The following is a 72089-nucleotide window of genomic DNA, read 5'->3' as shown; positions in this document are numbered from 1 at the left end:
GGTACAGCTAGGGCCAGCAGGGCAGGATAGGGTACAGCCGGGGGCGGGCAGGGCAGGGTAGGGTTCAGCTAGGGCGAGCAGAGCAGGGTAGGGTACAGCTAGGGCCAGTATAGAGAGTAGGGTTCAGCTAGGGCCAGTCGGGCAGGGTAGGGTACAGCCGGGGGCAAGCAGGGCAGGGCTGGGTATACCGCTGCCCTGCTCACCCCTGGCTATACCCAGCCCTGCCCTGCTTGCCCCCGGCTGTACCCTTCCCTGCCCTGCTCGCCCCTGGCTATACCCTGCCCTGCCCTGCTTGCCGAGGGTACAGCAGAGCAGGGTAGGGTACAGCTAGGGCCAGTATAGCAGGCTAGGGTAGGGTACAGCCAGGGCCACTAGAGCAGGGTAGTGTAGGGTACAGCTAGGGCCAGTATAGCAGGCTAGGGTGTAGCCAGGGCCAGCGTAGGGTACAGCCAGGGCCAGCAGGTCAGGGTACAGCTAGGGCCAGTAGGGCAGGGAATGGTACAGCTAGGGCCAGTAGATCAGGTTAGGGTACAGCTAGGGCCAGTAGGGCAGGGAAGGTACAGCCAGGGCCGGTATAGCAGGGTAGGGTAGGGTACAGCCTGGGGCAAGCAGGGTAGGGTACAGCTAGGGCCAGTATAGCAGGGTAGGGTTCAGCTAGGGCCAGTCGGGCAGGGCTGGGTATAGCCAGGAGCGAGCAGGGATGCGTAGGGGTACAGCTAGGGCCACTAGAGCAGGGTAGGTACAGCCAGGGCCAGTATAGCAGGCTAGGGTACAGCTGGGGGCGAGCAGGGCAGGGTAGGGGACAGCTAGGGCGAGCAGGGCAGGGTAGGATACAGCTAGGGCCAGTATAGCAGGCTAGGGTAGGGAAGAGCCAGGGCCACTAGAGCAGGGTAGGGTAGGGTACAGCCGGGGGCAAGCAGGGCAGGGCAGGGTATAGCCAGGGGCGAGCAGGGCAGGGTATAGCCAGGGGCGAGCAGGGCAGGGCAGGTTATAGCCAGGGGCGAGCAGGGCAGCGTAGGGGTACAGCTAGGGCCACTAGAGCAGGGTAGGTACAGCCAGGGCCAGTATAGCAGGCTAATGTACAGCTGGGAGCGAGCAGGGCAGGGTAGGGTACAGCTAGCGCCACTAGAGCAGGGTAGGGTACAGCCAGGGCCAGTAGATCAGGGTAGGGTACAGCCAGGGCCACTAGAGCAGGGTAGGGTAGGGTACAGCTAGGGCCAGTATAGCAGGCTAGGGTGTAGCCAGGGCCAGCGTAGGGTACAGCCAGGGCCACTAGAGCAGGGTAGGGTAGGGTACAGCCAGGGCCAGTATAGCAGGGTAGGGTAGGGTACAGCCTGGGGCAAGCAGGGTAGGGTACAGCTAGGGCCAGTATAGCAGGGTAGGGTTCAGCTAGGGCCAGTCGGGCAGGGCTGGGTATAGCCAGGGGCGAGCAGGGATGCGTAGGGGTACAGCTAGGGCCACTAGAGCAGGGTAGGTACAGCCAGGGCCAGTATAGCAGGCTAGGGTACAGCTGGGGGCGAGCAGGGCAGGGTAGGGGACAGCTAGGGCGAGCAGGGCAGGGTAGGATACAGCTAGGGCCAGTATAGCAGGCTAGGGTAGGGTACAGCCAGGGCCACTAGAGCAGGGTAGGGTAGGGTACAGCCGGGGGCAAGCAGGGCAGGGCAGGGTATAGCCAGGGGCGAGCAGGGCAGGGCAGGTTATAGCCAGGGGCGAGCAGGGCAGGGAAGGGTACAGCCGGGGCCAGCAGGGCAGGGTAGGGTATAGCCAGTGCCAGCAGGGCAGGTTAGGGTACAGCCAGGGCCACTAGAACAGGGTAGGGTACAGCCAGGGCCAGTAGATCAGGGTAGGGTACAGCTAGGGCCAGTAGTGCAGGGTAGGGACAGCCAGGGCCAGTAGTGCAGGGTAGGGTACAGCTAGGGCCAGTATAGCAGGGTAGGGTTCAGCCAGGGGCAAGCAGGGCAGGGCTGGGTATAGCCAGGGGCGAGCAGGGCAGCGTAGGGGTACAGCTAGGGCCACTAGAGCAGGGTAGGTACAGCCAGGGCCAGTATAGCAGGCTAATGTACAGCTGGGAGCGAGCAGGCAGGGTAGGTACAGCCAGGGCCAGTATAGCAGGCTAGGGTACAGCTGGGGGCGAGCAGGGCAGGGTAGGGGACAGCTAGGGCGAGCAGGGCAGGGTAGGATACAGCTAGGGCCAGTATAGCAGGCTAGGGTAGGGTACAGCCAGGGCCACTAGAGCAGGGTAGGGTAGGGTACAGCCGGGGGCAAGCAGGGCAGGGCAGGGTATAGCCAGGGGCGAGCAGGGCAGGGCAGGTTATAGCCAGGGGCGAGCAGGGCAGGGAAGGGTACAGCCGGGGCCAGCAGGGCAGGGTAGGGTATAGCCAGTGCCAGCAGGGCAGGTTAGGGTACAGCCAGGGCCACTAGAACAGGGTAGGGTACAGCCAGGGCCAGTAGATCAGGGTAGGGTACAGCTAGGGCCAGTAGTGCAGGGTAGGGACAGCCAGGGCCAGTAGTGCAGGGTAGGGTACAGCTAGGGCCAGTATAGCAGGGTAGGGTTCAGCCAGGGGCAAGCAGGGCAGGGCTGGGTATAGCCATGGGCGAGCAGGGCAGCGTAGGGGTACAGCTAGGGCCACTAGAGCAGGGTAGGTACAGCCAGGGCCAGTATAGCAGGCTAATGTACAGCTGGGAGCGAGCAGGGCAGGGTAGGGTACAGCTAGCGCCACTAGAGCAGGGTTGGTACAGCCAGGGCCAGTATAGCGACTAGGGTACAGCTAGGGGCGAGTAGGGCAGGGTAGGGTACAGCTAGGGCCAGCAGGGCAGGATAGGGTACAGCCGGGGGCGGGCAGGGCAGGGTAGGGTTCAGCTAGGGCGAGCAGAGCAGGGTAGGGTACAGCTAGGGCCAGTATAGAGAGTAGGGTTCAGCTAGGGCCAGTCGGGCAGGGTAGGGTACAGCCGGGGGCAAGCAGGGCAGGGCTGGGTATACCGCTGCCCTGCTCACCCCTGGCTATACCCAGCCCTGCCCTGCTTGCCCCCTTCTGTACCCTTCCCTGCCCTGCTCGCCCCTGGCTATACCCTGCCCTGCCCTGCTTGCCCAGGGTACAGCAGAGCAGGGTAGGGTACAGCTAGGGCCAGTATAGCAGGCTAGGGTAGGGTACAGCCAGGGCCACTAGAGCAGGGTACAGCTAGGGCCAGTGGATCAGGATAGGGTACAGCTAGGGCCAGTAGGGCAGGGAAGGGTACAGCTAGGGCCAGTAGATCAGGTTAGGGTACAGCTAGGGCCAGTAGGGCAGGGAAGGTACAGCCAGGGCCGGTATAGCAGGCTAGGGTACAGCCGGGGGCGAGCAGGGCAGGGTAGGGTACAGCTAGGGCCAGTATAGCAGGGTAGGGTAGGGTACAGCCTGGGGCAAGCAGGGTAGGGTACAGCTAGGGCCAGTATAGCAGGGTAGGGTTCAGCTAGGGCCAGTCGGGCAGGGCTGGGTATAGCCAGGAGCGAGCAGGGATGCGTAGGGGTACAGCTAGGGCCACTAGAGCAGGGTAGGTACAGCCAGGGCCAGTATAGCAGGCTAGGGTACAGCTGGGGGCGAGCAGGGCAGGGTAGGGGACAGCTAGGGCGAGCAGGGCAGGGTAGGATACAGCTAGGGCCAGTATAGCAGGCTAGGGTAGGGAAGAGCCAGGGCCACTAGAGCAGGGTAGGGTAGGGTACAGCCGGGGGCAAGCAGGGCAGGGCAGGGTATAGCCAGGGGCGAGCAGGGCAGGGTATAGCCAGGGGCGAGCAGGGCAGGGCAGGTTATAGCCAGGGGCGAGCAGGGCAGCGTAGGGGTACAGCTAGGGCCACTAGAGCAGGGTAGGTACAGCCAGGGCCAGTATAGCAGGCTAATGTACAGCTGGGAGCGAGCAGGGCAGGGTAGGGTACAGCTAGCGCCACTAGAGCAGGGTTGGTACAGCCAGGGCCAGTATAGCGACTAGGGTACAGCTAGGGGCCAGTATAGCAGGGTAGGGTTCAGCTAGGGCCAGTCGGGCAGGGCTGGGTATAGCCAGGGGCGAGCAGGGATGCGTAGGGGTACAGCTAGGGCCACTAGAGCAGGGTAGGTACAGCCAGGGCCAGTATAGCAGGCTAGGGTACAGCTGGGGGCGAGCAGGGCAGGGTAGGGGACAGCTAGGGCGAGCAGGGCAGGGTAGGATACAGCTAGGGCCAGTATAGCAGGCTAGGGTAGGGTACAGCCAGGGCCACTAGAGCAGGGTAGGGTAGGGTACAGCCGGGGGCAAGCAGGGCAGGGCAGGGTATAGCCAGGGGCGAGCAGGGCAGGGCAGGTTATAGCCAGGGGCGAGCAGGGCAGGGAAGGGTACAGCCGGGGCCAGCAGGGCAGGGTAGGGTATAGCCAGTGCCAGCAGGGCAGGTTAGGGTACAGCCAGGGCCACTAGAACAGGGTAGGGTACAGCCAGGGCCAGTAGATCAGGGTAGGGTACAGCTAGGGCCAGTAGTGCAGGGTAGGGACAGCCAGGGCCAGTAGTGCAGGGTAGGGTACAGCTAGGGCCAGTATAGCAGGGTAGGGTTCAGCCAGGGGCAAGCAGGGCAGGGCTGGGTATAGCCAGGGGCGAGCAGGGCAGCGTAGGGGTACAGCTAGGGCCACTAGAGCAGGGTAGGTACAGCCAGGGCCAGTATAGCAGGCTAATGTACAGCTGGGAGCGAGCAGGCAGGGTAGGTACAGCCAGGGCCAGTATAGCAGGCTAGGGTACAGCTGGGGGCGAGCAGGGCAGGGTAGGGGACAGCTAGGGCGAGCAGGGCAGGGTAGGATACAGCTAGGGCCAGTATAGCAGGCTAGGGTAGGGTACAGCCAGGGCCACTAGAGCAGGGTAGGGTAGGGTACAGCCGGGGGCAAGCAGGGCAGGGCAGGGTATAGCCAGGGGCGAGCAGGGCAGGGCAGGTTATAGCCAGGGGCGAGCAGGGCAGGGAAGGGTACAGCCGGGGCCAGCAGGGCAGGGTAGGGTATAGCCAGTGCCAGCAGGGCAGGTTAGGGTACAGCCAGGGCCACTAGAACAGGGTAGGGTACAGCCAGGGCCAGTAGATCAGGGTAGGGTACAGCTAGGGCCAGTAGTGCAGGGTAGGGACAGCCAGGGCCAGTAGTGCAGGGTAGGGTACAGCTAGGGCCAGTATAGCAGGGTAGGGTTCAGCCAGGGGCAAGCAGGGCAGGGCTGGGTATAGCCATGGGCGAGCAGGGCAGCGTAGGGGTACAGCTAGGGCCACTAGAGCAGGGTAGGTACAGCCAGGGCCAGTATAGCAGGCTAATGTACAGCTGGGAGCGAGCAGGGCAGGGTAGGGTACAGCTAGCGCCACTAGAGCAGGGTTGGTACAGCCAGGGCCAGTATAGCGACTAGGGTACAGCTAGGGGCGAGTAGGGCAGGGTAGGGTACAGCTAGGGCCAGCAGGGCAGGATAGGGTACAGCCGGGGGCGGGCAGGGCAGGGTAGGGTTCAGCTAGGGCGAGCAGAGCAGGGTAGGGTACAGCTAGGGCCAGTATAGAGAGTAGGGTTCAGCTAGGGCCAGTCGGGCAGGGTAGGGTACAGCCGGGGGCAAGCAGGGCAGGGCTGGGTATACCGCTGCCCTGCTCACCCCTGGCTATACCCAGCCCTGCCCTGCTTGCCCCCTTCTGTACCCTTCCCTGCCCTGCTCGCCCCTGGCTATACCCTGCCCTGCCCTGCTTGCCCAGGGTACAGCAGAGCAGGGTAGGGTACAGCTAGGGCCAGTATAGCAGGCTAGGGTAGGGTACAGCCAGGGCCACTAGAGCAGGGTACAGCTAGGGCCAGTGGATCAGGATAGGGTACAGCTAGGGCCAGTAGGGCAGGGAAGGGTACAGCTAGGGCCAGTAGATCAGGTTAGGGTACAGCTAGGGCCAGTAGGGCAGGGAAGGTACAGCCAGGGCCGGTATAGCAGGCTAGGGTACAGCCGGGGGCGAGCAGGGCAGGGTAGGGTACAGCTAGGGCCAGTATAGCAGGGTAGGGTAGGGTACAGCCTGGGGCAAGCAGGGTAGGGTACAGCTAGGGCCAGTATAGCAGGGTAGGGTTCAGCTAGGGCCAGTCGGGCAGGGCTGGGTATAGCCAGGAGCGAGCAGGGATGCGTAGGGGTACAGCTAGGGCCACTAGAGCAGGGTAGGTACAGCCAGGGCCAGTATAGCAGGCTAGGGTACAGCTGGGGGCGAGCAGGGCAGGGTAGGGGACAGCTAGGGCGAGCAGGGCAGGGTAGGATACAGCTAGGGCCAGTATAGCAGGCTAGGGTAGGGAAGAGCCAGGGCCACTAGAGCAGGGTAGGGTAGGGTACAGCCGGGGGCAAGCAGGGCAGGGCAGGGTATAGCCAGGGGCGAGCAGGGCAGGGTATAGCCAGGGGCGAGCAGGGCAGGGCAGGTTATAGCCAGGGGCGAGCAGGGCAGCGTAGGGGTACAGCTAGGGCCACTAGAGCAGGGTAGGTACAGCCAGGGCCAGTATAGCAGGCTAATGTACAGCTGGGAGCGAGCAGGGCAGGGTAGGGTACAGCTAGCGCCACTAGAGCAGGGTTGGTACAGCCAGGGCCAGTATAGCGACTAGGGTACAGCTAGGGGCGAGTAGGGCAGGGTAGGGTACAGCTAGGGCCAGCAGGGCAGGATAGGGTACAGCCGGGGGCGAGTAGGGCAGGGTAGGGTACAGCTAGGGCCAGCAGGGCAGGATAGGGTACAGCCGGGGGCGGGCAGGGCAGGGTAGGGTTCAGCTAGGGCGAGCAGAGCAGGGTAGGGTACAGCTAGGGCCAGTATAGAGAGTAGGGTTCAGCTAGGGCCAGTCGGGCAGGGTAGGGTACAGCCGGGGGCAAGCAGGGCAGGGCTGGGTATACCGCTGCCCTGCTCACCCCTGCTCACCACTAGAGCAGGGTAGGTACAGCCAGGGCCAGTATAGCAGGCTAATGTACAGCTGGGAGCGAGCAGGGCAGGGTAGGGTACAGCTAGCGCCACTAGAGCAGGGTTGGTACAGCCAGGGCCAGTATAGCGACTAGGGTACAGCTAGGGGCGAGTAGGGCAGGGTAGGGTACAGCTAGGGCCAGCAGGGCAGGATAGGGTACAGCCGGGGGCGAGTAGGGCAGGGTAGGGTACAGCTAGGGCCAGCAGGGCAGGATAGGGTACAGCCGGGGGCGGGCAGGGCAGGGTAGGGTTCAGCTAGGGCGAGCAGAGCAGGGTAGGGTACAGCTAGGGCCAGTATAGAGAGTAGGGTTCAGCTAGGGCCAGTCGGGCAGGGTAGGGTACAGCCGGGGGCAAGCAGGGATGCGTAGGGGTACAGCTAGGGCCACTAGAGCAGGGTAGGTACAGCCAGGGCCAGTATAGCAGGCTAGGGTACAGCTGGGGGCGAGCAGGGCAGGGTAGGGGACAGCTAGGGCGAGCAGGGCAGGGTAGGATACAGCTAGGGCCAGTATAGCAGGCTAGGGTACAGCCGGGGGCAAGCAGGGCAGGGCAGGGTATAGCCAGGGGCGAGCAGGGCAGGGCAGGTTATAGCCAGGGGCGAGCAGGGCAGGGAAGGGTACAGCCGGGGCCAGCAGGGCAGGGTAGGGTATAGCCAGTGCCAGCAGGGCAGGTTAGGGTACAGCCAGGGCCACTAGAACAGGGTAGGGTACAGCCAGGGCCAGTAGATCAGGGTAGGGTACAGCTAGGGCCAGTAGTGCAGGGTAGGGACAGCCAGGGCCAGTAGTGCAGGGTAGGGTACAGCTAGGGCCAGTATAGCAGGGTAGGGTTCAGCCAGGGGCAAGCAGGGCAGGGCTGGGTATAGCCAGGGGCGAGCAGGGCAGCGTAGGGGTACAGCTAGGGCCACTAGAGCAGGGTAGGTACAGCCAGGGCCAGTATAGCAGGCTAATGTACAGCTGGGAGCGAGCAGGGCAGGGTAGGGTACAGCTAGCGCCACTAGAGCAGGGTTGGTACAGCCAGGGCCAGTATAGCGACTAGGGTACAGCTAGGGGCGAGTAGGGCAGGGTAGGGTACAGCTAGGGCCAGCAGGGCAGGATAGGGTACAGCCGGGGGCGGGCAGGGCAGGGTAGGGTTCAGCTAGGGCGAGCAGAGCAGGGTAGGGTACAGCTAGGGCCAGTATAGAGAGTAGGGTTCAGCTAGGGCCAGTCGGGCAGGGTAGGGTACAGCCGGGGGCAAGCAGGGCAGGGCTGGGTATACCGCTGCCCTGCTCACCCCTGGCTATACCCAGCCCTGCCCTGCTTGCCCCCTTCTGTACCCTTCCCTGCCCTGCTCGCCCCTGGCTATACCCTGCCCTGCCCTGCTTGCCCAGGGTACAGCAGAGCAGGGTAGGGTACAGCTAGGGTTAGTATAGCAGGCTAGGGTAGGGTACAGCCAGGGCCACTAGAGCAGGGTACAGCTAGGGCCAGTGTAGGATACAGCTAGGGCCAGTATAGCAGGCTAGGGTAGGGAAGAGCCAGGGCCACTAGAGCAGGGTAGGGTAGGGTACAGCCGGGGGCAAGCAGGGCAGGGCAGGGTATAGCCAGGGGCGAGCAGGGCAGGGTATAGCCAGGGGCGAGCAGGGCAGGGCAGGTTATAGCCAGGGGCGAGCAGGGCAGCGTAGGGGTACAGCTAGGGCCAGTAGGGCAGGGAAGGGTACAGCTAGGGCCAGTAGATCAGGTTAGGGTACAGCTAGGGCCAGTAGGGCAGGGAAGGTACAGCCAGGGCCGGTATAGCAGGCTAGGGTACAGCCGGGGGCGAGCAGGGCAGGGTAGGGTACAGCTAGGGCCAGTATAGCAGGGTAGGGTAGGGTACAGCCTGGGGCAAGCAGGGTAGGGTACAGCTAGGGCCAGTATAGCAGGGTAGGGTAGGGTACAGCCTGGGGCAAGCAGGGTAGGGTACAGCTAGGGCCAGTATAGCAGGGTAGGGTTCAGCTAGGGCCAGTCGGGCAGGGCTGGGTATAGCCAGGAGCGAGCAGGGATGCGTAGGGGTACAGCAAGGGCCACTAGAGCAGGGTAGGTACAGCCAGGGCCAGTATAGCAGGCTAGGGTACAGCTGGGGGCGAGCAGGGCAGGGTAGGGGACAGCTAGGGCGAGCAGGGCAGGGTAGGATACAGCTAGGGCCAGTATAGCAGGCTAGGGTAGGGAAGAGCCAGGGCCACTAGAGCAGGGTAGGGTAGGGTACAGCCGGGGGCAAGCAGGGCAGGGCAGGGTATAGCCAGGGGCGAGCAGGGCAGGGTATAGCCAGGGGCGAGCAGGGCAGGGCAGGTTATAGCCAGGGGCGAGCAGGGCAGCGTAGGGGTACAGCTAGGGCCACTAGAGCAGGGTAGGTACAGCCAGGGCCAGTATAGCAGGCTAATGTACAGCTGGGAGCGAGCAGGGCAGGGTAGGGTACAGCTAGCGCCACTAGAGCAGGGTTGGTACAGCCAGGGCCAGTATAGCGACTAGGGTACAGCTAGGGGCGAGTAGGGCAGGGTAGGGTACAGCTAGGGCCAGCAGGGCAGGATAGGGTACAGCCGGGGGCGGGCAGGGCAGGGTAGGGTTCAGCTAGGGCGAGCAGAGCAGGGTAGGGTACAGCCGGGGGCGGGCAGGGCAGGGTAGGGTTCAGCTAGGGCGAGCAGAGCAGGGTAGGGTACAGCTAGGGCCAGTAGGGCAGGATAGGGTACAGCCGGGGGCGGGCAGGGCAGGGTAGGGTTCAGCTAGGGCGAGCAGAGCAGGGTAGGGTACAGCTAGGGCCAGTATAGAGAGTAGGGTTCAGCTAGGGCCAGTCGGGCAGGGTAGGGTACAGCCGGGGGCAAGCAGGGCAGGGCTGGGTATACCGCTGCCCTGCTCACCCCTGGCTATACCCAGCCCTGCCCTGCTTGCCCCCGGCTGTACCCTTCCCTGCCCTGCTCGCCCCTGGCTATACCCTGCCCTGCCCTGCTTGCCCAGGGTACAGCAGAGCAGGGTAGGGTACAGCTAGGGCCAGTGGATCAGGATAGGGTACAGCTAGGGCCAGTAGGGCAGGGAAGGTACAGCCAGGGCCGGTATAGCAGGCTAGAGTACAGCCGGGGGCGAGCAGGGCAGGGTAGGGTATAGCCAGGGCCACTAGAGCAGGGTAGGGTAGGGTACAGCCAGGGCCAGCAGGTCAGGAAAGGGTACAGCCGGGGGCGAGCAGAGCAGGGTAGGGTACAGCTAGGGCCAGTATAGATGGGTAGGGTAGGGTACAGCCAGGGGCAAGCAGGGCAGGGCAGGGTATAACCAGGGGCGAGCAGGGCAGGGAAGGGTACAGCCGGGGGCGAGCAGAGCAGGGTAGGGTACAGCTAGGGCCAGTATAGCAGGCTAGGGTAGGGTACAGCCAGGGCCACTAGAGCAGGGTAGGGTAGGGTACAGCTAGGGCCAGTATAGCAGGCTAGGGTGTAGCCAGGGCCAGCGTAGGGTACAGCCAGGGCCACTAGAGCAGGGTAGGGTAGGGTACAGCCAGGGCCAGCAGGTCAGGGTAGGGTACAGCTAGGGCCAGTGGATCAGGATAGGGTACAGCTAGGGCCAGTAGGGCAGGGAAGGGTACAGCTAGGGCCAGTAGATCAGGTTAGGGTACAGCTAGGGCCAGTAGGGCAGGGAAGGTACAGCCAGGGCCGGTATAGCAGGCTAGGGTACAGCCGGGGGCGAGCAGGGCAGGGTAGGGTACAGCTAGGGCCAGTATAGCAGGGTAGGGTAGGGTACAGCCTGGGGCAAGCAGGGTAGGGTACAGCTAGGGCCAGTATAGCAGGGTAGGGTTCAGCTAGGGCCAGTCGGGCAGGGCTGGGTATAGCCAGGGGCGAGCAGGGATGCGTAGGGGTACAGCTAGGGCCACTAGAGCAGGGTAGGTACAGCCAGGGCCAGTATAGCAGGCTAGGGTACAGCTGGGGGCGAGCAGGGCAGGGTAGGGGACAGCTAGGGCGAGCAGGGCAGGGTAGGATACAGTTAGGGCCAGTATAGCAGGCTAGGGTAGGGTACAGCCAGGGCCACTAGAGCAGGGTAGGGTAGGGTACAGCCGGGGGCAAGCAGGGCAGGGCAGGGTATAGCCAGGGGCGAGCAGGGCAGGGCAGGTTATAGCCAGGGGCGAGCAGGGCAGGGAAGGGTACAGCCGGGGCCAGCAGGGCAGGGTAGGGTATAGCCAGTGCCAGCAGGGCAGGTTAGGGTACAGCCAGGGCCACTAGAACAGGGTAGGGTACAGCCAGGGCCACTAGAGCAGGGTAGGGTAGGGTACAGCTAGGGCCAGTATAGCAGGCTAGGGTGTAGCCAGGGCCAGCGTAGGGTACAGCCAGTGCCACTAGAGCAGGGTAGGGTAGGGTACAGACAGGGCCAGCAGGTCAGGGTAGGGTACAGCTAGGGCCAGTGGATCAGGATAGGGTACAGCTAGGGCCAGTAGGGCAGGGAAGGTACAGCCAGGGCCGGTATAGCAGGCTAGGGTACAGCCGGGGGCGAGCAGGGCAGGGTAGGGTATAGCCAGGGCCACTAGAGCAGGGTAGGGTAGGGTACAGCCAGGGCCAGCAGGTCAGGGAAGGGTACAGCCGGGGGCGAGCAGAGCAGGGTAGGGTACTCGCCCCCGGCTGTACCCTAGCCTGCTATACCGGCCCTGGCTGTACCTTCCCTGCCCTACTGGCCCTAGCTGTACCCTATCCTGATCCACTGGCCCTAGCTGTACCCTACCCTGACCTGCTGGCCCTGTCTGTACCCTACCCTACCCTGCTCTAGTGGCACTGGCTGTACCCTACGCTGGCCCTGGCTACACCCTAGCCTGCTATACTGGCCCTAGCTGTACCCTACCCTACCCTGCTCTAGTGGCCCTGGCTGTACCCTACCCTAGCCTGCTATACTGGCCCTAGCTGTACCCTACCCTGCTCTGCTGTACAGCTAGGGCCAGTATAGCAGGGTAGGGTAGGGTACAGCCAGGGGCAAGCAGGGCAGGGCAGGGTATAACCAGGGGCGAGCAGGGCAGGGAAGGGTACAGCCGGGGGCGAGCAGAGCAGGGTAGGGTACAGCTAGGGCCAGTATAGCAGGCTAGGGTAGGGTACAGCCAGGGCCACTAGAGCAGGGTAGGGTAGGGTACAGCTAGGGCCAGTATAGCAGGCTAGGGTGTAGCCAGGGCCAGCGTAGGGTACAGCCAGGGCCACTAGAGCAGGGTAGGGTAGGGTACAGCCGGGGGCGAGCAGAGCAGGGTAGGGTACTCGCCCCCGGCTGTACCCTAGCCTGCTATACCGGCCCTGGCTGTACCTTCCCTGCCCTACTGGCCCTAGCTGTACCCTATCCTGATCCACTGGCCCTAGCTGTACCCTACCCTGACCTGCTGGCCCTGTCTGTACCCTACCCTACCCTGCTCTAGTGGCACTGGCTGTACCCTACGCTGGCCCTGGCTACACCCTAGCCTGCTATACTGGCCCTAGCTGTACCCTACCCTACCCTGCTCTAGTGGCCCTGGCTGTACCCTACCCTAGCCTGCTATACTGGCCCTAGCTGTACCCTACCCTGCTCTGCTGTACAGCTAGGGCCAGTATAGCAGGGTAGGGTAGGGTACAGCCAGGGGCAAGCAGGGCAGGGCAGGGTATAACCAGGGGCGAGCAGGGCAGGGAAGGGTACAGCCGGGGGCGAGCAGAGCAGGGTAGGGTACAGCTAGGGCCAGTATAGCAGGCTAGGGTAGGGTACAGCCAGGGCCACTAGAGCAGGGTAGGGTAGGGTACAGCTAGGGCCAGTATAGCAGGCTAGGGTGTAGCCAGGGCCAGCGTAGGATACAGCCAGGGCCACTAGAGCAGGGTAGGGTAGGGTACAGCCAGGGCCAGCAGGTCAGGGTAGGGTACAGCTAGGGCCAGCAGGTCAGGGTAGGGTACAGCTAGGGCCAGTAGGGCAGGGAAGGTACAGCCAGGGCCGGTATAGCAGGCTAGGGTACAGCCGGGGGCGAGCAGGGCAGGGTAGGGTACAGCTAGGGCCAGTATAGCAGGGTAGGGTAGGGTACAGCCTGGGGCAAGCAGGGTAGGGTACAGCTAGGGCCAGTATAGCAGGGTAGGGTTCAGCTAGGGCCAGTCGGGCAGGGCTGGGTATAGCCAGGAGCGAGCAGGGATGCGTAGGGGTACAGCTAGGGCCACTAGAGCAGGGTAGGTACAGCCAGGGCCAGTATAGCAGGCTAGGGTACAGCTGGGGGCGAGCAGGGCAGGGTAGGGGACAGCTAGGGCGAGCAGGGCAGGGTAGGATACAGCTAGGGCCAGCAGGTCAGGGTAGGGTACAGCTAGGGCCAGCAGGTCAGGGTAGGGTACAGCTAGGGCCAGTGGATCAGGGTAGGGTACAGCTAGGGCCAGTATAGCAGGGTAGGGTAGGGTACAGCCAGGGGCAAGCAGGGCAGGGCAGGGTATAACCAGGGGCGAGCAGGGCAGGGAAGGGTACAGCCGGGGGCGAGCAGAGCAGGGTACGGTACAGCTAGGGCCAGTATAGCAGGCTAGGGTAGGGTACAGCCAGGGCCACTAGAGCAGGGTAGGGTAGGGTACAGCTAGGGCCAGTATAGCAGGCTAGGGTGTAGCCAGGGCCAGCGTAGGGTACAGCCAGGGCCACTAGAGCAGGGTAGGGTAGGGTACAGCCAGGGCCAGCAGGTCAGGGTAGGGTACAGCTAGGGCCAGCAGGTCAGGGTAGGGTACAGCTAGGGCCAGTGGATCAGGATAGGGTACAGCTAGGGCCAGTAGGGCAGGGAAGGGTACAGCTAGGGCCAGTAGATCAGGTTAGGGTACAGCTAGGGCCAGTAGGGCAGGGAAGGTACAGCCAGGGCCGGTATAGCAGGCTAGGGTACAGCCGGGGGCGAGCAGGGCAGGGTAGGGTATAGCCAGGGCCACTAGAGCAGGGTAGGGTAGGGTACAGCCAGGGCCAGCAGGTCAGGGAAGGGTACAGCCGGGGGCGAGCAGAGCAGGGTAGGGTACAGCTAGGGCCAGTATAGCAGGGTAGGGTAGGGTACAGCCAGGGGCAAGCAGGGCAGGGCAGGGTATAACCAGGGGCGAGCAGGGAAGGGAAGGGTACAGCCGGGGGCGAGCAGAGCAGGGTAGGGTACAGCTAGGGCCAGTATAGAGAGTAGGGTTCAGCTAGGGCCAGTCGGGCAGGGTAGGGTACAGCCGGGGGCAAGCAGGGCAGGGCTGGGTATACCGCTGCCCTGCTCACCCCTGGCTATACCCAGCCCTGCCCTGCTTGCCCCCGGCTGTACCCTTCCCTGGTACAGCCAGGGCCAGTAGGGCAGGGAAGGTACAGCCAGGGCCGGTATAGCAGGATAGGGTACAGCCGTGGGCGAGCAGGGCAGGGTAGGGTACAGCTAGGGCCAGTATAGCAGGGAAGGGTAGGGTACAGCCTGGGGCAAGCAGGTTAGGGTACAGCTAGGGCCAGTAGGGCAGGGAAGGTACAGCCAGGGCCGGTATAGCATGATAGGGTACAGCCGTGGGCGAGCAGGGCAGGGTAGGGTACAGCTAGGGCCAGTATAGCAGGCTAGGGTGTAGCCAGGGCCAGCGTAGGGTACAGCCAGGGCCACTAGAGCAGGGTAGGGTAGGGTACAGCCAGGGCCAGCAGGTCAGGGTAGGGTACAGCTAGGGCCAGCAGGTCAGGGTAGGGTACAGCTAGGGCCAGTGGATCAGGATAGGGTACAGCTAGGGCCAGTAGGGCAGGGAAGGGTACAGCTAGGGCCAGTAGATCAGGTTAGGGTACAGCTAGGGCCAGTAGGGCAGGGAAGGTACAGCCAGGGCCGGTATAGCAGGCTAGGGTACAGCCGGGGGCGAGCAGGGCAGGGTAGGGTACAGCTAGGGCCAGTATAGCAGGGTAGGGTAGGGTACAGCCTGGGGCAAGCAGGGTAGGGTACAGCTAGGGCCAGTATAGCAGGGTAGGGTTCAGCTAGGGCCAGTCGGGCAGGGCTGGGTATAGCCAGGAGCGAGCAGGGATGCGTAGGGGTACAGCTAGGGCCACTAGAGCAGGGTAGGTACAGCCAGGGCCAGTATAGCAGGCTAGGGTACAGCTGGGGGCGAGCAGGGCAGGGTAGGGGACAGCTAGGGCGAGCAGGGCAGGGTAGGATACAGCTAGGGCCAGTAAAGCAGGCTAGGGTAGGGAAGAGCCAGGGCCACTAGAGCAGGGTAGGGTAGGGTACAGCCGGGGGCAAGCAGGGCAGGGCAGGGTATAGCCAGGGGCGAGCAGGGCAGGGTATAGCCAGGGGCGAGCAGGGCAGGGCAGGTTATAGCCAGGGGCGAGCAGGGCAGCGTAGGGGTACAGCTAGGGCCACTAGAGCAGGGTAGGTACAGCCAGGGCCAGTATAGCAGGCTAATGTACAGCTGGGAGCGAGCAGGGCAGGGTAGGGTACAGCTAGCGCCACTAGAGCAGGGTTGGTACAGCCAGGGCCAGTATAGCGACTAGGGTACAGCTAAGGGCGAGTAGGGCAGGGTAGGGTACAGCTAGGGCCAGCAGGGCAGGATAGGGTACAGCTGGGGGCAAGCAGGGCAGGGCTGGGTATACCGCTGCCCTGCTCACCCCTGGCTATACCCAGCCCTGCCCTGCTTGCCCCCGGCTGTACCCTTCCCTGCCCTGCTCGCCCCTGGCTATACCCTGCCCTGCCCTGCTTGCCCAGGGTACAGCAGAGCAGGGTAGGGTACAGCTAGGGCCAGTATAGCAGGCTAGGGTAGGGTACAGCCAGGGCCACTAGAGCAGGGTAGGGTAGGGTACAGCTAGGGCCAGTATAGCAGGCTAGGGTGTAGCCAGGGCCAGCGTAGGGTACAGCCAGGGCCAGCAGGTCAGGGTACAGCTAGGGCCAGTGGATCAGGATAGGGTACAGCTAGGGCCAGTAGGGCAGGGAATGGTACAGCTAGGGCCAGTCGATCAGGTTAGGGTACAGCTAGGGCCAGTAGGGCAGGGAAGGTACAGCCAGGGCCGGTATAGCAGGCTAGGGTACAGCCGGGGGCGAGCAGAGCAGGGTAGGGTACAGCTAGGGCCAGTATAGCAGGGTAGGGTAGGGTACAGCCTGGGGCAAGCAGGGTAGGGTACAGCTAGGGCCAGTATAGCAGGGTAGGGTTCAGCTACGGCCAGTCGGGCAGGGCTACCCTACCCTGCCCTGCTTGCCCCATTCTGTACCCTACCCTGCCCTGCTCGGCCCCAGCTTTACCATAGCCTGATCTACTGGCCCTGGCTGTACCCTACCTGTCCTGCTGGCACTGGCTATACCCTAACCTGCCCTGCTGGCCCTAGCTGTACCCTGCCCTGCCCTACTGGCCCTAGCTGTACCCTACCCTGACCTGCTGGCCCTGGCTGTACCCTACCCTGCTCTAATGGCCCTGGCTGTACCCTACCCTAGCCTAGGGTAGGGTACAGCTAGCGCCACTAGAGCAGGGTAGGTACAGCCAGGGCCGGTATAGCAGAATAGGGTACAGCTGGGGGCGAGCAGAGCAGGGTAGGGTACAGGGTAGGCTACCCTGCCCTGCTGGCCCTAGCTGTACCCTGCCCTGCTTGCCCTAGGCTGTACCTACCCTGCTCTTGTGGCCCTACGCTGGCCCTGGCTACACCCTCGCCTGCTATACTGGCCCTAGCTGTACCCTGCCCTGCTTGCCCCAGGCTGTAATTACCCTGCTCTTGTGGCCCTAGCTGTACCCTACGCTGGCCCTGGCTACACCCTAGCCTGCTATACTGGCCCTAGCTGTACCCTACCCTACCCTGCTCTAGTGGCCCTAGCTGTACCCTACTGTACCCTACCCTGCCCTACTGGCCCTAGCTGTACCCTTCCCTGCCCTACTGGCCCTAGCTGTACCCTAACCTGATCTACTGGCCCTAGCTGTACCCTTCCCTGCCCTGCTCGCCCCCAGCTGTACCCTAGCCTGCTAAACTGGCCCTGGCTGTACCTACCCTGCTCTAGTGGCCCTAGCTGTACCCCTACGCTGCCCTGCTCGCCCCCGACTGTACCCTACCCTGCCCTGCTCGCCCCGAGCTATACCCAGCCCTGCCCTGCTTGCCCCCGGCTGTACCCTACCCTGCCCTGCTCGCCCCCAGCTGTACCCTAGCCTGCTATACCGGCCCTGGCTGTACCTACCCTGCTCTAGTGGCGCTAGCTGTACCCTACCCTGCCCTGCTCGCCCCCAGCTGTACCCTAGCCTGCTATACTGGCCCTGGCTGTACCTACCCTGCTCTAGTGGCCCTAGCTGTACCCCTACGCTGCCCTGCTCGCCCCTGGCTATACCCAGCCCCGCCCTGCTTGCCCCCGGTTGTACCCTACCCTGCCCTACTGGCCCTAGCTGAACCCTACCCTGCTATACTGGCCCTAGCTGTACCCTACCCTGCTCTGCTCGCCCCCGGCTGTACCCTACCCTGCCCTTCTCGCCCCTGGCTATACCCTGCCCTGCTTGCCCCATTCTGTACTCTACCCTGCCCTGCTCGGCCCCAGCTGTACCCTAGCCTGCTATACTGGCCCTGGCTGTCCCTACCCTGCACTACTGGCCCTAGCTGTACTCTACCCTGATCTACTGGCCCTGGCTGTACCCTACCTGCCCTGCTGGCACTGGCTATACCCTAACCTGCCCTGCTGGCCCTAGCTGTACCCTGCCCTGCCCCACTGGCCCTAGCTGTACCCTACCCTGACCTGCTGGCCCCTGCTCTAGTGGCCCTGGCTGTACCCTACCCTAGCCTAGGGTAGGGTACAGCTAGCGCCACTAGAGCAGGGTAGGTACAGCCAGGGCCGGTATAGCAGAATAGGGTACAGCTGGGGGCGAGCAGAGCAGGGTAGGGTACAGGGTAGGCTACCCTGCCCTGCTGGCCCTAGCTGTACCCTGCCCTGCTTGCCCTAGGCTGTACCTACCCTGCTCTTGTGGCCCTACGCTGGCCCTGGCTACACCCTAGCCTGCTATACTGGCCCTAGCTGTACCCTACCCTGCCCTGCTCTAGTGGCGCTAGCTGTACCCTACCCTACCCTGCTCTAGTGGCGCTAGCTGTACCCTACCATACCCTGCTCTAGTGGCCCTGGCTGTACCCTACCCTGCCCTGCTCGCCCCCAGCTGTACCCTAGCCTGCTATACTGGCCTGGCTGTACCCTACCTTGCCCTGTTCTAGTGGACCTGGCTGTACCCTAACCTGCCCTGCTGGCACTGGCTATACCTTACACTGCCCTGCTGGCCCTGGCTATACCCTACCCTGCCCTGCTGGCCCTAGCTGTACCCTACCCTGCCCTACTGGCCCTAGCTGTACCCTACCCTGCCCTGCTCGCCCCCGGCTGTATCCTACCCTGCCCATCTCGCCCCGAGCTGTACCCTATCCTACTGGCCCTAGCTGTACCCTACCCTGCCCTACTGGCCCTAGCTGTACCCTACGCTGCCCTGCTGGCCCTGGCTATACCCCTGCCCTGCCCTGCTTGCCCCTGGCTGTACCCTACCCTGCCCTACTGGCCCTAGCTGTACCCTATCCTGATCTACTGGCCCTAGCTGAACCCTACCCTGCCCTACTGGCCCTAGCTGTACCCTACCCTGCCCTACTGGCCCTGGCTGTACCCTACCCTACCCTGCTCTGGTGGCCCTGGCTGTACCCTACGCTGGCCCTGGCTACACCCTAGCCTGCTATACTGGCCCTATCTGTACCCTACCCTACCCTGCTATACTGGCCCTGGCTGTCCCTACCCTGCACTACTGGCCCTAGCTGTACGCTACCCTGATCTACTGGCCCTGGCTGTACCCTACCTAACCCTGCTCTAGTGGCCCTGGCTGTACCCTAACCAGCCCTGCTGGCACTGGCTATACCCTACCCTGCCCTGCTCGCCCCCAGCTGTACCCTACCCTGCCCTACTGGCCCTAGCTGAACCCTACCCTGCCCTGGCCGCCCCCGGCTGTACCCTATCCTGCCCTGCTGGCCCTAGCTGTACCCTACCCTGAACTGCTGGCCCTGGCTGTACCCTACCCTCGCCTGCTATAATGGCCCTAGCTGTATCCTACCCTGCCCTGCTCGCCCTAGCTGTCCCCTACCCTGCCCTGCTCGCCACCAGCTGTACCCTAGCCTGCTATACTGGCCCTGGCTGTACCTACCCTGCTCTAGTGGCCCTAGCTGTACCCCTACGCTGCCCTGCTCGCCCCCGACTGTACCCTACCCTGCCCTGCTCGCCCCGAGCTATACCCAGCCCTGCCCTGCTTGCCCCCGGCTGTACCCTACCCTGCCCTGCTCGCCCCCAGCTGTACCCTAGCCTGCTATACCGGCCCTGGCTGTACCTACCCTGCTCTAGTGGCGCTATACCCTACGCTGGCCCTGGCTACACCCTAGCCTGCTATACTGGCCCTATCTGTACCCTACCCAACCCTGCTATACTGGCCCTGGCTGTACCCTACCCTATCCTGCCCTGCTCGCCCCCAGCTGTACCCTAGCCTGCTATACTGGCCCTGGCTGTCCCTACCCTGCACTACTGGCCCTAGCTGTACGCTACCCTGATCTACTGGCCCTGGCTGTACCCTACCTAACCCTGCTCTAGTGGCCCTGGCTGTACCCTAACCAGCCCTGCTGGCACTGGCTATACCCTACCCTGCCCTGCTCGCCCCCAGCTGTACCCTACCCTGCCCTACTGGCCCTAGCTGAACCCTACCCTGCCCTGGCCGCCCCCGGCTGTACCCTATCCTGCCCTGCTGGCCCTAGCTGTACCCTACCCTGAACTGCTGGCCCTGGCTGTACCCTACCCTCGCCTGCTATAATGGCCCTAGCTGTATCCTACCCTGCCCTGCTCGCCCTAGCTGTCCCCTACCCTGCCCTGCTCGCCACCAGCTGTACCCTAGCCTGCTATACTGGCCCTGGCTGTACCTACCCTGCTCTAGTGGCCCTAGCTGTACCCCTACGCTGCCCTGCTCGCCCCCGACTGTACCCTACCCTGCCCTGCTCGCCCCGAGCTATACCCAGCCCTGCCCTGCTTGCCCCCGGCTGTACCCTACCCTGCCCTGCTCGCCCCCAGCTGTACCCTAGCCTGCTATACCGGCCCTGGCTGTACCTACCCTGCTCTAGTGGCGCTAGCTGTACCCTACCCTGCCCTGCTCGCCCCCAGCTGTACCCTAGCCTGCTATACTGGCCCTGGCTGTACCTACCCTGCTCTAGTGGCTCTAGCTGTACCCCTACGCTGCCCTGCTCGCCCCTGGCTATACCCAGCCCTGCCCTGCTTTCCCCCGGCTGTACCCTACCCTGCCCTACTGGCCCTAGCTGAACCCTACCCTGCTATACTGGCCCTAGCTGTACCCTACCCTGCTCTGCTCGCCCCTGGCTATACCCTGCCCTGCTTGCCCCATTCTGTACCCTACCCTGCCCTGCTCGGCCCCAGCTGTACCCTAGCCTGCTATACTGGCCCTGGCTGTCCCTACCCTGCACTACTGGCCCTAGCTGTACCCTACCCTGATCTACTGGCCCTGGCTGTACCCTACCTGTCCTGCTGGCACTGGCTATACACCTGCCCTGCTGGCCCTGCCCTGCCCTACTGGCCCTAGCTGTACCCTACCCTGACCTGCTGGCCCTGGCTGTACCCTACCCTGCTCTAGTGGCCCTGGCTGTACCCTACCCTAGCCTAGGGTAGGGTACAGCTAGCGCCACTAGAGCAGGGTAGGTACAGCCAGGGCCGGTATAGCAGAATAGGGTACAGCTGGGGGCGAGCAGAGCAGGGTAGGGTACAGGGTAGGCTACCCTGCCCTGCTGGCCCTAGCTGTACCCTGCCCTGCTTGCCCTAGGCTGTACCTACCCTGCTCTTGTTGCCCTACGCTGGCCCTGGCTACACCCTAGCCTGCTATACTGGCCCTAGCTGTACCCTACCCTGCTCTGCTCGCCCCCGGCTGTACCCTACCCTGCCCTTCTCGCCCCTGGCTATACCCTGCCCTGCTTGCCCCATTCTGTACTCTACCCTGCCCTGCTCGGCCCCAGCTGTACCCTAGCCTGCTATACTGGCCCTGGCTGTCCCTACCCTGCACTACTGGCCCTAGCTGTACTCTACCCTGATCTACTGGCCCTGGCTGTACCCTACCTGCCCTGCTGGCACTGGCTATACCCTAACCTGCCCTGCTGGCCCTAGCTGTACCCTGCCCTGCCCCACTGGCCCTAGCTGTACCCTACCCTGACCTGCTGGCCCCTGCTCTAGTGGCCCTGGCTGTACCCTACCCTAGCCTAGGGTAGGGTACAGCTAGCGCCACTAGAGCAGGGTAGGTACAGCCAGGGCCGGTATAGCAGAATAGGGTACAGCTGGGGGCGAGCAGAGCAGGGTAGGGTACAGGGTAGGCTACCCTGCCCTGCTGGCCCTAGCTGTACCCTGCCCTGCTTGCCCTAGGCTGTACCTACCCTGCTCTTGTGGCCCTACGCTGGCCCTGGCTACACCCTAGCCTGCTATACTGGCCCTAGCTGTACCCTACCCTGCCCTGCTCTAGTGGCGCTAGCTGTACCCTACCCTACCCTGCTCTAGTGGCGCTAGCTGTACCCTACCATACCCTGCTCTAGTGGCCCTGGCTGTACCCTACCCTGCCCTGCTCGCCCCCAGCTGTACCCTAGCCTGCTATACTGGCCTGGCTGTACCCTACCTTGCCCTGTTCTAGTGGACCTGGCTGTACCCTAACCTGCCCTGCTGGCACTGGCTATACCTTACACTGCCCTGCTGGCCCTGGCTATACCCTACCCTGCCCTGCTGGCCCTAGCTGTACCCTACCCTGCCCTACTGGCCCTAGCTGTACCCTACCCTGCCCTGCTCGCCCCCGGCTGTATCCTACCCTGCCCATCTCGCCCCGAGCTGTACCCTATCCTACTGGCCCTAGCTGTACCCTACCCTGCCCTACTGGCCCTAGCTGTACCCTACGCTGCCCTGCTGGCCCTGGCTATACCCCTGCCCTGCCCTGCTTGCCCCTGGCTGTACCCTACCCTGCCCTACTGGCCCTAGCTGTACCCTATCCTGATCTACTGGCCCTAGCTGAACCCTACCCTGCCCTACTGGCCCTAGCTGTACCCTACCCTGCCCTACTGGCCCTGGCTGTACCCTACCCTACCCTGCTCTGGTGGCCCTGGCTGTACCCTACGCTGGCCCTGGCTACACCCTAGCCTGCTATACTGGCCCTATCTGTACCCTACCCTACCCTGCTATACTGGCCCTGGCTGTCCCTACCCTGCACTACTGGCCCTAGCTGTACGCTACCCTGATCTACTGGCCCTGGCTGTACCCTACCTAACCCTGCTCTAGTGGCCCTGGCTGTACCCTAACCAGCCCTGCTGGCACTGGCTATACCCTACCCTGCCCTGCTCGCCCCCAGCTGTACCCTACCCTGCCCTACTGGCCCTAGCTGAACCCTACCCTGCCCTGGCCGCCCCCGGCTGTACCCTATCCTGCCCTGCTGGCCCTAGCTGTACCCTACCCTGAACTGCTGGCCCTGGCTGTACCCTACCCTCGCCTGCTATAATGGCCCTAGCTGTATCCTACCCTGCCCTGCTCGCCCTAGCTGTCCCCTACCCTGCCCTGCTCGCCCCGAGCTGTACCCTATCCTACTGGCCCTGGCTGTACCTACCCTGCTCTAGTGGCCCTAGCTGTACCCCTACGCTGCCCTGCTCGCCCCTGGCTATACCCAGCCCCGCCCTGCTTGCCCCCGGTTGTACCCTACCCTGCCCTACTGGCCCTAGCTGAACCCTACCCTGCTATACTGGCCCTAGCTGTACCCTACCCTGCTCTGCTCGCCCCCGGCTGTACCCTACCCTGCCCTTCTCGCCCCTGGCTATACCCTGCCCTGCTTGCCCCATTCTGTACTCTACCCTGCCCTGCTCGGCCCCAGCTGTACCCTAGCCTGCTATACTGGCCCTGGCTGTCCCTACCCTGCACTACTGGCCCTAGCTGTACTCTACCCTGATCTACTGGCCCTGGCTGTACCCTACCTGCCCTGCTGGCACTGGCTATACCCTAACCTGCCCTGCTGGCCCTAGCTGTACCCTGCCCTGCCCCACTGGCCCTAGCTGTACCCTACCCTGACCTGCTGGCCCCTGCTCTAGTGGCCCTGGCTGTACCCTACCCTAGCCTAGGGTAGGGTACAGCTAGCGCCACTAGAGCAGGGTAGGTACAGCCAGGGCCGGTATAGCAGAATAGGGTACAGCTGGGGGCGAGCAGAGCAGGGTAGGGTACAGGGTAGGCTACCCTGCCCTGCTGGCCCTAGCTGTACCCTGCCCTGCTTGCCCTAGGCTGTACCTACCCTGCTCTTGTGGCCCTACGCTGGCCCTGGCTACACCCTAGCCTGCTATACTGGCCCTAGCTGTACCCTACCCTGCCCTGCTCTAGTGGCGCTAGCTGTACCCTACCCTACCCTGCTCTAGTGGCGCTAGCTGTACCCTACCATACCCTGCTCTAGTGGCCCTGGCTGTACCCTACCCTGCCCTGCTCGCCCCCAGCTGTACCCTAGCCTGCTATACTGGCCTGGCTGTACCCTACCTTGCCCTGTTCTAGTGGACCTGGCTGTACCCTAACCTGCCCTGCTGGCACTGGCTATACCTTACACTGCCCTGCTGGCCCTGGCTATACCCTACCCTGCCCTGCTGGCCCTAGCTGTACCCTACCCTGCCCTACTGGCCCTAGCTGTACCCTACCCTGCCCTGCTCGCCCCCGGCTGTATCCTACCCTGCCCATCTCGCCCCGAGCTGTACCCTATCCTACTGGCCCTAGCTGTACCCTACCCTGCCCTACTGGCCCTAGCTGTACCCTACGCTGCCCTGCTGGCCCTGGCTATACCCCTGCCCTGCCCTGCTTGCCCCTGGCTGTACCCTACCCTGCCCTACTGGCCCTAGCTGTACCCTATCCTGATCTACTGGCCCTAGCTGAACCCTACCCTGCCCTACTGGCCCTAGCTGTACCCTACCCTGCCCTACTGGCCCTGGCTGTACCCTACCCTACCCTGCTCTGGTGGCCCTGGCTGTACCCTACGCTGGCCCTGGCTACACCCTAGCCTGCTATACTGGCCCTATCTGTACCCTACCCTACCCTGCTATACTGGCCCTGGCTGTCCCTACCCTGCACTACTGGCCCTAGCTGTACGCTACCCTGATCTACTGGCCCTGGCTGTACCCTACCTAACCCTGCTCTAGTGGCCCTGGCTGTACCCTAACCAGCCCTGCTGGCACTGGCTATACCCTACCCTGCCCTGCTCGCCCCCAGCTGTACCCTACCCTGCCCTACTGGCCCTAGCTGAACCCTACCCTGCCCTGGCCGCCCCCGGCTGTACCCTATCCTGCCCTGCTGGCCCTAGCTGTACCCTACCCTGAACTGCTGGCCCTGGCTGTACCCTACCCTCGCCTGCTATAATGGCCCTAGCTGTATCCTACCCTGCCCTGCTCGCCCTAGCTGTCCCCTACCCTGCCCTGCTCGCCACCAGCTGTACCCTAGCCTGCTATACTGGCCCTGGCTGTACCTACCCTGCTCTAGTGGCCCTAGCTGTACCCCTACGCTGCCCTGCTCGCCCCCGACTGTACCCTACCCTGCCCTGCTCGCCCCGAGCTATACCCAGCCCTGCCCTGCTTGCCCCCGGCTGTACCCTACCCTGCCCTGCTCGCCCCCAGCTGTACCCTAGCCTGCTATACCGGCCCTGGCTGTACCTACCCTGCTCTAGTGGCGCTATACCCTACGCTGGCCCTGGCTACACCCTAGCCTGCTATACTGGCCCTATCTGTACCCTACCCAACCCTGCTATACTGGCCCTGGCTGTACCCTACCCTATCCTGCCCTGCTCGCCCCCAGCTGTACCCTAGCCTGCTATACTGGCCCTGGCTGTCCCTACCCTGCACTACTGGCCCTAGCTGTACGCTACCCTGATCTACTGGCCCTGGCTGTACCCTACCTAACCCTGCTCTAGTGGCCCTGGCTGTACCCTAACCAGCCCTGCTGGCACTGGCTATACCCTACCCTGCCCTGCTCGCCCCCAGCTGTACCCTACCCTGCCCTACTGGCCCTAGCTGAACCCTACCCTGCCCTGGCCGCCCCCGGCTGTACCCTATCCTGCCCTGCTGGCCCTAGCTGTACCCTACCCTGAACTGCTGGCCCTGGCTGTACCCTACCCTCGCCTGCTATAATGGCCCTAGCTGTATCCTACCCTGCCCTGCTCGCCCTAGCTGTCCCCTACCCTGCCCTGCTCGCCACCAGCTGTACCCTAGCCTGCTATACTGGCCCTGGCTGTACCTACCCTGCTCTAGTGGCCCTAGCTGTACCCCTACGCTGCCCTGCTCGCCCCCGACTGTACCCTACCCTGCCCTGCTCGCCCCGAGCTATACCCAGCCCTGCCCTGCTTGCCCCCGGCTGTACCCTACCCTGCCCTGCTCGCCCCCAGCTGTACCCTAGCCTGCTATACCGGCCCTGGCTGTACCTACCCTGCTCTAGTGGCGCTAGCTGTACCCTACCCTGCCCTGCTCGCCCCCAGCTGTACCCTAGCCTGCTATACTGGCCCTGGCTGTACCTACCCTGCTCTAGTGGCTCTAGCTGTACCCCTACGCTGCCCTGCTCGCCCCTGGCTATACCCAGCCCTGCCCTGCTTTCCCCCGGCTGTACCCTACCCTGCCCTACTGGCCCTAGCTGAACCCTACCCTGCTATACTGGCCCTAGCTGTACCCTACCCTGCTCTGCTCGCCCCTGGCTATACCCTGCCCTGCTTGCCCCATTCTGTACCCTACCCTGCCCTGCTCGGCCCCAGCTGTACCCTAGCCTGCTATACTGGCCCTGGCTGTCCCTACCCTGCACTACTGGCCCTAGCTGTACCCTACCCTGATCTACTGGCCCTGGCTGTACCCTACCTGTCCTGCTGGCACTGGCTATACACCTGCCCTGCTGGCCCTGCCCTGCCCTACTGGCCCTAGCTGTACCCTACCCTGACCTGCTGGCCCTGGCTGTACCCTACCCTGCTCTAGTGGCCCTGGCTGTACCCTACCCTAGCCTAGGGTAGGGTACAGCTAGCGCCACTAGAGCAGGGTAGGTACAGCCAGGGCCGGTATAGCAGAATAGGGTACAGCTGGGGGCGAGCAGAGCAGGGTAGGGTACAGGGTAGGCTACCCTGCCCTGCTGGCCCTAGCTGTACCCTGCCCTGCTTGCCCTAGGCTGTACCTACCCTGCTCTTGTTGCCCTACGCTGGCCCTGGCTACACCCTAGCCTGCTATACTGGCCCTAGCTAAACCCTACCCTTCCCTGCTCTAGTGGCGCTAGCTGTACCCTACCCTACCCTGCTCTAGTGGCGCTAGCTGTACCCTACCATACCCTGCTCTAGTGGCCCTGGCTGTACCCTACCCTGCCCTGCTCGCCCCTAGCTGTACCCTAGCCTGCTATACTGGCCTGGCTGTACCCTACCTTACCCTGTTCTAGTGGACCTGGCTGTACCCTAACCTACCCTACTGGCACTGGCTATACCCTACCCTGCCCTGCTGGCCCTGGCTATACCCTACTTTGCCCTGCTGGCCCTAGCTGTACCCTACCCTGCCCTACTGGCCCTAGCTGTACCCTACCCTGCCCTGCTCGCCCCCGGCTGTATCCTACCCTGCCCTGCTCGCCCCGAGCTGTACCCTATCCTACTGGCCCTAGCTGTACCCTACCCTGCCCTACTGGCCCTAGCTGTACCCTACGCTGCCCTGCTGGCCCTGGCTATACCCCTGCCCTGCCCTGCTTGCCCCTGGCTGTACCCTACCCTGCCCTACTGGCCCTAGCTGTACCCTATCCTGATCTACTGGCCCTAGCTGAACCCTACCCTGCCCTACTGGCCCTAGCTGTACCCTACCCTGCCCTACTGGCCCTAGCTGTACCCTACCCTGACCTGCTGGCCCTGGCTGTACCCTACCCTACCCTGCTCTGGTGGCCCTGGCTGTACCCTACGCTGGCCTTGGCTACACCCTAGCCTGCTATACTGGCCCTATCTGTACCCTACCCTGCCCTGCTCGCCCTAGCTGTCCCCTACCCTGCCCTGCTCGCCCCTAGCTGTACCCTAGCCTGCTATACTGGCCCTGGCTGTACCTACCCTGCTCTAGTGGCCCTAGCTGTACCCCTACGCTGCCCTGCTCGCCCCCGACTGTACCCTACCCTGCCCTGCTCGCCCCGAGCTATACCCAGCCCTGCCCTGCTTGCCCCCGGCTGTACCCTACCCTGCCCTGCTCGCCCCCAGCTGTATCCTAGCCTGCTATACCGGCCCTGGCTGTACCTACCCTGCTCTAGTGGCCCTAGCTGTACCCTGCCCTGCCCTACTGGCCCTAGCTGTACCCTACCCTGACCTGCTGGCCCTGGCTGTACCCTACCCTGCTCTAACGGCCCTGGCTGTACCCTACCCTAGGGTGTTTTAATGTTCGTGTACCTAGGGTAGGGTACAGCTAGCGCCACTAGAGCAGGGTAGGTACAGCCAGGGCCGGTATAGCAGAATAGGGTACAGCTGGGGGCGAGCAGAGCAGGGTAGGGTACAGGGTAGGCTACCCTGCCCTGCTGGCCCTAGCTGTACCCTGCCCTGCTTACCCTAGGCTGTACCTACCCTGCTCTTGTGGCCCTACGCTGGCCCTGGCTACACCCTAGCCTGCTATACTGGCCCTAGCTGTACCCTACCCTGCCCTGCTCGCCCCCAGCTGTACCCTATTCTGCTATACCGGCCCTGGCTGTACCTACCCTGCTCTAGTGGCGCTAGCTGTACCCTACCCTACCCTGCTCTAGTGGCCCTGGCTGTACCCTACCCTACCCTGCTCTAGTGGCGCTAGCTGTACCCTACCCTACCCTGCTCTAGTGGCGCTAGCTGTACCCTACCCTACCCTGCTCTAGTGGCGCTAGCTGTACCCTACCATACCCTGCTCTAGTGGCCCTGGCTGTACCCTACCCTGCCCTGCTCGCCCCCGGCTGTACCCTACCCTACGCTGCCCTGCTGGCTCTTGCTGTACCCTACACTGCCCAGCTGGCCCTGGCTATACCATACCCTATCCTGCCCTGCTGGCCGTGGCTGTACCCTACCCTGTCCTGCTGCCGTGGCTGTACCCTACCCTGTCCTGCTGCCCTGGCTGTACCCCTACCCTGTTCTGCTCAACCCCAGCTGGACCCTAGCCTGCTATACTGGCCCTAGCATTACCCTGCCCTACTGGCTCTATCTGTACCCTACCCTGATCTACTGGCCCTGACTGTACCCTACCCTACCCTGCTCTAGTGGCCCTGCTCGCCCCCAGCTGTACCCTACTCTGCCCTACTGGCCCTAGCTGTACCCTATCTTGCCCTACTGGCTCCATCTTCACCTAACGCTGCTCTACCTAGTACTTCCTTTATCCCCCACTGCCCTCTTTAGTAATTTTATTCTACTGACATACCGCTTTATACTTGATCTGGTTTTCAGGTTACTCCAGCGGTGATCTTGTTTTACTCCAGGCCAGGAATGGTCTACACATTGCTGTAAGGTAGACCCAATCCAAGGTTGCGCCGCTGATGCTTTTCCCTCTTTACCTCTTCATTGAAGTTTTTTATTTGGCACAACATGATTGTTCCCATCCTTATGTTGTAATTAATTTTCTGTCAAATAAAACCTTTATGTTAGATTGATCTTTTGCTTTCCTTGACTCACATTTACTTTTCATATGAAAATAAACAAATGTTCATTTAAAAATTTGAAAAAATTAAACATAAAATTGACCCCACACTACCACCACATCAATTACCCTCGCTGCAGACTAAGCAAATTAAAATTTCCACTAAAATATTTTGTTAAAATCTCAGATTTATTACGTATTTTATAATACATAGTTTAATGAATACATAGGTTAGCTTCTACAGGCAAGGTAATAAGGTGTGTTACTTAATGAAATATTATTCGCTCCAAGGATGAAATAAATTTGCCTAATTTTGTTAATATACATCCTGCAACCTAGGAAACATACAATAATTTACTGAATGTTCATAAGGGAAATTTGGATATTTGAAATATATGCAGTTTTAGAACTTATCTACGTAATCGTTTGACGTAAAACATATTATTTTTTCCAGCTCTAAGAAACGGTATTGAATCAAATTGCATAGATTTCTGCTACGGTATTGAATCAAATTGCATAGATTTCTGCTTTGAGGGTCAAAAATAAAAAGCTCCATTTTACTCCATACAACCCTGCAAATCCCTTTTACTAACGTCTGGTTCAAATAGCCTAAAAGTAGGTTTACATATTTGTAACAAATGTCATCAAAACCAGCTCATTATCCTGCTATCGGACATGCTGTATATTATAAAAATGAATTTGAAAGAATGTTTTTTTTTTAATCTGGGAACCTCAGAACAAAAAAGTCTGGTGTCTCCGTCTTACCATGAGACCTACGGAATTGCTTATTCCTTAGAATGGGACGATAAGCCAAATTCTATAAACGGGGTAAAATATGAATGTTCAACAAAGTAAATAAGAGGTTAATTGACCTTGGACGTGTATGAATTTGGTGGAATGGTGTTTTTGGTCTCTGACAAAATGGGAAATAGGTACTTGTACGCTAATATTCCATACATGGAAAATTCGCTAAAATTATATGATTTTGAAGAAATTGGGTAGAAATGTGTAAAACTGTTATGTATCAAGAAATAAGTCCATATGTTTTATTTATAACATCTGTCAGATGACTGTTTATATTATTATGTTTTGTTTACTTTTTAGTTTAGTCTGATTTGTGAGTTCAATAAATTCAGTTGTGTTAATTATGTTTTAATTTACTAAACTGGCGACGAGGATAATTGGATAATGGATCTCAATAAGCCTGATCGTTTTGACCCCCATACAAATCCTGCAAGTGTCGCACAGCGTTGGGGTACATGGATTAAGCAATTTGAGAGGTATGCTTTAGCTGCAGACATTACCAGTGATGTAAGGAAAACTGCACTAGTACTTAATCTAGCTGGTGAGGAAGTGGCTTACATTTTTGACAGTTTACCACAACCTAATGAAATAACGTACAAAAATGTTATAAAACTATTAACTGACTATTTCGCTCCTACCAAAAATTTCCTTTTTGAAATATTTAATTTTAGGAAGTGTCATCAAGCAGAATCAGAGTCGTTTAACTCTTTCTATTCTCGACTAAGAACATTAGCTGTGAACTGTGAATTCAAAGACTTGGATAGGGAATTAATTATGCAAATTTTGATTGGATCTAGAAGTGATGAGTTAAGGAATAAAATTTTGAAAGAACCTACCATTAAACTTCAGGATGTTGTTATTGCAGCTAAGTCAAATGAATTATTTCAAACTCAAAGTAAGGAACTTTCTTTCAGTAGCTCAAGTTTTGCTAATGCACATAAAATTGACCATTCAAACAGGAAATTTGTTGCATTTAACAACAATCCAGCTCACTCTGTTACACCTAATGTTTGTCTTGGTTGTGGACTAAGACATTTTAGAAGGGATTGTACCCATCTTCAGACTACTTGTAATATTTGTAAGAAAATTGGGCATCTAGCACGAGTTTGTAAAGGAGGGAAACCACGCCCCAAAGAATATTTTAGCCAAAAACACGGATCAAAGGGACAGCGGGCTCATGAAGTTTTGTCAGAGGAAACCAATTATGAACAAGAAGAAACGTTTCCACCTCAATCTAATAACGAAACAACTCAATACGTCCAGGAAGTTAACTGCACTAAAGTACCGGAACTGTATACAACTGTCAACATAAATAATCACAAAGTTCTAATGGAAGTTGATACTGGTGCAGGTGTTTCTATCATAGGAGGAGAACTATGGAATACAATTTCTCATAAAAACTGTAAACTGCAGCCTTCTCCTTGGAAACTCAAGGATTACAGTGGTAAACCTGTAAGTGTTTTAGGTCAGACTAATGTTTATGTGAAATACGGTAAGTTCAATGGTTTCCTTCCGTTAGTCATAACTGAAGGTAATAGAAATAGTTTATTGGGGCGTAATTGGCTAAAAAGTCTTAACATTGAAGTAAACGGAGTACTTTCAATCAACTGTCATGAATCTGAAGTTCTTAGTAAAGCTCAGCTGGATGTTCAACATCTGAAAAGTGAATTTTCCGATGTATTTTCAAATTCTTTAGGGTGCTATAAAGGACCTCCAATCGAACTGAAAATTGACCAGAATTATAACCCAATTCACTTAAGAGCGCGCCCTTTACCTTATGCATTGCAGGCCCCAGTAGAAGAAGAGCTGAATAAGTTAGTTAATCAGGGAGTGTTAGAACCTGTTCAGGTATCGGATTGGGCCACACCAATTGTTGTTTCCGTAAAAAGCAATGGTAAAATACGAATTTGCGGTGATTATAAGGCAACGTTAAACAAAGCTATCCAAGATCATCTGTACCCTATTCCACCAATCTCTCAGCTCTTAGCAAACTTAAACCAAGGGAAATATTTTGCTAAGTTAGATTTAGCCCAAGCTTATCAACAACTGGTTGTTGACGAGAAGTCGGCACTAGCTCAGACACTAATTACACACAAGGGTGCTTTTAAACCAAAAAGACTACAATTCGGTATTAGCTCAGCTCCATCTATATTTCAACATTTTATTGAGGGTTTGCTTTCGGGCTTGGACAATGTAATCCCTTACTTTGATGATATTTTGGTTAAAGCAGGAACAATAAACGAATTGATTACCACATTAAGACAAGTATTCACTCGTTTTAGAGATGCAGGGATTACACTCCAAAGCGAAAAGTGTTCTTTGTTATCTACATCAGTTGACTTCTTGGGATTTGTTGTGAGCTCTGACGGAATTCGTCCTAACCCGGACAAAGTCAAATGCATTCAAGATGCTCCTGAGCCGACTAACAAGGAACAACTGCAGGCATTTTTAGGTTTACTTAATTTCTATCACTGTTTTTTACCCAACAAAGCCAATGTTGCAGAACCTTTACATCGCTTATTGGACAAAAATGTTAAATGGCGGTGGGAGGAAAAACATAAACTTGCTTTCAATGCTTCAAAGAAGCTCCTTTCTTCCGATAGTATACTGGCTCATTACAATCCCTCCAGCCATCTTATACTAACTTGTGATGCATCTCCTTATGGTATTGGTTGTGTGCTTAGTCAGGTTCGAGGGGAAAAGGAAGTTCCAATTGCGTTTTATTCCAGGACAATGAGTCAGTCAGAACGAAGATATGCTCAAGTAGATAGGGAAGCACTTTCCATCATTGGAGGGGTTAAAAAATTCCACAATTACTTATATGGGAGGCATTTTGAAATTAGAACAGATCATAAGCCACTTCTGGGTCTTTTCACTGTGGATAAACAAACACCAAACACACTGTCACCTCGAATGATTCGCTGGAGTATCCTTTTAAATGGATATGACTTTGATCTTGTATACAAACCGGGGATTTCTATTCCGAATGCTGATGGTTTGAGTCGTCTTCCATGTTCCTCCAATGTTGTTGATCAAGAGATAAATGAAGTCTTGAATGACGTGCTATACATTGAATCCGATGAGGTTAAACCAATCACCGCTAATATAATAGCAAAAGAAACAGAAAAGGATCCACTTCTATCTAAAGTACTATTATGGACTCAACGTGGTTGGCCAACTCATAACTCAGATCTCAACCTTACGCCTTTCATTTCTCGTCAAAATTCAATTTCTCAATACAAACAATGTTTACTTTGGGGAACTAGGGTGATCATTCCATCCACTCTCAGGCAACAAGCTCTGAAGCTTCTACACATGGGACATGAGGGCATTGTTCGAACAAAGGCGTTGGCTCGAAGCTATTTCTGGTGGCCAAAACTTGATCAAGACATAGAAAACATAGTGAATTCTTGTCAAGCATGTCAACAAAGTCGTCACAACCCTCCAAGAGCAACAGTTCTTCCCTGGGAGAAAACTAAACAACCCTGGTCTCGTCTCCACATAGATTTCGCTGGGCCCTTCCAAAACAAGTTGTTTTTGATTGTTGTCGATTCTTTCAGCAAATGGTTAGAAGTAGTTTTGGTGCCTTCTACAGATTCAAGATCAACTATAAAGGTCCTCAGAAGCCTTTTCGCAACACATGGTGTTCCAGACACAATAGTATCTGATAACGGGTCGGCTTTCACTTCACAAGAATTTCGATCGTTTAATGAAAGCAATGGCATCCGCCACGTCGTGGTTGCACCATACCATTCGTCATCGAATGGTCAGGCAGAAAGGATGGTCCAAACGACAAAAAATTCTTTGCGACGAATACTTCAAGGAGATTGGCAAAAAAGATTGGCTCAGTTCCTAATTTCATCTCATATAACGCCAAATTGTTCTACTAATATGTCACCGAGTGAACTGCTGTTCGGAAGGCGTATTAGAACCATCTTAGACAGAGTTCACCCAGATTATTCTTCAAGTGACAAAGAAGAGAAAATCTTGGATAAAGCACTTCACGATTACCAACAGTCACCTCAGAGGAAATTTAAAGAAAATGACTCCGTATTTGCAAGAAACTATAATCAGCGAGGACCAAAGTGGATTCCTGCTAAAGTCACTAGAATAACCGGGCCGCTGAGCTACCATTTGATAACAAAAGAAGGCATTGAAATACGACGTCATATTGACCAATTGAGACCTCGCTCAGAAACATCAAAAGCATCTACTAACTCACACTTGGATAATCCTGAATCTCCAGTAAACCCACCATTCCACCCACTACTCCAGAATCCTATTCAAATGAGAACACCAGAAGCACATCATATCACTCCAGTGCAACCACCATCAATGGTTAGCAATCCTATTATGATGAGAACACCAGACGTACAACCAATGCGACCATCAGTGATGCAACAATCTCGCAATTCCTTTAGTGGTATAGAAGGTTCAATTAACCCTCATCAAGAAGATGCTGGTTTCAACGTTTCTGGTTTAATTCAAGACTCCACTAGTATGAGCACGAGTCCACAACCTGTTCGGTCACGTGTCTCTAGATCAAACTCCCAAAACACTTCAATGAGCATGAGTCCTCGACCTGTTCGTATCCGTCGACCACCGGCATATCTGAAGGACTACCTAACGGGGGGAGGAGTGTTATGTATCAAGAAATAAGTCCATATGTTTTATTTATAACATCTGTCAGATGACTGTTTATATTATTATGTTTTGTTTACTTTTTAGTTTAGTCTGATTTGTGAGTTCAATAAATTCAGTTGTGTTAATTATGTTTTAATTTACTAAAAAAACCTCATTCATTCTTAAAACGAGTTTGATAACCAACATGGCCGGAATATGGCAACAGGGTTTTATGGGGTTAAGTGGGTTTTTTTTTTCAATTTTTCACACTCAAAAGATTAAATTTCACAATTTCTTTACAAACTTTTGTTGAGTCCAGAAAAAAAATAATTATGTATATCTAAGCGTTTTATAAGCTTAATGAGGGAAGTCTGAATAGGAAAATATTTAGTGAAAATCCAATCGGGCAAATGGAAATTTGCTTAGACTGCAGGATTGCTGTTGCAGGGGTTTTCTTTACCCTTAGAACAGTTCAGTACAACCAAAAGCGAAAAGGGGCATTTTAGAGCCCACCATAAAAAAATAAATAATACCTTGTTTAAGCTGTATTTACAATTTACAGTAAATAGTGAAAGTGAATAAACACACTACTGACAATCCAGTGGCAAATCAGTGACAATCCTATATGTATACTATATACGTAAATTATTTCAGTTCAATAGTAATCATATTGCTGTGACTTGACTACTCAACAGTCACACATTAGCTCAGTGTTTCCCAACCTTTTTCCGTCCAGGGCACACTAACTAGAACACGTTTGTAGTCACGGCACACTTTTCTACAAAAATATTGTGACAAAAATATCATGACCACAGTCGTGTCCGCCGTGCTACCTGCATCAGTGTGTCCCTTATAAATGTGGCCGGCTACCTTCATTAAATGTATTTTGTGTTAAAAATGTGTGAACTTTATGTTTAATGTTGAATGTAATTTTTTATGTTGATCTTTATGCTTAATTAACAAGATGACGTGTATTTGTATCTTATAACAAAGGCTTCTATCAGATTTATGGACCAATAAATTTGATGACATGGGTTTGAAAATGGGTCATTTATGACCCGAAACTAGTCACCCTTGACTATTTTAAGGACTGGACACGGAATAAAAAGGTACGGAACCTATCATATCATTCGTACATCAGTCCTGGTGGCAATAATGTTCAAAATATCAAGGGATGACAAGTACTTTTTTTATAATTCCTTCAAACAGACGCAGACTTTTCAAAATTGGAAACATGGATTCAACACTGACAAGTAATTCTACACAAAAGATTGTGTTCTCATAAACGCGCAACCGCACTTTAAGCACCTCTATTACGACATCAAAAATTGTTTAACTACTTCAAATTTCGCGGCACACCTACAGAGGCCTACCGGCACACCAGTGTGCCACGGCACACCGGTTGGGAAACACTGCATTAGCTGGTACAACAAGTCTAGTAACTAAGTTATTAAGTAGCAAACATACCTATGGCGTGTATTCCATTGGCCACTGCAGACTTGATATATGATGAGAGACTTGTCTTCAAACGCTAAAGTTGCGAGCCATCCACGCGATGAAGTTGGCCACCTTCTGTATCTTGACTGGGTCTCGCTTTCCCTGGGCAAATTGAATGTTATTTCCAAACATCTAATAATAATGAATAATTTATTTTATTGGTCATCTGGATACATAACCTATAATTGACAAACAACATTGTGGTTTAAATAAATTTTGAGGAAGTCGAATTACTAAATAATTGTAAGGACTCAGAATGAAGACTTTACAAAGATATTTATGTGAAAATATATAATTTCGAAGTCGTTATTTCTTATATTCAACTCAAAACTCAAATTTAAAAAATAATAAATGTCACCACACAAAGATGTTTTTAGCCGTTTTACAAAACGTTAATTGGAGGCTGGAAGCTGTCCAATGTGTCCTGTCCTGTGTGGAATTGCTGTCCAGGACCGAAATGGCAGCTGTCATCGTCATTGAGGACCGATTTGGTTTTTACGGCCCTAGGGTCACAAAACCAGTGTTCGTTTACTTACTTAAAACATCAATGTATATAAAATAAAATATACAAGCAACATCCATATGCATTTTATGTCATCACTGCCTAGCAACTATTTATTAGTATATTTTTGCTGGTTCCTCTAGATTATTTCTTCACATAACCTTAACCTTTCAGAGGGCGCATTGGTTTTCAAAACGGGAGAGGGCGCGTGGAGGTTACTTCCAGGTCAATAAAAACAAACATTTATGAAGTAAAATTTGTATTTTAGTGCACAAATTAGGTTTTATTTTTAGTTTTAAACATTAAAAATGTGTTTAGTGAACTCTTAATTATAAAATAACGTAATTTTGATTTTATAAATCTATAATATTAAAACGAAAGTGGGTTTTTTTATTTCACGATTCTGAATCAACCACTCGATGGATTTTCATGATTTTTGTGTTGAAAGAAAGATAATTTTGAAAACTAGGGAATGTCGAAGCCATAATTTTAGTTAAGGGTCCCAGTTTTTTAGAAATTAAGTTTAAATTTTTTAAAAGTCTAGCAGCCGACGCTAAGATTCTAAACTAGCTTTTGGCATAAAATAATTTGCTTAACATAACAGCTGTAAACATTCAGCGTTTGTAACACAATTTCAGCATTTGGATAAAATTAAAAGACATACTAAGGGTTGACTTATTTATACTATGTGTAATGCTAATCATTGATACGTTCAATCCTTCGATAAGAGGATGACATATTATTTAAATATACATAGGTAAAATACTAGGATGTTCAAAGGATTTTTTAAATAAATCTTTTCTAATCTTCGGTTTTTTGTGTAATATAATTTTCTTTTAACTAACAGCTGGTTAAATATAAAAATGCTCTGTAGAACTATGAGGTTATTTTATTTACTCTGATTTTGTCATTGATTATAGGAAATAAGTAAGATTAGTAGACCACCGAGATAAATAACACCATCGATGTATACAAGTCGAGGCTCAATACAAGAGAGCTGCTCAACCCATTTTTACAAGTTTTTAATTCATTTTGGTAGCATTTTGTTTGCAATTAATGTTTTTGAATGCTTAAACTTTGTTTGGATTAGGCCCGGAAATATTGATGTCATAAAGATGGAGATCAAGAATCCTCAGGAATACGATTTTAAATTACCACCACAACCTCAGACGGGTTTATCCAAAGATATACAGATATGAATGACATAGATTGAGCACAACGTCATAATTGACCTAGGATAATGCAATTAGACTAACCACCCTTTTATGAAATCTAAAAAGTTGTTTGGCGTGTGTTTAGTTGTGGTTACGTTTGGAGGCACTGAATATTTTATAGTTTAAATAAATGAATATGGGGAATTACTGTGTACATTGATTCAATGAGGGTGGTTTAATTATTAAGGATATTAGAACTGATAACGGCATGGATTATAAACATAGACAATTAATTACGTCACTAGCTTTACTAGCGTGTTTTACGTTTTAAATTCCTTCAACATGTGACCAGTTCTTTTGTTTAAATGAATATTATTTTATTTTTGGCTCAGCTGTTTACCAAAACAAACTATATGTTGTTGTTTTTACTTTTCTTTGTTTACACTTATTTATTTAGCAATTGATGCAGTGAAATTGATATAAAGGATATGTGTGGACGATTTGTTTAATGATGTCAGGACACCAACGTTATAATTATGTGTACTGTGAATTTTATTGGACGTTTTCGTTTTATTTTAGGGAGTTTCTATTCAGACCTACTGGAAATTGTGTATAGTATGAGTAATTGTATTGTGTTGATATTGATTATGGAAGAGGCAGGTATGCGATGGAATTGGAAGGTGATATCGTTGACTAGGCATGTACACTTTCTCAATTGATAATTACTCTTTCTACTGTAGGATGCTATAAAATTTGTCTTTATACGTGTAAGCTAGCTGTTCTGATTTATACACAGTTTTAACTGACTACTCCCGTACGTAGGACGGGCTAACACCTCGTATAAAGTTAAACTATTATTCTATCAAATGTTCTAACATAAAAGTATATGAAGAAATCTTTTACAAGAATATATTCAAGAAGTTAATTTAAATTTTACCACAATGTCCTATAATGTGGTTTTAGATACCACTCTCAGTACCTAATGTTTTAAGTAATTTAACATAATGGGTATCTTAACACTAAATGACTCTGTACATACGTCCGTGAATCTCCCTTTCAGCATGGCTAAGAGTGTTGCAATTTGAAATTAAACTTCTTCACTCATCTTGTAAAAACTATATACTTACTAAATAATGCCATGAATCGTAAAAAAATAATTATTTACAGTAATTGTTTACACGCAATAATCAACGCACACACTAAACTAGAGGTCGCATCACGGAAGTTGCCTCCAGGCTGTACGAGAATCGGTAGGGCGCACACGGAAGCTACTTCCAGCCTCTTACAAAACTTAACAAAACTAACAAATATAAAATAGTAGGGGTGAGATTTGACCTTCACTCGATTCTAGGAATGAGGTGCGTGAGGTACAGTGACACTCACACTGCCGACACCAATCAAAATAATATAATCGTGAAAAATAAAACATCCCTGGAGGTTACTTCCGTGATGCGACCTCTGGAAGGTTAAAGTTGTAGTTGTGTTAACTGTTTATATGCATTTATAGTGTGAAAATGACAACTTAAAACCCTCAATTTTTGTACAGTGTGGTGAAAAATGGCGTTCGTACCACGGGCCGAAAGGGTTTTGCAGCTCTTGACTTGGTCCTGAACTGGTCCTAGGTACGAAACATACTATGAAGGGGGCGGCACTAAGGATAGTGCCTAGGGGGGAAATATTTATAAATTCGTCTCTGGTCGGGAAGCAGGGTATATGAAGGTGTAATTATTTATGCATAGGTAAGATAGGCATAAATGCCAAAATCAGACGACCATTTAAATAATGGATTTTGTGGTGTTTACTAATAAATACTGAGACAAAAATAATATGTTACTAACCTGTCCTCAATCAATCCCGATTTGTTGTGGATGTCTAGTTTCGGGGTTAGAATCCTATTTTCAATTCCTTTTCTCATCAACTGTCAAACATATTCTTCTTGCATTTGCCGTTGTCAAAGTTACTTCACATATAAACACACAAAGAAACATTTATATTTACAAAAATATACAAACACGCGGCCGGCCAAGGACAAAACCAGACATGTACAAATTTAAGGAACTCAAATCCGTTGTAAACAAAAAATACCCCAGTCAAACATGTCGAATAAGCAAATTTATATTTGCCTGATTTGATTTCCACTTAAATATAGAGATTTAAGTTAGCTTTAATTTCGGATTTGGTTTCCTTCAATTAGTAAACGTCAAAAAGGCGATTTATTAGGTTCTGGAATCACACCTGGAAACTTAATTTCAAATTTTTCTTGGCATAAAACAAATTATTCACTAGATTGGGGAAATGCCACGTTGTGTCTTACTTACAATAAATTCCCAATAACACCAAACCTCATTGATTGCAACAATGCATATTAGCTGATCAGCAATGTAGTAAAGTATACAGGAATATCAAAAAATAACTTTGTTTTTGTCATTCAAATGTCTCAAAGTACATTTAACACGTTCAAAGAGGGCTCCTCGCCTCCTCTCGGGGGCTCCTCTCGCCAGGGTAAAAGGCAGCTACACATGAAGCTCGTATCCAATTTCAAGAATATACCACTGTGAGAGCAACTGAAGCACACACCTCTACATAAATTACAAATACTGTAGTTTAATTAATTAAGTCAGACAAACTTAGCTCATCTACAGTAATAATATTAACAAAACAAACAGTTGACTGTGACGTCACAAATAATGCCAACACATGAGTGACTAAACACGTCACTGTTATCCAACACCATCAAGACAACCTCACCACAGGTGCTACACCATATGTGACAAGGCAGCTGACCCAGACACCGCGTCAGCAGTGCCTAGGCAACGACAACACCTTTCAGCTGACTGCAGTACAAATAACACTGTATTGTTTCTATCTGGCTGACAAGGAGTCGATTACCCATAAATCAAACACATTACTCAAAATTTGACCTTTTTTATTTTTATGAATATGACCACCATCTACTGACCTAAGCAGCCTGTCAAAGCTTTAATAAAAAAAAGTATTTCTATCAATCAGACCACCATCTACTGACCTAAGCAGCCTGCCAAAGCTTGAATAAAAAACAGTATTTTATCAACCAGACCACACTCTACTGACCTAAGCAGCCTGCCAAAGCTTTAATAAAAAACAGTATTTTTATAAACCAGACCACCATCTACTGACCTAAGCAGCCTGCCAAAGCTTTAACCCTTCAATGTGTATTGCCGTACGTGATACGCCGCCATTCCTAACCTCGCCGCCGTGTTTTGACGTATTGCGTACGCTCAGTGACGTCCCAGTAGATGCTGGCATCTAGTGAGTAAATACTCAACTACGTGGACTTGTGCAATACTGCAGTACATTGTAGATGAAATGAGCTACACAAACCACTAAAATAAATCCTTTTTACGTTTTTTCTGTTGTCTCTGGATGACGAAATTCATCAGCTGTTTTCAGCAGATGATTGTCCAGACTTCTGCCTTGTTTGTTTTGCGTACATGCGTGTGTTGTTCGTACGTTTTATGTGTGTAATATATTATTTACTGGTAAAACATTTTCTAAAATCGTATTTGAGTATTAGTATAAGTTTTTTTTATTAGTTTCAACCGCTGACTGTATGTATGTATGAAGTGTTGTCGTAAAATAGGGATGTAAAAGTACCAAAGTGTTGTGTTTTGGAGCTGAGTTTTAGTGTTTGTTTTACAATGGCAAGAAGTAGTGAGATCGATCACTGGCTTTTGGATACGGATAATGCATCCGATGTAAGTGATAACGATTCATTTGATGTAGACTATGCCCAATTTCAAACGTTAGGCCTAGAAAATAATGATTTTGAGAGTGACGATGAGATTCCTCTCCTTATTCCTAGACATAACCTCCGCCAAGACAATGGTGAGCCTAGGCCTATTTCTCCTATGGAAATTGAAACCCACACTATTCCTGCTGAAATGCACATTCCTCAACAAAATTCTGTCGATGTGACAATCGATGAAGTTGTATTAGGTGCGGGAGATGTACCCCTTAGATATAACCGTAGGCCTACAACTGATGTGCCTTCTATGGTTTGGGAGACAATTGAGGACTACATTCCTCACAGAGAAAATTTTGTTGGGTTTGGTGGTGTTGGTCCTCAAATCCCTGTTGAAAATCCCCTAGATCTGTTTCATTATTTTTTTGATGACACGCTTTTGGACATAATAGTACAAAATACCAATCTCTATGCGGAGCAACAGCACAGAAAGCTTGGCATGATTTTCCCACAGTTTTCAAGGAACTGGAAATGGAGTCCTGTCACCAAAGACGAAATGTATTTGTATTTAGCTCTAATCATGCTGATGGGTGTGGACCAGAGGCCTACTATTAGATCTTACTATTCCAAAAACCCCTGTTTGCGCTCAGACATCTTTCCAAGTACAATGCCATGTGAACGTTTTGAGGCCATTTCTAAGAACTTGCACTTCTGTGATGATACAAAGATCAGTGATTATCAGGGCCAAAAGGGTTTGTTCAAAATTTTTTCTGTAATTGAACATCTGAACACTAGGTTTCAATCCTCATATAGACCGTCTCAAAATATATCCATCGACGAGTCTCTGACATTGTGGAAGGGCCGTTTGGGCTTCAAACAATATTTGCCCCTAAAAGCAGCCAAATTTGGGATAAAATCATTTGAGATATGTGAATCCTCCTCAGGCTTTACGTGGTCCTTTATTGTTGTTGGTATTGCTATAACCAGCTGATCTCTAGTTGTTGATTTTTATGTTATGTTATGAATTTGGAGAATAAACACTATCTTGTTTAGAAATGATTATTTAATTAAAATAGTTTAATTAATAGATAAAATAACACTTGCCAACATGTTTCGACAGTTCTTTGGACATCTCCAGCCATTCCCGGCCAAAATAACACCTCTCTTGCTCTTCTTAAACAAGACTCAACTCCTTGGTGAGAAGAATGTAAAATTTTAAGCATGGCAAAGAGTTGGAATTGACTTCTTCCAGCTGGGCAGTGACCACTTTCTTATAATGACGGATTATTTTTCATCATTTTTTGAACTAAAGAAAGTGAATTCACTGAAAACAGAAGGCCTGATTCAGTTTTGTAAAGAACAATTTGCTCGCTACGGAATACCAGACGTTGTTGTTTCTGACAGTGGTACCCAACTAGTTAGCCAAGACTTCAAGCTTTTTGCCCAGACTTGGATGTTCAAAATTGTTGTTTCTTCACCGCATAATCACCAATCCAATGGTAAGGCAGAATCAGCGGTTAAAATTGCTAAGAGAATGTTAAAGAAAGTAAAAGAAAGTAAAGAAGACTTTCAAGCAGCTCTATTAGAGTGGAGAAATACACCACTGGCTGACTTGGGTGCAAGTCCTGTGCAGTTATTAATGTCAAGATCAACTAAGACTCGTTTGCCAGTAACAGAGATGAAACTAAATCCAAAGATACACATAGGAGTCACAGACAAGTTGAAGGAAAAACAAGAAAAATACAAGAAGCACTATGATAAAGGCACTCATGCATTGGACCCACTTAAAGTTGGGCAAAAGGTATTAATACAGAAGAGACCAGACATGAAAGCAGAACCGTGGACGCCTGGCGTAATAGTAACTGTGGATGGGTTGAGAACTTACATTGTAGCAATTGAAGGAAGACTATTTAGACGCAATAGAAGATTCATTCGTCCATTTAAAAGTTAAAGAGGGAGATGTTGGTATTGCTATAACCAGCTGATCTCTAGTTGTTGATTTTTATGTTATGTTATGAATTTGGAGAATAAACACTATCTTGTTTAGAAATGATTATTTAATTAAAATAGTTTAATTAATAGATAAAATAACAATTGTATATACCGGAAAAGGCATGGTCTTTGATAATCCTATCATCCCACCTAAATCAAACAAGTCCACTGCGATTGTTCTCTCCCTTATGGAGCCACTTCTTGATAAAGGATTTACTTTGTGGATGGATAATTGGTATAATTCCCCTGAGCTTTCAAAATTATTAAAAGAAAAAAAGACAGACACATGTGGCACCCTAAAATTATCAAGGAAAAATGTTCCAGATGAAATCAAAAGCCAAAAATTAGAAAAAGGAGAAATTGTAGTAAAACACAGTGGAGATGTGATGGTGATGAAGTGGCGCGACAAAAGAATCGTGACTCTCATTTCCACCTTCCACTCCCATGAAATGGAGCAAAGACTTAGCAAGAATGGGAGGCAAGAAATGAAGCCAGCTTTGGTGTATGAATATAATAAGCAAATGGGAGGGGTTAATATGAGGGACCAAATGCTGCACGCATATCAGCTAGAAAGAAAAAGGGGCCTGAAATGGTACGTGAAAATCTTTAAACGCCTTCTGAATATTTCTGTATTGAATTCCTTTATAATCTGGAAATCTAATACCCAGAAAATTGACCACCTAGCCTTTCGATTAGATCTTATAAAGATGCTTTTTGAGACCCATGGCCCTGAAGTACCAAGACCTGTTTTCGGAAGACCTTCAATTGAGCCGAGACCTGCTAGACTTACAGAAAGGCACTTCATTTACCTGATACCACCTACAGGAAGTAAAGTAAATGCACAAAAGAGGTGCTGTGTATGTGCAAAACGGGGAGTAAGAAGAGACAGCAGATATTGGTGTCCCAAGTGTGAAGCAGGACTGTGTCTTGGAGCATGCTTCGAAGACTACCATACAAAAGTTAACTTCTAAGAGGTATGTAACTATTGTATCACATACAAACTTTTATTTCAATCATATATTTTTAAAGCCTATAGTCTGCTCTTTATTTTGGTGAAAGAATTATAAACATACATGTATAAATAAGTTAATTATTGACGGTTTTATGTAAACATATGACGGTCCCACTAACAAAAACTAACTTCTAAGAGGTATATAAATAATGTATCACATTCAAACTTTTATTTCAATTATATATTTCTAAAGCCTGTAATCTGTTCTTCAATTTGGTGGAAAAATTATAAAAATCCAATAATAAATAAGTTAATTATTGTAGGTTTTATGTAATCATGTAACGGTCCCAGTAAAAGCTTTGGAAAAGTGCCGCGGGAGGGGGTGGTCTGCCATCTAGAAAGTCACGCGTTGAAGGGTTAATAAAAAACAGTATTTTTATCTATCAGACCACTATCTACTGACAACAGTTTCCTAAAATGCCCTCAAAATATCCCTGTGGCACATGTGAAATTGGTGTCAAATTCTCTGGAATATAATGCAATGGGCCATGCCAAAGATGGTACCATGCAGGATGTCAGAGCATTCCAGAAAAAAATCTAAAAAATGGACTTCTGATGAAATTGGAATATGGCAATGTAACGCTGTCCACTTAGCCAGCCAATTGGAAACAATTTGATAGGCAGTTTAGACACCTCCAACTGCTCCATTAAAGAGCTTGAAAGCAGCATCATTGGAAGTAATCTCTTAGAAGATCCAATCAACGAAGAGCACAAACTGCAGATGGCTGCCAGAATAGGGTCAGCCTTGCTAGAAGAAAACAATTTCCTGATGGAAAATAAGTTAGAAACCAGGCTAACAATAATGGAAGATAAATTGGAGGAAATGGAAACCAATGAGAGAAAGTACAATGACAAAATTGAAACTTTACTACAGCAGTGTGCTGAAGCACAGGACCAACTTAACAAAGAGAAGCAAATCCGTCAAGAAACGCAAGCTATCTTTGAAGAGCATGACCTTAAACTAAGCCAACTTTTTGACAACCACCTAAAAACAATAGCCGAACAAGAGAAAACCATTCTTACCTTGAAAAAGAAAATTAAAGGTCACGAAGCAACAAATAAGACTTACCAGAACTCCAGTACACAAACCACCCCCCCAATATATCATAGTACAACAAAAGTAGCTGGTTCAGCTCCTCTTTTGATTGATCTGGCAGAAATCAAAACTAAGCTTAACCAGATGGAGGTGATGTTCAAAGCTTTGGAAAGTAATTTGAGCATGGAAAACAAACCCACTCCAAAATGTATCACTGTGACGCAGAATAGCCCATCAATTAAAAGTCGTAAAAGCACCGGAACAAAACAGAAGGTGTTCAGTGTCTCCCTTCAAGCATCCAAATACCGGAAAAACACTTCTCATGTGGAATACACTTACACAAAAGATAAGAAACACAAACAAAATGAAGACAAAGTATTACACCCACTCCATGGCCAAAATTCCAAAAACAACATCAAAGAGCCAGCTACACCAACTCAAGGAGAAAGTCATGTACATCCAGGTACTCGCCCAACTGCAGGAGTGACTATGCTGCCAAAGGCAATCTTCAGTAAACAACCCCCAACCACAGCCCACACACTAGAAGAAGGGGAAACCATTGAAGAATTTTTCAATAACTTTTTCAAGAATGTCAACAAAAATACAGAAGACAACAAAGTTCCTACAAGCCCCCTGTCCCATACACTACAGGAAACTTCAAAAACTAAATTAAATTCAAAAAACATTGACAACAAGGAAAAAATACAACATTCTACCTCTACCTCTTCCGGCAGTTGTTATTTTTTAGAACAGACCCAGCACACAAAGCAGCGCTACAAACCCAGAATATTCCAACGCACAGTAATAAATTAGGCCAAAAACCAATTAAAGTAATAAAAACTCCACACCAGATAAAACATTTCACAATACTTCACCAAAACATGGACAGACTCTCAAATAAAATTGAAAGATTAACACACCTGCTGGAGGACCTTAAACCTGACCTCCTTGTAGTGACTGAGCATGGCCTAAAGCAGGCAGAAATTCAGAATACCCATATTCCAGGATACACACTCACTGCAGAATATAGCAGAACCAACTATCAAAAAGGTGGTGTAGCTATTTATAAAAATGACAATGCTAATTACACCATTGTACCTACAGATATAACAAACCTCAGCATCGAACTACAGTGTGAGCTAATATCTGTGAAAATAAAACAGGGCCGGAAAAACTTAAACGTTGTTGGCATCTACAGAACCCAAGGAAACCTAGACTCATCCTTGGATATCATCTCTGAAACCCTAGAAAAAACACAAACATGGAAAAATCAAGTTATTCTCATAGGTGATATCAATATAGACTGCTTGGAGCCAAACCTTCAAATGACAAAACTTAACAAAGTTCTTCTTAGCCACAATATGATACGGCTCCCCCTGCCTCCTACAAGAATAACACCTACTACAATAAGCTCAATTGACTGTGTCTGCACAAACCTAGGCAATGATGATATTCAGGTTGACGTTCTCAATGCCGGACTCTCAGACCACACAGCACAGCTCTGCAAAATTAATACCTCTGCCCCAGAAGCTCAGAATCAAACCTTCTATTCTAGGAAATTCAACCAAAGGAATGTCATGAGCTTAAAAACTATTCTTGCCCAAGAAACCTGGGAAAGTGTCTTCAATGAACATCAACCAGAGGAAGCCTATCGTAACTTCAGCAAGATTATTGCAGGAGCTATTAACCAAACCTGCCCAATGGTAAAGTCAAGGAAAAAAACAGAAAACGTCCTATAGCAAACCATGAAGCTGAGGTACTAAAGCAAGAATTCCTACAGGCTCTGAACAAATACCTACTGAGTGAAACAGAAGAGGACAAAATTACAATGTCAAACAAGAAAAAAGATTATGACCTGAAACTGAAGACACTAAAACGACAGGCCACAGCAGTCCAAATACAGCAAGCTGATGATAAAACCAAAGCACTCTGGAGGGTCATCAACAGAGAAAGAAAGCCGACTCGAGACACATCAGAACAATCAATCACACTAGAAATAAATGGCCTCAAAACCAACAATCCTCAAAATGTTGCCAATCATCTTAATGAGTTCTTCGTTAACATAGCCAATGACACCCTTGCACAAAATACCCAAAACCAAAATCAGCCAGCTGAAATCACAGAGGTACACTGTCAGACACCTGAGATGTCTCTTCAGTTAACAAACGAGCAGGAACTGACTCAAGTGATCAACACCCTAAAAAATAAAACATCTGCTGGAGTAGATGATATATCCGCCAGTCTACTAAAAAAATGTAAAGAAGAACTTGCTGGACCGTTAACGTACATCATCAACCGTTCTTTCCAAGAAGGAATCTTCCCAAGTGGGCTTAAAATTGCAAAGGTATACCCAAAATTCAAGAAAGGAAACCATCTGGACTCAAAGAACTACCGCCCAATTTCATTAATTTCCACATTCTCCAAAGTATTTGAAAAAATAGTACTAAACAGACTTCTTCAACACCTATCATCCAATGAACTGCTCACACCACATCAACATGGATTTGTACAGGGAAAATCAACCACATCTGCCATAATAGCGCTAACTGAATATGTAATAGATAATCTAGAAGAAGGAAACATACCAACCGCAATTTTACTTGATTTCAGCAAAGCATTTGACTGCTTAGATCATACACAACTGTGTAACAAGTTGAGAAAAATTGGAATTGGTGGGAAAACTGCAGAATGGTTCAAGAGCTATTTAACTGGAAGAAGTCAGATGGTTGAACTCAAATACACTGAAAAGGGATCTACACAAACAGTAAGATCAAAGTTATTACCTGTAGTAAGGGGTGTTCCACAGGGTTCTGTGCTGGGCCCCATCCTTTTCATCTTGTTTACAAATGATCTCCCTCACTATTTGGAAGACTACAGCAAGACTCTTATGTATGCAGATGATACCGTACTCCTCATTGGGGGAAAAAACCCTGAAGCCCTTGAAATCAGCTCGTTTGTTTCCATAAACATGGCAATACAATATTGCCAAAACAACAGCTTAGTAGTTAATGAAGAGAAAACACAACAACTGGTCTTTGGCAGGAGAAATAGTGGGGTATGCAGGATCCCAGACATCAAAGGCCCAGAAGAAGCAAAGTATTTTAGGTTTAATAATAGACCAGAAACTGACATGGACCCCCCATATTGACAGCCTGTGTAGTAAGCTGAATAGCAGTGTCTACGTGATAAGAAGGATAAAAACCATAAGTGACACCAACATAGCCAAGATTGCCTACCACTCACTGTTTGAATCACATCTTCGATATGGCCTTGAAGTATGGGGAAACTCATCGGCAACCAACCTCCAACGTGTGCTTATCCACCAGAAAAAAGCAGTAAGAATATTAGCAGACATGGACAAGAGAGAAAGTCACAGACCGAAATTCCGTGAGCTAAAAATCCTAACGATTACAAGCCTGTACATCCTAGCTGTGGCTACTCACGCAAGCAGGCTACAGATCCAACGAGGTACAGATAGGCACAGCCATAACACCCGACGGGCTATGAATTACACACTTCCAGTCCATCATCTAACTCTTTTTGAAGAAAAGCCTTCCTACATGGGAGCGAAGTTCCTGAACCTGCTCCCAGAGACAATAAAAGGCCCCAGCATAAGCAGCACCAGACAACGCTTATCGGCTTGGCTTGTGGAGAGACCGTTCTACACAGTTGAGGAGTTCATGAACTGGAGAACTTCACCGATATTCCAGTGAGGATTAAACAATCCTCTCAATCTCTGTAATGACGCCTATTCTGTACTCTATGTTCAAGAATAAAGTATTCTGATTTCTGATTTCACTACCAAGACCAAAAGGAATGATCATGACGTTGCTTACAGACAAAGTGATATAGGAATAACATTGCCGACAGACCAAAAGAGAAATATCGTGTAAATGGACTAATTGACTTCATATTAACCTTAAGTGAATTAGTAAACAATAAATATTGTTTTTATTTATCGTTTTGAGCAAATTTTAAAACGCCGCATATACGCGTCGGTCAGTCTATTTAACGAAATCCAGTTTAAAAGATTACATTTTCGTTTCAATAGACCAGGCGCGACGCACGTAAGCGTCGTTGTAAATTTTGTTGTTTCAAGCTTTTACAAAAACAAATAAAGAAACTCCACTAAAAACTAGCCAAAACTTCTAAGGTTATAACGTTTACATCTGTTTCTGTGATGTTGCGGAATACACAATGTAAACAACAATGTTGCCAACTGTTGTGTGACGTAACCAATCGTCATATCCACAGACCAAGCGACGCACATTTGCGGCAGATATCCCTCTAGACCGATACGATAAAATCAGGGCTTTCAAATAGACCGTTGCTAAGAAATACGCTGATTATTAACATTGAATACCGACGCAACTGTGCGTCGTTAGTCTATTTCAATGTGACCAGCTGACGCAAATATGCGTCGGTGGTCTATTGTGAGAAACGAGTCGACGCAAAATTGCGTCGTTGGTCTATGCGAACGTAAATTCCATATAATTGTGGTAGCGAACGTGTTAATTTAGGTTGCACATAAAAAAAACACTCTTTATAAAGGTGTTGTGAAAATGAGAACCTAATTTTAATCCAAACCAATTGATGTTAAAATACATTAATTATTGCTATAGTGTTATGCGTAGCAAATTATTGTTCACTTGTGTTATATGTAGGCCTTTTACTAAATTCCAGGTAATGGTTACGCTACCTATATCAAGTCCAATTTGAATAAATTCAGTTGTGATCACTTAAAATTTGACAAAAAATTTAGGAGTACGGCTACCAGTTATGGTTGAGAGTTGTGCATTTGACAGTTTTTTATTATAGCCAGGTCCGAACATCCATTTAGCTTAGCCGTGTAGTCAAACAGCCACTGCATTATTTTAAATCCCCATCGATAATAATTGCCTTTGTATAAACCTTTTTTCAAGTACAATTTAACATTTCTATGGCTAACCTGGTCAGGAAGGTTGTCAAATACTCCGTCTGTGGCGACCAGAATAACATCTCCATCTTCCACTGGGTAATTTCATGTGTCTACTTCATCTGGCCTATAACACATTGTGTTTTGAAATATATTTCAACAATGTTTTATTGTGTTAGCCCAAGATAGGCTAAACAATTATAGAACTAAGATTCAGTTAACATCTTTATTACTACTAACTTCCTAACAAGTGTTACATGAAATAAGACATCCTAATAATCTGGGCAGAATAAGACGTGTTCCTAGGCTCTTGGGTTTTCTGTCCTTATTTTATCGTCGCGTAGGAAATGGGGCATGTCGGCATGTCTTTATGAAAGTAATTTTTATTTTATTATCATTTATCTTGAAGTAAAATCAATTAAAATAATAATTACAATTTATCGAGGAGATTAAGTGTTTCTAAATTTGGGTGTACAAACCATAAAAAATTAACAAACAAGATATTAAAATTAGGTAGACTCACCTGGTTACTCTGAGTTTGCGGGTTAGAATCCAGCCTGAGGCTCCTAGGGAGCTGGTGTCAGTGCACTGCACAGGCATGTGATATTGCCATCCTCGAGATAGGCTCCTAGCTGCCAGGAAACCCAAGAAAGGCTCCAGTTTGGCAAGCCTATGCCTTTATAATATGGAAGATCTAATATTATAATATGTTCTTGTGCACTGCCAGTAAACACCTGTTTTGCTTTATAAGAACGTCAAAACAAAGTCACTTTAAGCGATTTTAGTTTTTCCTGTCTCCTGAAAAGTACAGTTTTTTACACACAACTTTTTTCACGAACGTCAACGAAACAACAAAAAGTTTCAGTGTACTATTCTTAATGAGCTATAAGTATACCCATTGTCTAATTACTAGTTTCAGACCATATGACCATATCAATCAAAATCAATATATTTACTCACCCAATAAGTTATGGGCTGCTTATTCTCTAACAGCTCGTAGTAGCTGCGCGCTAGTAGACTAGCAGGTGCAGTGGTGGAGACTAGAGACTTTCCAGGGTCGATGCTGTATCTCCTCCAACCAACAACACCGTCCGCCACACCTGAAACACAACACAAGTTGGTTAGTATCATCTTTCACTATTGATAGTACTAGACACAAATGTTAGGTAATGTTGTTGTTAGTTTTTAAAAATAAAAATGAACGTTGTTGAATGGTACCAAGGGCAGTGTGTTTGTCAATAACTAATTTCCATGGTATACATCAACCTTTTAACCAAGCCAATCTAAAAAGGCATCTTACTGAACACTGCAGGATCTTTTACATCACATAAATTATTAAAGAATCAACAACTAAAAGGTTGTTCCATTAGTGCACTCTCTGAAAGACTTATTCAACTACTTTCATACAATAAAAATAAAACTGGCAACTAACGTATGAGATGTATATTTATTTCATTTCAGTATTTAAAGTCAATTGTATCATATAAACAGTGATTTGATACATGTTGCAGTATGTTGGTATGAACAGTCTAACGTATTTTAAATTAAGTTAAATACTCAAATGCAAGAAGGGTAACAATAACAATGTAAATTTAAAATTTTGGCTATTGTCACTACAAAAAATACTATTAGGCTACCGATAAGAGGGTCAGCCATTTGTATAACCATCTGGACCGTGACAGATAAAATGAGAACTGTACAAAAATGAAGTTTTATAAACTTTCTAGGTAAATAGGGAACATTAGCTGGTTTTGTTTCCAGTACCTACCTAGATACTAGGTATAAATTATCGGATCATTACAATAGGACATTTCTTCAAGCCCTCCTTATAAAAATAGGTACCCATCATAATTTAAAAAGCACTGTTATCCTAGTTTTAGGTAGGCCTAAATAAGTTAAGGAATGACCAAAAATATTTAGAGATGATAATTTTACTAACTTGAAAAATAAAATAGTCATTTAACAGTCCTAAACAAAAAACATTACACACAAAATTGTGTTGAAAAACCCAAATAAAAATTGTGAATTCGGGTCACCGAAATTTTATCCCCCTGGAATTTTACCCCCTGGGCAAAGCTGAGGTCACTATGACGTAGTACTCAAAAATCCCCGCGGATTTGGAAGTCTAATGAAAATAGACAGAGCAAGATTAATTAGATTAACAATAAAAACCTGAATTTTACCCCCAAGCCAGATCAGGGTACCCACCATAGTGAGATGACAAAATTCATGCAGAATTCATGGTTTTCATTGGTAGTTTGAAAAAATTCATAGTCAATACGCTCATACAAGTTGCGGCAAAAAAACAGATCTATTTTATGTAGCACACTGTTCAGCAACATGTCGTCTGAGAGTGGTGGAGTTAGGCTCGTTGGAAAGCCTACACGATGTTATTATCTGTGGTCATAGAGCAGTGGTCACCTGAGCATCGTGCGTTTGTTATCAAGTCAAATTAAAAAAAATAATGATTCATAATGAGTCCTTGCAACTCAGCTGCAGTTTGGTGATTTTTTTTTTTTTTAGGGCGACATTGATTCCGTCATGTGGCACAATCATGTGGTAGACAATCAACTATAAAACAATGGTTTCTGCGTTCAAAAAGAAGCTGACAAGCCGTTCAAAGTCAGATCGGACGAGTCCGTGCTGCTGTGGATAACAGTCCTCGTATGCCCGCTTGAAAACGAACATCATCTTTAAGCATGTCTGACCGCTTGGTTACACTAATTTTGAGTTTGATCTCGTTCACCCGGCCAAAAAGTCCTGTTTTCCCCCCATATGAATGTCATGAAATATCCTGTGTTCTGGTTTATCTTATTACACAATGTACTTATTGGTTTTTTTTTTATCACAGATTATAGACACAATTAATGGTTTATTAACTCCTCCGAGTTACACCTTAAGAAGTTCTATCGTTTTTTTATTGTCTGTGGTTTTATCCACAAAGCTAAAAACATCAGGCGTGAGAGCCAGAAATTCGATTTTATTGTTTTATTATGTGCCCCGTTTCAATTTCGTGCTTGGTCTAAAACTTCTATTTTTGTGATTAAAGTCCCCATACCCCTGTACCCATACGAGGGGGTAGGCCACTTAATGATTTTTCGAACCATTTACAGTCAAAGATCTAAGATCTCATACATCAGAAGACTTAGCTGACATCAGCATCTAACCCAAAATGAATTGGAATGAACTAAGCAATTGTTTCTGAACGTGGAAAATTTTAAATACTCGTCTCCAAATGGTATTCTCTCTTGGTGTTCGTTTTACTGAACTGTTTTTAAATATGAAATTTTGGCAAATTTAATGATACTAGTAGAACAATTTTTCCTGATTTTGAAAATTCATGGTCCAATGGAGAAATCATGCATAGGCCCTAATCCATGCCTTTTTTCATGGTCACAAGAATTCATGCATAATTCAAGCTTTTCAAGGTTTTCATGGCTGGTGACAACCCTGCAGATATAGAAATTATTATATTTAAACTAAAGCCACAACACAAATCTTATACTTTTATTAAGAAACAGCTTTGGTACGATAACAAATATTTGGCTCAAAGAAAACGGGTTTTTAAGATGTTAAATCGTTACAGGAAATCAAACTGCCAAATAATCAAATTACAGTACTCTCATGAGCAAAAAGCTTTTATAGTTCGGCCGCTTAGAAAGCGACCTCCTCCAGCATTGGTTTAGCATTAGCGCGCAGGTCGTTTTCTAAGCGGCCGAACTATAGATCCCTTTGTAGAGAAAAAAACAATTGTAGGCTACCAAAATAATTTAGTTATCAATTTAAGTCAAACATCAGATTCAAGGAATTTTTGGCAAGCAGTCAGTGTAATTAAAACATACCCCCGCCGCAGCAAACCTGCAGACTAAGCGAATTTCAATTTCCCTGAATGGATTTACACTAAAATGTCTCCTTAAAAATATCACATTTATTCCCTATTTAAATAGAATCAGTTTAAAACATACTGTACTTAAAACATACATAGCTGCAACAGGGAGGGTAAAAGTGTTTTTTATGTAAAATGTTAATAGTTAGTAAGAAATAAAAACATTTTCCAAATTTGGGCAAAATATGTTAATAAACAAGCAAACTACAACAGTTTACTTATTCTCCATAAGAATAACATGGGAATTTTATATTTAAATTTTTCGGAATTTTCTCCGTAACCATTAGGCGCATTATAACGCTTCAATATACTAAATTATTTGTTTTTTTAAGCTCTACAAAATAGTTTAGAAAGAAATTGAAAAATTTTATGTTTTTTGGGTAAAAAATGGGACAACCCATTTTTACCCCATATAAGCCCCCATAAACCCCCGTTCCCATGGTCCGATCATGCTGGTTCGCGAACTCGTTCGAATATACGTAGGTTTACACGTTTGTACCAAATTTCATCAATATCGGATCATTTTTGCTCGAGTTATCGCGCTAACGGACACATATATCTATAAGTATAAAAGAGGATGTTTGTATATATATTTGTTTGTTTGTTTGTTTGGCAGTGATAAACTCAGACACCGCTGAACCGATTGCCACGAAACTTGGTACATACGTGTAGAATGTCATGGAATAGGTTTATACACACCATCAATTTCGTGAACCGTCCAATCGGCTCCGCCCCAGTGGCTCTGGAGTTTCCCATGTTAACCTTATGAGAAATGGAATTAATGAATCTTAATAGCTGTTTCAATTAAACAAGTTGGTTCTGTTCTATGATGTCCAATAGCATTAAAGTTACAAGGATTACCAACAGGGTGCAGCACTATTATTTCTTTTACATTTATGACAACCAGCTAATTTGCAACCAAAAGGTGAGTGAGCGTAGCGAACGAACTTCAACCTGGAGGCGAGTTAGCGTAGCGAACGAGCTAACCTGAAGGCAAGTGAGCGTAGCGAACGAGCTAACCTGAAGGCAAGTGAGCGCAGCGAACGAGCTCCAACCTAAAGGTGAGTGAGCGTAGCGAACGAGCTCCAACCTAAAGGTGAACTTCAACCAGGACGTGATTGAGCCATGCGAACGAGATCATCTTGAAAATTAAGAACTTAAACGGGGCAAAGCCCGCGGGATTATAAATAGTCAAAGGCAAGACAACGTCTGCCGGGTTCAGCTAGTATAATATATATATATATGAATTTGAACGGATAGTGATTTTGGCCTCTAGGGAGGCCCTCAAAACGAAAAAAAAATCGGTCCCGGGTCCAGGTCTTACCATGAGTACTACGGTAATAGCTTATTCCCTATATGGGAAATTCGCTAAAAGGAAGGGAAGAAGATTGGGAAAATTGCATCATCAGAGTGGGTTTAACATTTTCACACCCTACTCAACCCACCTTTACTAGTAGAGAAGATAAGTTACAGTGACGGTTCTAGGACCTTGTCAAGGGGGGGGGCTACCGAGGGGCTTGGGGGGTGTGGAGCACCCACCAATAAAGCAGGGGGGTCAGGGGTCCTCCCCCGGGAAAATTTGGAATTTTCTAAGCCGTTTGGTGACTTTCTAAAGCCATTTTTAACACCTGAAACCGTGCCCAATTGTCCATAAACTCCCATTTCACCTGTTGTTTGTCATGAGCAAATAGACATTTAAAAAATTAAACTATGACGATTGCATTCACGAATTTCAAAACACACTGTAGACTACGGCCATATCCTCCTAAAAGCCGTTGGGTGACTTTCTAAAGCCATTTTTAACGTCTAGAACTGTGTGCAAAACCTCAAATTTACCCATTTATTTGTCATGAATAATCAGACATTTTTTAAACTAACTATGACGATTGCATTTATAAATCTCAAAACATATTGTAGGCAACGGCCATATCCTCCTAAAAGCTGTTTACTGACTTTCTGAAGCCATTATTAATGTCTATATCTGTGTCAGGGTGGCTAGTGACCTGGAAAACCTGGAAATGTCAGGGAATATTAAATATCTGGAAAAGTCAGGGAATTTTGTCATAAGTCAGGGAAAATTGTAAAATGATAAACATAATTTTAATAATTACTAGGAAAGGTCGAGAGTATGTGTGCCGTGTGGTTAAAAACTAAGAAATATGTCTCTACAATTAAATTTTGTGTTTTTGTACAAATTAAATTTTATTATAAACTGCGTATCATCTTAACTCAGTTTAATTTTATTAAGGTAAGTTGCAAAGTTTGAATATGAGCTAGCCTGTATCTATAGGTTTTATGTATTTTTTTCATGTAAACAAACATAAGATATTCTTTAGATAAAGATTAGTCCTTTTGAAGAATTAGTTAGGTAGTATTAAAATTCTAATTTTGAATTTGTCGATCAGGGAAAGCTTAAAAAAATCATGGAATTGTCAGGGAAAAGTCAGGGAATTTTTCAATGTGATTTCACTAGCCACCCTGTGTGTCCAACTGTCCAAAAACCTCCCATTTCACCTGTTATTTGCCTTTGTTATGAGTAAGTAAACATTTAAAAAATCAAACTATGTTGAACTTGCATTCATGAATTTCAAAACATAGGCCTACTGTAGAATACGAAACCATATCTCCTAAAAGTCGTTTGGTGACTTTACAAAGCCATTTCTAACGTCTAGAACTGTGCCCAATTGTCGTAAAACCTTCAATTTCACCTGTTATATGTCATGCAAGCAAGTAGACACGTTTTTTAACCTTACGTTTTTCTCCATTTCACAGATCTGTCACAATATGTATAGTATTGAATTCAGTAATAGTATCGACTATATAAACTTAACACTAGTGTTTATATAGTCAATGGTAATAGGCTACTGGTGCTACCGCTGATTGCTGATTGATGCCTGTGTAAAGTTAGCGGCTAGCAGGCAATTTGAAAACTAACTATGGAACATCAGGAAATCAGCTGTTTCACCGTCCTCGCTTGGCGCTCGCCTTTGCCCTAGCATGTCAACCGTTCAAATGACTTTCACCACCAAACGCAACAACACAGACATTACAATACCGGGACTACAAACACAAAACACCACAAAATACCTAGGCATCATAATTGACTCCAAGCTATCATGGAAACCCCACATAGACCAGCTCTGCAAAAAGCTAAGTTCAAGTCTCTACGTTATACGTAGGATCAAGCAAGCTTGCAGCCCAGAAGTAGCCAAAGTTGCATATTTTGCTCTATTCGAGTCCCACCTCAGATATGGCATTGCGACTTGGGGTGGAACATCAAAAGGCAACCTGGAAAGAGTACTCCTAAAGCAAAAAAGAGCAATTAGATGCCTTGCCGACCTGAACTACAGAGACAGTTGCCGAGAAGCCTTCAAGAACCTTAAAATTCTCATATCAATTTCACTCTACATAAGAGAAGTCATTATCCACACCACTAAAACAGCCCAGCCAAGACACAGAGACATACACCAGCACAACACACGACATGCCGCCAATTTTTCCCTCCCACAACACCATCTGAGTCTGTACGAGAAGAAACCATCCTACAAAGGTGCTCTGTACTTTAACAACCTACCAGAGCACCTCAAGAGAGAACAACCCAATCTGCTCAAGAAGCACCTGACAACATGGCTTATGGACCGGCCGTTCTACTCTGAGGATGAATACTTAAACAATAAGCTACCATGAAAAAAAGAAGAAAAAGAAGAAAAAAAATTCTAATTGTAATTGCAAATTACTGTAATAGTTTACGTACATACTGTACATTTTTTGTACATGACGCATGAATGTTCTCTAGGAATATTTCAATAAAGATTTTGTCTATTGTCTATTGTCTATTGTCTATTGTCAACAGCTGACTGCTGTAAAAATTGGATGATGCGTACAACCTTCCATAGCGTAATATTGTTTTATTCTTTGTGCTATTGTCCACAAAGTTTATCTATGTGCAACTTAATACTACTCCTGCCATCGCTTATTAAGTTGAATAAAAACTACATTGATGTCTGTTTTATGACATTGCGTGTTTTAAGGACGAAACGTACGTTTAAATTTATTTTTCCAAGAGTCCAAGGGGGGGCAAAGCCCCTGTAGCCCCCCCTTGGAACCGCCACTGATAAGTAACGCAGAACCTTTTATCATAGATGCATACCTTGATAGTGATTTCACTCTCGCTGAGTTAACAACCGTCTTGTCCAGTGCTAAACAAAACAAAGCACCGGGTCGCGATAGAATTCCGTATGAATTTTACAAAAATGCGCCTTTGGTTTTATTAATTAAACTACTTAAAATCTACAACAATTGTTATAAAACGGGAATAATACCAGAATCCTTTTAAAGTTCAATTGTGTTTCCATTGCATAAGAAGGGGGATATTAACTGCGTAGCAAATTACCGAGGTTTATCTTTTATTGATTGTATAGCAAAACTTTTTATTGGTTTAGTAAACAATAGACTTACTAATTGGGTCCATGAAAAAAATATATTAACAGAGTTTTAGGCTGGGTTTAGGAGGGGGTATTCAACAATAGATAATATTTTTAACCTAACCTGTATGGGACACTTAAGATTAAAGGAAAACAAGGGGAAACTATTTTGTTTTTTATTGATTTTTCATCAGCTTTTGATACAATAGACAGATATGCCCTTATGTTCAAATTATCGTGTTTAGGCTTATTAACAAAATTACTAACTATAAGAACTATTACTCGGGAACCAAGGCGTCAATATGGGTTCCTGGAGGAATAACCAACAGCTTTAATACCTCCATGGGTTTAAGACAGGGATCTAATCAGCCCTATTAATTTCACATTATTCATTAATGATTTGCCAGAAGTGTTAGAAGGTGGGTGCAACTTTGGTGGTCAGAGGGTCAATATGCTGATGTATGCAGACGATATAGTGATTATATCTCCGACAGCTACAGGTCTGCAGCACATGATAAATAGGCTAGAAAACTACTGTGAAATATGGAACCTCAACCTCAATTTAAATAAATCAAAAGTCATGGTATTTAGGAAAGGAGGGAGGCTTGGAACAACTTGTCAATGGTGGTACAAAGGCAAAACAATAGAGATAGCAGGCCCGGTCTGGCCAGGGCGGCTGGTCGGCGATCCCCGAGGGCCTCCGGCTCAAGGGGGCCTCCAAAAGCCAAAAAATCAATTCAAAAAAATTTAGTTATAATAAAAAAAATATGTTGTTTAACTGTTTCACAGCGACGTAGTCTTGCAAAAACAATTTTTAATAAACAATACTCTTTTTTTAATTGAATTACAGTTAGGGGTAGCCCCTAAGTACAGTGATAGTCACTCGGTACTAGAGGATAGTCACCGATCTCACTGCAACGCACCGTTCGAATCACTTCAGTGCCCAGCGCTCCGCGGTAGTGACGAGACATTGCCGTGCCGGCGCGTCTGCGATATGTCTGGTGTCTGGACTCAAGCAGACAGCTTAGCGCTTGTACTAGTATAGTGATGGGACAACCGACTGGAAAAAACTATCGACTAGTCAATTTGTCAATCGGTTGTTTTTAAAACCAGTGGTTTTTTCAGTTGAATGAAAAACCGAGAGAATTCCACTACAACAACAACTGGTGGGGTTCAATCGGTGCAGTGGTTTCAGTCATTGCAAAGAAAATTATCAAATATAATTTTACTTTAAACATTGGAGTTTTCCCGCTTGATTCCTATTGTTTGTTGTCATTTGCATTAATATTTTGTTTTGTTACTTTGGTATAAAACGTAATAGAATGACAAAATTTAAAATTAATTAAAAAATTTTAGTTTATTACATGACTGCAAGATTTAAATTATTCAGTAGGCCTAATGTCTCTAACTCAGTATAACAAATATTCCTATTTATTTGTTACCTGGTTTTTAAAACAGATTTTACTACAGGCATTAAAATCTAAATCATCAGTATATAAAACACAGTGTCTTGGCAATTTTATACTTTTTTTAAAAACAAAAATAAATGCAATTACATTTTATGTATCATCCCTAAAAACTGTTCCCAATTCCTATCCGTTAGTTTATCTACAACTGATTTTATTCTACCAGTCAGCCTCATCTCAACACCAAATGGTCGAGTATGGTGTTACGACTAGTTTAATCACCGACGACTGTTTCCAGTCATTCCTACGTAGTGGGTTATGACGTATTGTTTGAAAGATTACTAACACGTGAGTCGTTCAGTTTATAAAATGAAACGTGTGCACCCAAGTGGCACAAGTAAAATAAAAATGGATAGGAAATATTTCAAAATAAAAACAAATTAAAGTAAAACTGTTTGAACTTATGGTTAGCAGGTTAGCTGGTTTCAGTTCCGATTCTGCTAACAATGAGAAGTCGCAAACAGGCAGGCGGAAATCATCAGAAGTTTTTTGTAAGCCTTACAACGTTTAAATTAAAATACTTTTGATTATTTCTGATTGTCTTTGTTGCTGAAGTACAACTATGGAGTAAAGTGTGTGATAAACAGTAAATGTGGTCCATTCATATATGTATTCAAAATTCAAAAGTGGTACGTGATATGCTTTTTTACCATGTATGGCAAAAACTCCAAGAACTAGGTTTTGGTCTTGTTTTTAAATTGAAGACTTAAAACAATTTTAAGAATAGACCTTTAAATTTTATGGCAGCTGTAGATATGAATAGAAATACGAGAAAATTTTATATCAAATTTAAATTGATTGATACCTTGGAATTAAATTTATAAATACAAAAAGATTTTAATTTAGGGAAATTTAGCAATTATTAATTTAATCAAAATTATCAACAACTTTTAATCATTTAAAACCACATTAGGCCCCTTTTATGCACCTGTGGCATGCAGCAAACATATATGCTAACTAATTGTTGCCGTGAGAGCACCCCATAGTCCTTGTTTTATTTCTGGCTGGGGGCCTCAAATCAACATCTAGCCGAGGGCCTCCAATGGAGCCAGACCGGGCCTGAGAGGTAGTAAACAGTTATAAATATCTAGGGGTCGATTTTACTCCTAGGGAGCTGGTGTTAGTGCACTGCACAGGCATGTGATATCGCCATCCTCGAGATTAGCCTTAGCCTTAGCCTTTAGGTGATTTTAGTTATTTTTTTCCTCCTGAAAAGTACAGTCTTACTTTTTGCATGAACGTCATTACGTCAACATATCTATGTACGTTCCTATCTACATTCTTTATGAATCTTCTTCATTCTTCATTCTTTATCGTCAAATGACTAATTTCAGATATAATATGACCCAACCAAACAAGATCAATATTATTATTTAATCAATGCTGAAAATTCACTCACCAAATATGGGCAGCTTGTTCTCTAACAGCTCGTAGTAGAATACACAAGAGTAGACTAGCAGGTTCTGTGGTGCTGAAACGCCCCGTGGACACAAGACGATCCACAAGTCCTCATCAGGAAACTAGAGAACTCTCCAGGGTCGATGCCGTATCTCCTCCAACCACCAACACCACACCTGAAACAGACCCCAAGTTGGTGTACTTTTCAGGAGGCAAAAAAAAGCTAAAATCGCCTATAGACTAAGCAGATTGCAGCAGCAAAGCGCAACACAGTTCACGGGTTCAAATCCCGCCTGAGGTCCTAGGGAGTTGGTGTTGGTGCACAGTCATCCTCGGAATAGGCTCTGGGCACTTAAGCTGCCAGGAAACCCAAGAAAGGCTCCAGTTTGGCAAGCCTATGCCTTTATAATATGGAAGATCTGATATAATAATATGTTCTTGTGCACTGCCAGTAAACACTCGTTTTGCTTTTGTAGAACGTCAAAACAAATCCTAGCCTTTAAGCGATTTTAGTTTTCGATTTGTCCCCTAAAAAGTACAGTTTTTTACGTACAACTTTTTGCATGAACGTCAACGTAATGACAAAAAAGTTTCAGTATCCTCTTCTTAATGAGCATAAAGTATATCCATCGTCTAGTTACTTGTTTAAGACCATATGGCCAAATATCTAGATCAAATATTTAGAGGTGTGCGGTTATCCGGAAAATCGGGTCGGATTCGGTTCGGTTCGGATATCCGTATCCGAACCGAGCCTAAATTTGATATCCGATACTATCCGTTATATATCCGACTTTTTCGGATAGACAGCATATTTTGACGTTTTGGACAGAAAACTAAATCTTCATAACCATCATTAGTTTCCCTGGACAAAATTACGGCAATACGTTTCCAACGACGACGACGTAACAGCAAAGGACAAAGAAGCCGTATGATGCAATACCGATGTCTAGTTTAGTCGTTATCAGCTGTTTTGCTTTATGATTAGATTCGTCTGGAACGTTATCAGTTGTTTTGCTTTATTATTAGGTTCGTCTGGAACGAACATACATAAAGCAGAAAAGAACTTCCATGGTCAACTCGTGCTTGTCTCCTGATACTAGGGGCGCTATGCGTAATAGTTTTTTTTACAGTACTGTTTTAAATCATAAAAATCTAGCCTACTTATGTGCTGTTACGTAAACAATAGATTTAATGTTTCCCGAAAAAAGTCAGAATAGAAACAATAGAAAGGCAACACAATAGAAGGGTGGGAGGGGTTGGGCAATGACCTCGAAAGGAGCCCGGGTAACGGGTAGCAACAGTGAGTCGAGTAGGCCGTGAGGGGGGATGGGGTGGGTACGACCTTGAAGCTATATGTAGAATTGCACTACAGTAGAACCTCTTTAATCCGAACTAATTGGGACCAGGGGTAGTTTGGACTATTGAATAGTTCGGATTACAGAACATATTGTTGTTTTTACATAACAATAGCTAAAACATGGCTAAAATTGATCAAAATTATTTTGGGAAAAGTGAAAAAATGTTTAGTAAAGTAAAATACAGTGTTTATTTAATACAGTAGTAAATATGGTGAATAAACAGTACTATAAATTAAATACAGTATACAATAAAGAACTGCTATACTGTGTATAGTGTACAGCAATGAGGGGTTCGGATTAGTGGACGTTCGGATTACGGGGGTTCGGATTAAAGAGGTTCTACTGTACTTCCCTAAATCTAAAGGACTGGCGAGTGGTATTCCAATCACAGGACAAGATACGTTGTTTTTCGAGTATTCATTGCCCGGTTTGACTTTGGATTGTCTTATTGTGTAGAAACTTTAAATAATCAAAAATAAAATTAGAACTAACCACGATTATTTAGTATTGATTGTGTAGCCTATATAAAATGATTAAATGATAGGGACCAGGGGAAATATACAAACTTTTGTCATGATTTGAATTTCAACATCAAAATACAATATTGCACAATCAATATATTTTAGGTCATTGACCTTTATTATACATCCGGTATTGCTGTTTCAGGAGAAACACGTTGATAAATTATAAATTGATATTCCCGTGGTTAAAAAGAATCTATATATATAAAAGGCAAAGCCCTTACTGACTCACTGACTGACTCACTCACTCATCACTAATTCTCTTACTTCCCATTTAAATAAATAAATAAATAAATAAATAAATAAAAAGGCCTTTATTTACAAGCGAGTTTCATATACGTGATTTTCAAACTTACTCAAGTCAAACTAAAACTAAACTAACCTAATATATACAGAAATTTAATATACAAAAAAAACTACAAAGAAAAAACATTTACAATTTACATTTGTTTTTCTGCATTGCGGCCCTGAATGAGCCATACGATTTGGAGCTCTTTATGTCCTGAGGGAGGCCATTATACAACTGCGGGCCAAAATAAGAAAATGACTTTCTTCCAACCTCAAGCCTCACTTTAGGAAAGTGAAGCCTGCGGTCGGAACGAGTACCACGCAGGCAGATCTCCCCCCTGTACTTAAGCCTCTCGCTGAGGTACTGAGGCTCTCCCAGCGTGAGCACTTTGTGGACCAGGCAGCAGGTCAGCCTCCTGCATATTTCATCCATTGGGATGAGCTTTGCAGCATCTCGGAAGGAGGACACGTGGTCAAAGCGGTTAAGGCCAAAAATGAACCTTACCGCAGAATTTTGAATTCTTTGAACTCGTGCCATATCCTCCTTAGAGATGCTGTTTCCATATGCAGGAAAGCAATATGTAAAGGCTGGGAGGACCAAGGACCGCATGAGTTGCATTTTGGCATATTCTGGCAGTAGAGTTTTAAATCTGCTAAGACCTCTCAGTCTACCCACTGCACGTTGAACTGCAGATGTGACATGGTCAGAAAAAGAGAGGTCTTTGTCAAGTACAACACCAAGTGTGTTGACAGTGTCGCAAACAGACAATCTCATGCCATCAAGGGTGACTTCTATAGCAGATTTACTCAATTCCTGCATCATAATGTTTGGTCCAGTATGCATGACTACACACTTGTCAACATTCAATCCAAGGCCATTCATGACAGACCATTGAAAAATGCTGTGCAAATCAGCATTGATGAGCCGGATTGCTTCTGATGTCTTGTCTGGCTTGTATGACAAGTGTAGTTGGCAGTCATCAGCATACAAGTGTGCCGTACAATATTCTACACTTCTGGACAAGTCAGACGTGTACAAATTGAACAGCACAGGTCCTAAACAACTACCTTGAGGAACACCACGCAATTTGCAAAGCGGATCTGATGTATCACTCCCAATTTTGGTAACCTGCAGTCGGGACTCCAAATAGGACCGAAACCAACAAACAACTTTTTCACTACAGCCATAGCACTTCATTTTGGCCAATAACAATTCATGATCAATAGAGTCAAATGCTTGGGAATAATCTAGAATAGCTAATGTGCTGTATAAGCCTTTATCTTTGGCATCGAATAGATCCGCAAACATATTAGTCAGTGCAGTGCAAGTACTGTGGTTTTTTCTAAACCCTGACTGTAGCTTAGGCAATATATCAAAGTCATCTAGAAATGAAGCAATTTGTTTAGTAACTATCTTTTCCATTATTTTTGACATTGCAGGTAACACGGAGATAGGTCTTAAATGCTGGACGGTTTTTGGCGCAGCAACCTTAGGCAATGGTTTCACATGAGCAATCTTCCAACTTGTAGGGAAAACACCTGAGGCCAGACTCATGTTTATCAAATGTGTTATTGCTCCAATTGCATATGGGCTAACAGATCTTATCATTTGTATCGATATACTATCAACACCTACAGCTTTTGATTTTATTGAGTTCATTGCCTCTTTAACATCATTTTCTGTAATCATTTTAAATTCAAACTTATCGTTATCTCCATGTTTTTTATATTGTTGAAGTTTATTTAGCAATTCAATGTCTATATCATTACAAGATCCCATATTGACAAAATATTCATTTATCTTATTAATGTCTAAATCTGGGGGGAGCCTACTATTTCTCTTACTACTTACAATCTCACAATTTTTTAAACAATTCCAGAACTCTGCAGGGTTTTCACATGAGGCAAGCTTGTTAGAAAAGAATATTTTCTTAGCCTCTTGGATCATGAAATTCAAACTATTTCTTATGGTTTTATACTCATACCAGTCTGAAGAATCTCTGGTCCTCCAATATTTGTTACGGTGTTTATTTTTAACAATTGACAATTCTTTAATTGTTTCATTTATCCAGGGAGCTTTTTTCCGTGTTACCTTCTTACAAACAATAGGAGCAACCTCATCAAACACTTTCTTTATATGATCAGTAATAAATTGCTCTATCTCATCAGGAGACTCTAGCTTGTACACATAATTCCAGTTAGTATCAGCAATTATGTTTAGTGCAGTATCTGCATTAAATTTAGAAAAATCTCTAAATGTGATTAGCTTCGACCCCCTTTTGTCTTTCTTACAAGATATACAACAATATATTAGTTTATGATCAGTCATCCTCATTCCTCTGTGGTCAACTATGCTGGGGGTGTCTATGACTCCAACTCTTTCAATCTCGGCTGATTTGTCAACTATGATGTGATCAATCAATTTTGCCGAGGTTTCTGTCACCCTTGTAGGCTCGCTGACAATTTGTATAGTGTTAGATTCTTTCATCAGCCTACGCAAGTAATTTGTTTCGCAGGTTTGTGACAGCATATCAATATTAGTATCCCCCAAATAAATGACTGATTTAACTTCAACCGCAAGGTCAATAAAAAGGGAGCGAAACAGATCCGAAAGGCGAGTGTACCCAATGTAGGAAGGACGATAAACCACACATATACCAAACTTACTCCCTTTGAAACTCACCACCACACAGAGATGCTCAATACCAGGATCGATGAAATCAGGTAAGTGGTACAGCTGAAAGTCAATGCCGTCTTTCACATACAATGCTACACCACCTCCTGGGTAACCATTTTTAGCAATTCGATCACGTCGTTTCTATTTACCTAGGAAGCTGAAATTTGGTACACTGATTCTTTAGGCATTAAATAGGAAAACTAAGTAGTTTTGATTCTGATCGGACTCTCGGCTCCGCCCCAGTGGCTCTGGAGTTTCCCATGTTAACCTTATGAGTACTCATATTTAAATGGAATTAATGAATCTTAACAGCTGTTTCAATTAAACAAGTTGGTTCTGTTCTATGATGTTCAATAGCATTAAAGGTACGGTACAAGGATTACCAACAGGGTGCAGCACTAATATTTTTTTAAATTTATGACAACAGCTAATTTGCAACCCAAAGGTGAGTGAGCGTAGCGAACGAGCTAACCTGAAGGCAAGTGAACGCAGCGAATGAGCTCCAACGTAAAGGTGAGTGAGCGTAGCGAACGAACTTCAACCAGGGCGTGCGAACGAGCTCACTTATGAAGTTAAACGGGGCAAAGCCCGAGGGTACAGCTAGTTATTTTATAAACCTATAAAACAAAATCATAAAATCTTACATAAAGATAACAATAACAGCAATTGTAAAAAGGGTATAAAGATAACAACGTCATTATACTTTCTCTTTGTTCTTCTATTTCTTGGGTTTCCCTTCATCACGCATTCAACAAGTTGCCTAGTTGCCCATGTCGTTATCAGCTTTTGTGACATAGCACAGCAGGGGGTAAAACTTGACGAAAATCGGTTAATTTTTACCTGTTATTTAATTACCAATGTACTTGATTGGTAATGTATTAATAAATTGGCCGGTTTTTGTCAAATTTTACACCAAATTTAATGGAATTTCAAGGTGAATATCAATAAAACAATTATTACCAAATATGTTTATTCATTTAAAAGATTGATTTGTGGTATTGGGTTCCCCACTGAGTGCAGCCGAGCGGCACTAATGAGGGTTGAAGTGAACAATAGACAGCTTATCAGACCCGACCCTCCCCGGCCACATACAGATTGGCCAATGGTTTAAGGGTCGTTTCTAACATACAGATTGACCAAAGGTCCTAATGAGCAGGGGCAAAAAATGGGGGCGGAGCTTACAGCATTGATGTCCCGTGGGGGAGGAGCTTGTCTATTCAAGTCAAGTGTTTGGTAACTTTTTCTAATCTTACCAATCACAGAGGTGGCCAAGCTCAAGAGACGAATTTTACTTTTTAAAACACTAAGTTTTATGTAAACTGTTAAGTAAACAAATAAGGTTTTTAAATTCAACTGTAGCTTAAACAAAACAGTGCGGTATTCTAATACAAATAATAGGCTGTAAAATCTAACTAATTGCTTATTAACTCACTATCAATTTTTTTTAAGTACACAAAGTAATTTTTTTGGGAGGTCGAGTTGGTTACGAAATTGTTTGACCTAGTTATAGCAATAGGGATAATGTTACCATTTAAAAGTCCTGAAGTGTTCTTTCTGTTGAAATTAAATATGAGGAAAGAATACATTTTTGTTATGTTTTTATCTACAAACTCATATTATACAAAACTGCATAATTAATAATAGCACAGCTGAGAGAAAGAAAAAAAAACATAGAGGAAAATTCATTAAATGATAGATAAGTTAATCACATATCTTAACACTTTCCCTCATTTAAAGAATTTTTTAAGTCATTAGTTAAGTCCCATAGCTTGCCACAAAGTCTTCAGTCTTAGCTTATGAAGAGGTTTCGTCATACAGTCTGCCAGTTGGAACTCAGCTGGTACATGGTTAACCTTGACTTGTCCTTCCGCTACAAGCTCCCTGATGAAGAAATATCTAATTTTGATACTTTCAAGATTCAAAGCATAAGCATTCTCGTTTTTATGTGTATACCCGTTGTTTGAAAATTACCTTGAATATCTGTCTTAGTATTTCGCACACGATGTTCATTTTTAAGTTCACAAAACCAATCTAGCAATATTCATTATAGGAGTAGCATTTTAACAAAAGTAAAAAAATAAAAAATAAAAAGATATTCCATTGGGAGTGAAATAACCTGAATAAAATGTTCTACCACAGAGTATAAAAATCTACTCATTTACCGTATTCAACATTTACGTAAACCAAAAATTAAAATTCTAAACTTCAAATAATTTTTAACATTTTGCCTTAAAATCCTGAAATAAGTAATAATTTGTTATTAATATTCAGTCAGCTACATTTTCAGTTGCCGCTAAAAGAAAATAATAACTCCAAATTGGAGGTATTATTCCGTTTGGATGATATCCTGTGAAAGCATATAACCTCGTCATATTAGCTTTTAAAATTGCATAGTTTGTGCTGAATTCTGTTGTCAATCGTCTGAACTTGTTAAAGTTTACATCAAAACATATGTCCATAGTACAATTTTGTTTACATCCATACGAAAATTGGGTTATCTGTAAGTCGGTGATGTTTAAGTTAAATCAAGAAAATGTTGTATTATCTATACTACAGTAGGCCTATTATCTAAAAATCTAATGGTGTCTGTCTGTATGTGTGTTACTAATAGGTGCAAAAACTACTGAACCAACTGGGCTTAAATTTTACAAAATTATAGCTACCACAACAAGGACCATTATTGGACTATTCACATTTCGATGCCCCTTTGGCTTTAAAAGTTCTACATTTTAAGTGAACATTATAAAAGTAGATATTGATTGGTCTCCATGGCTGCAATGAGAACACTAACAATGTTTGTTTACATTTGCTTTGACATTTAAATGTAAACAAGAAGAACTGCTAAACTGCATATTTCACAATTTTAGGCCCCGTTTATGCACCAAGAGCGGGAGCGGTAGCGACAGCGGGAGCGATTTCTAACACCATTGAGTTAAATGGGGCTGTTTATGCTCCAAGAGCGATAGCGATAGCGGTTGACCTCCCGCTGCGGTTTCTAATTCGCCCGCTGTGTAGTTAGAAATCGCAGCGGTTGCTTGGGATAGAGCGGTTTTCAACTACATTGAGTCAAATGGGACTGTTTATGCACGGCGGGAGCGGGAGCGGCTGAAGCCAGAGTTGCCAGCTTGACCCACGCGCACGTGCACTTAGGACAAATAGTTGTGTTAATTATTTGGCAGAGTTTGAGTTGGCAAGACTGTGTCCCCCTTCCAATCTCCTTTAACCAACCGCTACCGCTATCGCTCTTCGTGCATAAACAGCCCCATTCACAGCGGGAGCGGGCCCGCCATCGCCCCGCTCCCGCTCTTGGTGCATAAACGGGGCTTTAGACAGCTAATACAAAGAAATTAAATACAATAGTTTCCATAACTATGAGGTAGGCTTATTTTAATCTAACCTTTTATAATTGATTATTTATTCTAAAACTATGTCAATGATTATAGAAAAAAAAGATTCTATAACCGTTGCTGTATCAACTCCGGCTCTGCTTTGGATTTTTTAAAGCGTCTCAAGTTATGAAAATAATGTTATTGATATGTTTTCATGGAAACGGTATGAAAATTACAATGTATAGATGTTTTGTATGATTTTGGAGGCTACTTTAAATAAATTCAAATTGCTTAACTTGTGTTAGATTAACTTAACATAACTTGCACATCACATTGTTTTTTATATGTATATTTAGGTAAATTAAGTTATTGTGTTTTGCTAAACCTATGCTTAAATTAAACTAAAGAATGTCATCAATAACTAAATTGTACGTCGTTGATTTTTGTTTTCTAAAATCTCTTGTATATGTGTAACTATATTTAATTATCAAATGGTAATACAAAATACTCTTTTTTATCTTAACATAGCTTTAAGTTCACATTTACTTTATTTGATACATTTATTATTTGTGTTTTGCCACACCACTGATTAAATTAAACCAAGGAAAATGTCATAAAACTAAGCATTACACAGTGTTCTTTTGTTTCTAAAATCAATGAAATATCTGTTACTATGTTTACTTAATGGAAAGTGTGAAAATGTAAAGGCAATGACCGATGGAACTGATTAAAAGAACTGGTTTGTACTGTATATTAGGTTGTTTGTTGATATTTTTTATAGAGTAGAAACATACTGTATTTGCTATTATATTTTTTAGTCCATGATGCTTTGATAATCATATTAGTTTTGTCTGCTGTCTTTAATGCTGAATAATTTGTTTAAAAATGTTTATAGTACCTATAGATATAGTTTCTTTAATATTTCAAAAGACTGTATTGATAAGGCACAGCGATATTTCTAAAGTTTATAATAACAGCTGACTTAGTATAATAACAATTTATTATAACAGCTGACTTAGTTTTGCTAATGATTTATTGTAAGTGAAGAAACTAAAGATGGATTTGTGATTTATAAAGAAGAGTGAAATTTAAAGAAACTGTTCATTTAAATTTAATAATTAGTATTTTTTCAACTTCAAAATTGATATTTAAAATGTCAATAGTAAATTAAAAGACATTTAATTAAGGGAGATGAAGGTAAATCATGTATGTCAAAGTTGTATTCGGAGATTTTGTCAGGTTTTCTCATATCAGCCTACACAAGATTTAAAATTAATCAAAACCAAAATGGTGCTATCCGCTATTTACCAGATTTAAAAGTTATAACTTTAACTTTTCTATTAAGGCCATAAAAGTTGAATTTTGTTTCTAAAAGCGTTTGCGGATGTGTAACTATTATATACAACAGATGTAAAGATTAAAATGTTTCTATTTTGTGTCCTCTTCCCGTTGCGAAGTACGGGTACAACAGCTAGTTTTGTATAAAATGTAAAGAAGAAAATGGTTTACGTTAGATTTTTTGTTTTCATAGTATGTGTCATTAGTATTATTAATCTTTCTGAAGTTTCCTTGAAGAGATGGCGCACGCAATGAAAATAATAGAGATATGATGATACATCATGTTTTCACCCTTAAAAACTACAATATATCGTAGTACTAATATTGTGAAATTTTGTGAGTTTGTTCGTTTGTTTGATATCCAATCACGCATTAACTACTGGTCGGATCGGGTTGAAATTTGGTATGAAGATAGCTCACATTCCCGATTAACATATCTAGACATATTGCCAAAAAAAATCATTTCGGGCTCTGCCCCAATGGCTCCATAGTTTCCCATGTTAAACTTATGAGACCACCTCTGTATCTGGTAAGATTAGAAAACGTTAACAAACAGTTTACTTGAATAGACTAGCTCCTCCCCCACACACATCACTGCTGTAAGCTCCGCCCCCATTTTTTGCCCCTGCTCATTAGGACCTTTGGTCAATCTGTATGTTAGAAACGACCCTTAAACCATTGGCCAATCTGTACGCGCGCCCCTCCCCAGTGGTCTGGAGAAAGCTTGTAAAAAAACTATTGTTGTACACGTGTGTGACTTGTTGACCTTGGGCTGCTTCAACTTTAATTTTTTCAAATGAACTGTGATGTTTCAAAATCAAAAACAATAACTTGGGACCATACTGCATAACAATAATGGACTGCAATAATTAATTGTTGAATTTAAAATCCATTTTTAACAAACTTATAACTTTTTACTTTTAAAACTTATCTTGGTATTTTACTTGGGGTAATGAAGTTATGTAGGCTAGTGTAATTCTTGGTTCATCAAGGTTCTACTGAATTATGTTTGGCAGTGAATAAGTGTAGAATGAAATTTATAAATTCAGGGATACACACCTTTATTTACAGAGTTATAAAGCCTAATTGCTCTAATTAACTTGCCACAACATCAAATCTAGAGCCCAGTTTAGTGTATTAGTGATGTTTTCTAAACTTGGCAAACCCCAAGAATGCCACTTAAGGCCAATAATCTGTTCCAAAAACGTAAGGAAATACAATGTGAAAATAAAATTGAGATAGAAATCCTTGTCTTGTGAGAACCAGAAAACAACATAAAACATAACCTCAAGTAAACAAACCCAAACTTTGACATCAGTCCTGCTGAGCTTAAGTGTTGTGTGAAGATTTTGGCTGTTAGTGTACTTAATTCAAGCAACCAACTTTTGAAAATAGATGTTGTGAATTGTGATTTTCAAGAGAGAAAAACTGTGGACGTGGCTAATTTGAAATTTTATGATTCAAAATCACCATTTATGTTTATTTACACAGCTTTACAGTGTTTTATATGTTAAAAATGCATATGCAGCTTATCATTAACCGCGCCGAACTATCCGAATCCGAAAATATCCGAATCCGAACCTCCCAATATCCGATCCGATCCGAACCGAGCCTCAACTATCCGATCCGAATCCGATCCGAAATGAAATTTCACTATCCGCACACCTCTACAAATATTAACTCACCCAATATGGGCTGCTTGTTCTCTAAC

General features: G+C 47.1%; 2 protein-coding genes and 1 long non-coding RNA gene across 3 annotated transcripts in view; 2 read left to right on the top strand and 1 right to left on the bottom strand.

Annotated features, from left to right (window-relative positions):
- The first annotated feature begins 31745 nt into the window (after window positions 1-31745).
- Window positions 31746-33900, top strand: LOC129003958 (uncharacterized protein K02A2.6-like). The gene is made up of 2 exons (XM_054432316.1): window positions 31746-32411; window positions 32487-33900. The coding sequence occupies exons 1-2, from the start codon at window positions 31975-31977 to the stop codon at window positions 33898-33900; spliced, it is 1851 nt and encodes a 616-aa protein (XP_054288291.1). The 5' UTR covers window positions 31746-31974.
- Window positions 33901-42014: 8114 nt separating this feature from the next.
- Window positions 42015-42689, top strand: LOC129003950 (uncharacterized protein K02A2.6-like). The gene has a single exon (XM_054432304.1). It carries the CDS (start codon window positions 42015-42017, stop codon window positions 42687-42689), a length of 675 nt encoding a protein of 224 aa, XP_054288279.1.
- Window positions 42690-72073: 29384 nt separating this feature from the next.
- The window catches only part of LOC128994206 (uncharacterized), a 3426-nt gene continuing 3410 nt past the window's right edge, over window positions 72074-72089 (bottom strand). The window contains exon 4 of the long non-coding RNA XR_008490881.1: window positions 72074-72089. This exon is cut by the window's right edge and continues 154 nt beyond it. This is a non-coding gene — a long non-coding RNA (uncharacterized LOC128994206).

Source organism: Macrosteles quadrilineatus, unplaced genomic scaffold, assembly GCF_028750875.1.
Source record: "Macrosteles quadrilineatus isolate MER2022 unplaced genomic scaffold, UCM_ALF_1.0 Scaffold_1__1_contigs__length_201487025, whole genome shotgun sequence".
In the NCBI taxonomy this organism is placed as follows: Eukaryota; Metazoa; Arthropoda; class Insecta; order Hemiptera; family Cicadellidae; genus Macrosteles; species Macrosteles quadrilineatus.
Note: the sequence above shows the minus strand (reverse complement) of the source record. Positions and strands in the feature narration are given on the sequence as shown.

Coding starts and splice junctions, on each gene's coding strand:
- LOC129003958 (XM_054432316.1), top strand. CDS start 31,975: ATGAGTCAGTCAGAACGAAGATATGCTCAAGTAGATAGGGAAGCACTT. Junction 32,412..32,486: donor CTATTATGGACTCAACGTGG/TTGGCCAACTCA, acceptor TCAATACAAACA/ATGTTTACTTTGGGGAACTA.
- LOC129003950 (XM_054432304.1), top strand. CDS start 42,015: ATGACGGATTATTTTTCATCATTTTTTGAACTAAAGAAAGTGAATTCA.